Source organism: Haliaeetus leucocephalus, unplaced genomic scaffold (assembly GCF_000737465.1).
Source record: "Haliaeetus leucocephalus isolate CR32 unplaced genomic scaffold, Haliaeetus_leucocephalus-4.0 Scaffold506, whole genome shotgun sequence".
NCBI lineage: Eukaryota > Metazoa > Chordata > Aves > Accipitriformes > Accipitridae > Haliaeetus > Haliaeetus leucocephalus.
In genome coordinates, this window is record NW_010972942.1 from 7,894,208 (window position 1) to 7,966,296 (window position 72,089).

General features: G+C 40.5%; 1 protein-coding gene across 1 annotated transcript; it reads left to right on the top strand.

Annotated features, from left to right (window-relative positions):
• Positions 1-26,438: 26,438 nt before the first annotated feature.
• Positions 26,439-58,812, top strand: CPA6 (carboxypeptidase A6). The gene is made up of 9 exons (XM_010575900.1): positions 26,439-26,563; positions 30,084-30,198; positions 31,150-31,251; positions 32,097-32,201; positions 46,492-46,602; positions 46,851-46,941; positions 51,612-51,814; positions 56,939-57,023; positions 58,625-58,812. The coding sequence occupies exons 1-9, from the start codon at positions 26,484-26,486 to the stop codon at positions 58,810-58,812; spliced, it is 1,080 nt and encodes a 359-aa protein (XP_010574202.1). The 5' UTR covers positions 26,439-26,483.
• Positions 58,813-72,089: the final 13,277 nt, after the last annotated feature.

Genomic DNA, 72,089 nt, shown 5'->3' on the forward strand with positions numbered 1-72,089 from the left:
AGAAGCAGCTGCAGGCACATCATGAGCAGAGCTCTCTTGGGTCACCTTTCATTTTCTGGGGAGCCTGGCCAGGAAGCCCCTCTGCTCTAATTCTTCCCTGCCACTTGCTGTACATTATTTATCAGTTTTGTTTGGGGTTTTTTTAAGCTTTGACTTTTGACACTGAAAAACAAAACAGGCTGGATCCAGCCAAATGAACGATAAAATGTATGACAGCCCATCTTAACAAGTAATTGGCCAGCACAAACGTCAATCCTGCTCATCGCAACGTTGCATGGGTAGTCTAACCCTGAGAAACTTTGTGCCAGGTTGGAACCTAAATTTATGGCTATAAAAATGCATGAGAAGGATAAAATGTAGTATCCTGATGGGCTAGACAAATGCAAAGGCGTTGGGAGTCTTGCACAGCCTTTATGAAGGGAGACCCATGTCCAGCAAAGTGAGTCTGGTTGGCTTCCACACCCTAAATACAGCTGACCTCAGGCTTCCGTGGGTGCATCTGAATGGCCCTTACTGATACTTAAAACCACTTTACTTTTAAAACAAAAAAAACAACAAAAAAACCACTTTCCCCCTTCCCTAAAAAAATAACCAAGCAAAATCCTGTCTGTTCAAAATGGAGATTATCAAAGCAAAGGCACTTTTACATGGCTATTGTGCTGATTTTCACAGCCTATAAAATAAGTAATGAAGAAGATATTTATGAAGATCACATTAAACACACTTTTTGGCTCTTTTTTTTTTTAATCCACTGATATATACAAATACCTCCTAATGTTCAGGTCCTGCAAGCAATTAGGTTTACTACTAATTTTACTGATGTGTAAGGAGACATGTATATTTACACGCAGGTCCTAGATTTGGTTCCATTGAAGTATCAACATATATTTTCTGTCTTTATTCTTATCTATCTTATTTATGCTTTCAACAAAATATTGATAGAAGTGCTGCAAGCAGTCATCTGAATAGCTGCTGGCCTGTGAGCAGTAAGTATGGCAGGGAGGACGCACACACCCAGTCTGGCAGCACTGGCTCTCCAGAGTGGCCGGTTCCTCTGTTTGGGCAGATTATCATGTAACTCCTATGGTATGAGAAACAAATGGGATAAAGTATAAAAGGATGTAAACCCCATATTTCCAAACAAAAAGGCTCAGACAATAAGTTACAGAGCCTGAAACTAGCTTAAATGGACGTATAAGCAAAAAGACTGTATGCATCCATAAAGTTGTGTGGAGCAGCTGGATAAGTTTTCTTGTTTGTATGCTAAAAATGTCCCACCATGGAAGGTTTCTAAACCTTGTCTATAAATTCATCACCATGGAGAAGTGGTCCTCAAGAGAGGACGTGCTGTGAGTCATGAGGTTGCTCTTTGAACTACATCTAGTTCCAAAATGTTGTTTTGAACTCTCACATTAAAAAAAATCTGATCTTTATCTGAAAATTATAAAAATGTGAACATTAAAAATCTGTTATAGTTAGTAAAATAACACTTCATACTGCAGGCACATGCATACTTAATTTGCCTTCACAGGTGATTGGACTGATTTCAGTAAGGAACGATGGTTCAGTAAATACACTGCAATTTGAAGTACGTGGTGCAGAACTGGAGCTGCACTTTTCAGTGTATAATTCTTTAAAGCTCTAGATTTCTGTGACACGGCTGATTAGAAACCAAAGATTTTTCATGAAAATTACTTCTCTTTCCTCTTGCCCCACACGTTTGGTTTCCATGTTCACTGAAAATGTAATTAAACATTTTTATTTTCATATTTATTTCAAAATATATTTTTGAAAGTTGATTTAAAGAAAACCCATTACGTAATTAAACATCCAAAAATGCTTCCAAATTTTTCAAAACATTTTATTGCACAAAACCTGAGAATGCTAAATGACAAGTGCATTTGGTGGGATTTCTGTATATTGGTTCCCCAGTGATGTGTGTTGCTTCCAGTGCCCGCACAGACTCCCATCGGCAACGTGCACCTTGCATCCTTTTGCAGGGAAATGATGGATGAACACAGTGCAGTGCGGTCACCCGGGATTCAGCTCAAAGCTGAGATACATCCACATTGTGCATTAAACTGGGAAATACTCCCAGGTATAGCTGTAGCTTTTGCAGGCATCTCGACTTACTGCTAGGTTTCTTTCATTGGTCTCTTTATTCAAGGCAGTTGGTAGAGAGCAAAAATGACACTATGTACCAGGGATCGCGGAGACCAACTGTCTAGCATTTTTAATTCAAAAACTCTATCTTACATCTCTGCTTTATATATTTTTAATCTGCTCCTTTCCTGCAGTATTGTTTTCAGCTGATGGGAAGATATTCTGCTGTACAGACTGTTCGAAGACAAATTTGCAAATAACCATTTCACCTCGGTTTAGGTGTGCAAGGAGTCCCCTTGCTGAGGGACTCTTCTCATCCCCGTTGTCAGAGACACTCCACCTGGGCACGAAATATTGCCATCCCAGGTCAACATCATTGCCTTGTTCATGTCCCTGTGGGGAAGATAAGAGGGTTCCCTGTGAGCCTCTCAGTTGTCTGCTGTTGTAGGATTTAGCAGTTAACATCATGCATGATTGTTCCCGGGCTTAGCGCTTGCAGATTTACAATTTCTTCTTCAAAATAGCATACTAAGTTAATGAACAGTTCAGCGCCCAGTTCTCTATTACCCTTATATGAAACACAGGAATAAGTGTTTATCCTGTCATTAAAAAAAAAAAAGCCTACTGCAGTAACACCAGCAAAAAGAGAAGTAGACCTGGGATTTCCCGTACTACACTCAGTAAATTTGGTGTATTCCCCAGCTTTGAAATCTATGGATCCTGTCCTCCTGCAAAACTGTGGAGAGGCATGTCCTGTTTGTCCTTTATTTGTATGGTGACACTAAAGGCTTCCTTTCCATGAATTAAAATACAAAATCAGTCTGTGGAAGCAAACTATGTAATAAGTCATGACAGAATAGTTTGGGGAAACTTAACATGCTACAGACATCTCAATGCAACAGTATTTCACGCCATAACATTTTTTTTACTCCATAAATATTTTCATCTTTCTTGCTGTAACTTGCATAAATGAATAAATACATCGAAAACATTAATGATAAGTCCTAAATTAAAACTAAGCTCACCATCTTGACATTTACTTTTTAAAATATGTATGAGACAATTCCTCTGATCTCTTTTTTATACACTTGCGAACTCATACACTTAACAGTTATTTGTGTTTCTGTGCCAAGTACAGTAATAAGTACAGACTTCTTCCTGCTCACCCTGAAAGCCTTTATACATTCATGAGAGCTTGAGGATCAAGGTCTTAAATTGAGCTCAAGAGATTGCCTATCAGGAATAACCAAATACTTCCAGACTTTGTCCCATTCAGCAGCAGGAATTGCTTCATGCTTTTATCCCTCGTTCTCTATGCCTTGAATTATAATTTCCCACAAAAATACAGAGTTTTTCTTCATCTCCAATTTATTTTCTCAAGTTATTTATTCAAGGAAGGTTCTGGACATATATTAGAAAAACTCGATGCACTTAGTGACTGAATTAAAAGAACTAGGATGAAATTCAGTAGTTCAAATTTAAAGATCATACATACAGGAATTTCTCCTGTAACTGCAAATCCTTGGGTTGTATCAAGGAGAAAAAAAAATAGCAATGTAGTATTCACGCAGAGGTTGACTGTGAACTCCAGTGTGTTAGGACCATAAAATTGAGTTTGTAGGAGTGGAGACTTTCCAAAGGAGCAACAAAGTTTACACAGCACTTTTGGTCCATGTTCAAAAGCAGAAAACCAGGAACAGGTACAGAGAAGAGCTACAAGGGTATCTGATGACGTGGTCTCCAGATATCCCATCAACCAAACTTATTCTGTTACTCAATGAAATTAATTCTCCAAAGATGGGAATCATTTTGGATTGAATTCATTACAAACAATGAGAGGAGCAGAGTACTAGAAGAAACCTGCTGGTCAGAAGATCTTCCTCTTTGCTGTTAAAGGAAACTGCATAATAAATTTGGAAAGTTTTTAGGGGCCTCCCATAGAGATTCTGTTTAAATTATATAAAAAGAAAGAAAAATACAAGTTTAAGTGAAGAGCATGACTCATGAAAATAAAAGTAACGATTCCTTCCTTACTGTTTTTCAAAGACTGACATATTGTCTGGTCCTTGAAAAAAGTCGTCAAGGTAGATAAGTTACATACCCCACATTCAGTGGTTGTCACACAGTTGGAAAAGTGCAGGTACTGAAAGGTTCCCTTCTTCAGTTGTGGCAGGTCAAGTAAAACCATAGCTCATAAAAAGTGAAGTCCACATAGTTTGTCTTCTGTAAATTAAGGATTTTCTATGAGCTTCAAAAATTCTAAAGGAAGGTTTTAGACCTTACATTTGTGTGTGGTAAGCTATTTATTAGTATCAGAAAAAAGATTTATTTTACTTCTGGGTATATGAGAATTTTAATATAAACACTTTTTAAAACAGTATATGGTAAATCAATTTTATCATTTTTTTTCATGGTGAAAAATCGGAGTTTAGTATGCAGTGGTGACAACTTGGGCAATTTTATTAGAAAACCACCAGTCTTTAAAGTTTTCTTTAAAGACTGTGGAAGACTGCTTTCACTGAAAATGTAGTACTTCTTATTTTCCAGGTTTGTAGCTTGCCTGAACAACCGAAAATGGTGGTTATGTCCTGGGTTCAGCTGGGATAGAGTTAATTGTCTTCCTAGTAGCTGGTATGGTGCTATGCTTTGAGTTCAGTATGAGAAGAATGTTGATAATGCTCAAGTTTTCAGTTGTTGCTAAGTAATGTTTAGACTAAGTCAAGGATTTTTCAGCTTCTCATGCCCAGACAGCGAGAAAGCTGGAGGGGCACAAGAAGTTGGCACAGGACACAGCCAGGGCTGCTGACCCAAACTGGCCAACGGTGTATTCCATACCATGGGACGTCCCATCTAGTTTAGGAACTGGGAAGTGGGGGGGCAGGGAATCGCCGCTCGGGGACTGGCTGGGTGTCGGTCGGTGGGTGGTGAGCAATTGCCCTGCGCATCATTTGTACATTCCAATCCTTTTATTACTACTGTTGTCATTTTATTAGTGTTATCATTATCATTATTAGTTTCTTCTTTTCTGTTCTATTAAACCGTTCTTATCTCAACCCACGAGTTTTACTTCTTTTCCCAATTTTCTCCCCCATCCCACTGGATGGGGGGGGAGTGAGTGAGCAGCTGCGTGGTGCTTAGTTGCTGGCTGGGGTTAAACCACGGCAGGTTATTTCCAACCTTTGAGCATATTCCACAATTTCATAGCTGTCTCGAAAGTGAGAGAGCATGGACATCTCTTGTTTGGACTCTGCTGTTCTTTATCAGTTCATTGTCTGTGGAAAACCATAAAAGGAAAGTAGTACAGCATCTACTAATTTTTCACTGAACCTTGAAAAGTAAGGATCCTCTGCACACCCTCTTTGCATACAAACAAGACTTCGGCAAATTATCTGTGTTATCAGGAGACTTATACATGGAAAAAGCTCAAGATGTGGAAAATACTACATGATTTGAAAAAAAGCTTTTATGGGATATTGAAAAAAGTATTTGAAAAAGGATGCAAAGGAGTAGCACCAAATAATAAAGCATCAATATTAAATTTTTTAAAAAACATAAATTGTAGCTTAACATTGTTTACCTTGTTTGTTCAAATTAGCCTTTGATTTTTTCAGTCTCAAACAGATATACTAGAAAAGCCAAAGCCATGTCCACATGATGTGATGGTACTTTCACTTTAATAAAAGCAAAGTAGTCAAGGAATAGTGAGGTTTCAAGTTCTGAGAAGGGTGACCAAGCAGAAATGCTGATTTTTATTTCTCCACCATGAGTGAATCACAAGCATTTACTGTCTTTCTGAGGCATTATCAGACCTGCTGGGCAACTGATGCCTTTGTCCAGTTTCATGCAGTACAGTCTTTGATAACTCTAGGGGGAAGTATAACCATTAGAACAAATAAAGTGCTCTTCTGCCTCTTCTCTGTGTGTGTGTGTGTGTGTGTGTGTGTGTGTCTGTGTGTGTGTCTGTAATAGAAAACAGGGCTTGAAGAAGCCTGGTCCATTTCCCAGCATTGTACATGTCTGAGTGTATCTGCTTCTCTCTGTTAAGATCAAAGGCAAGCAAAGGAAACCGAGAGCCGCATGGCAAGTCAGACCTATGGACCATGGGAGTTTTGATATCTTTCTAGGCTTAGAGATGATCTCTTACAGTGCTTGTGACACCATTGAAGTCTGTCAGGTAATGCACAATGTTTCATGACTTGAAAAGAGTTGTAGAATTTTGTTCTTCAGCTTCTGTAAAATGTGTATTTACTGCTTTCCATCTGTGGTCCCTGCATTGCTCCCATTACTGTAGCCATCTGGAAGCTTAAAAGTCATGAATTTATTTATTTTCTCAGTACCCCCACAAGTTTAAAAGATGCTATCATCCCCATTTATAGGGGTGGGGAGCTGAGCCATGTTTACACTGTCAGCTAAGCATAGCTCTAACCCTAAGCTTGTCCATCATGCTTTACAGGCAAGTGTGTACTCAGCTCCCAAGTCAGGCTGAGTGGCCACCCTTTTGCAAATACCTGTGCTTCAAGCCAACCCACCAGGACAGAGCCCAGACTCTTGCTGGGGCCAATGGAATGGATGGGGCAGAGGGACCAAACAAACTGGTCCACTCGGAAGTATCTCTAACCAAATACGGAGTGCGTGGTTTTTACAACTGAATGACATCCAGCAATGTGGATATAAAGCATGTGGAGCTCAGTATAAGAAACCTTCTGCCAAGCCTGCACTTAAGCTCACTTGTAGATGACCTGTGATGGTTTGCTCAAGGTCTTAAAGGAAGTTGGAGTGCAAGAAGTCTAATGTAGACCTCTAATGCTGAACCATTTGCCCCTTCGGCCTTCTGATACCTAAATTCTGTAACAACGCTCTTTCAGACTTGGTGTTCTTTCTTTGATTTCACTGAGGACAAGAGCAAATCTGCTGTGCAGAGTCCCGAGATACTTAATTTGGAAGTAGTTGCTGCAGTTATCTGAAAACATATGTGGGGCTTAGAATGAACAATTTTGAAGTTCAGAAAAGCATATGAGTTTCTGTGTGGACTTTTAGCATGGAGGAGGGCTGGGGCTGCAGGCACACGCAGGCTGTGGACTAGACCGTGGCCTGAGGTTAAGCTGACTGTTCAGGACGTGGACAAACTATGGGACGTGAGATGAGAAATTGCTGGATATGACAATGTGGGAAGCTGACAAAAATTTCAGATAGCACTGTGAAGGACAGCTGGATCTTGCAGGAGGTAAAGGAGGAGTTATGTGAGAAGTGGTTGAATTTCACAGGTAATTGAAGGGGAATACTAGGGACATTTTGCAGGCAACAATACCTAGGTAACCCTATCAGTAATACCATATGAGGCTGAGATTGCCCAGAAAGACCAAATTTGGGTACAGATGTAGCAAAGCTGGGACCAATTGGGAAAAAGTAATTAGGGCTGAGTTGTTTATTTGAGAGGAGATGGACAGAGAAAGCAAGGTACAAGCATAGTGAAAGGGAGGGTCAAGAACGGGAAAAGGGATAAAAATATATGCAACTGATGTAATCAGGTCTGTCCAGGGCCACTGGCTGGGCAGCCCTGTGCTTGATTGCCACAACCTGATCAGGACAGTAAACCAAGCTTGTCCAACATGCCTCTGCAGCCAAGATGAAGAGGGACTATGAGGGGAAGCTCTCCTGTTTGGGCAGGGGAGCACCCAGATGGACAGAGAAGCATCCTGGTACTGTCAGGCCCATGCCAGGCCTGACAGCATCACCATCTACTCATCAGTTCCTTACAAAGCACAGAGCAACTCACTGGAGAAATATATGAGCTGTGGGAATAAAGAAGCAGATGGGGTTATAGCAGAAACTCCTTTAGTAATCTCTGTTACTGGAATGGTGATGGCCCTCTCTTTAAAAGTAGCTGTGCTTGATATAACATGTCATTGGAAGGATTACATCCAAGCTAAACAACCATCAGCTGTTTCATGCAAACATGTTATTATAATACGTTTCTTAGGAAGTTAATTCAAATTAGTATAATGCTGTTTCATTTAAGCAGACTACTGCAGCCTCCCCCTTGGGTCAAAATGGGCACCTCCCAAGTTTTTGCATACCTTAATGCTGCACAGTTAGCACTATATCTCCTTGTCGTCTACTTTCTTACTTTGTTAGTTTCTCTTAAGTGTGTATTTGTCTTGTTACTTCTTATTTTCTGCCCTGAGTAACTACTTTCTTTCTGTTATATTTGCATACAACTAGATGACACTTGGTGAAGCAAGATGCTATCCATTACCATACACGCACTTTTTTTTTCTGAGACAGAGACATGCACTGAAGCAACTGGTTCCCACTTCCTGTGTTTGAGGTAGACAGCTGTATATGAAGCGTTCACAAGTCATTGGAGGCCAGCTTTGCCTGGAAAAGCATTGTTCCTTAGTTGAAATGAAAACTGGAATTTCTGCAGTCATTCACTTTTCCAGACCATCTGTCTCTGGAATGAAGCTGTTTAAAGGAAGAGTACTAGTAATACAACATTGGTTTAGTCCCTAAAGTTTCCTGCTTGGGTAAAGTAGGAAACACTTTTTGCACCGGAGAAACATATATGAAACTCGGATATCACATGCCTGGGAATTAGCGGGCAACTTGCATATAAATTCAGTTTTCAGAGAAGCCATCTGTGCTATACTGATAAACATCACGCAATAACCTATTTTGCTTCCCCAGCATTTCTGTCTACTTTACCCAAACAAATCTTTAGATTAGCTACCTCTTCCTTATACCAGGAGCAACATCAGTTTTTCTGCCTTAAAGGCAGAAAATATATATAATGCTACCTAGAAAATGCAGATGGTGCTCTCATCTGTTTGGATCAGCATCTGCTATAATAGAGAAAACTGTAAAGAAGGGCTCAGGAAGTTTTGTACAGTTCCCTTTCCAGATGTCCCCATGAGGTCTCAGGAAGGAGCCCAACCTTATTTAAGTAACTGTTTTTTGTAACAGTATTGAGTCCGCAGTTGAAGCTCTTCATCCCACTAATGAAGAGAGATAAAAAAATTAACGTTTGAATATTTTTTAGCATTTTGACTAGCAGAGGAGTTTAGCAGAGAAAAGGGAATGAAGCGATTGAACTTTCATCACAAATGATACTTGATGGCATATTGGGAGTTGATGAGAGGCTTTCATGCTGTACCTTTTTTCAGATGTGCCTTTCAGTGTGTAACTAGTTCCCAAGCCTTAATGAACCACTTAAACGCAACAGCTATGGCAGCTTGTTCTCAAGAACTATAATCCCTCCTCTACCATTAGGAATGGATGCTTGTAAGTGGGGATTTATTTTCTTTACAATTTTTTCTATAGGTATTTGATTTATAACGTATCATTCCTCAAACTGTGTTTAAAATACTTGTAAAGCCTTTGTAAACATACTTTTATTGAATTCCATGGGAGAGGAGAGCGAGCTGATTAAGGTTCACATCAGTCAGGAAAATAAAACAATAAGAAGGATTTTCCTGAAGGAAACGAGGAATTTACATAAATGCAGTTCATGCCATGGGACTTCAGCAGGAAAGTTTCATGAGAGAGAACTACTAATTCCATCAGTAAAGAAGTTGTATATGTGCTGCAGAATGGTTTCATTGAATCCATCTGGTCTGTTCATAGATGAGTAAAACTATGAAGTAAATGGAAAATAGTAAATGAAAAGAGCCAAAGAAATAAACCAATAGGTTCTAGTCCCCACTGGCAGCAGGCAATATCACCCTTCACAGGCCCATGTAGCATATTCTGTGTTTCAAAAGCAGCTGTGTCATTTTTCATGCTGTTATTGAAAGTATAAGGGGTAATGAAGGGAAAAAAAATGTCATTGCATGTCAGTGCTAGCCAACAGCTGGTCACCCATTTTGCTCAGACACAAGGCTGTCCCTGGGGACACCAGCAGTCTGGCTTCTACTCTTTGCTCACCACTCTCATCTGGTCAGTTCATTTTATAAAGCTTGTGTATTGCTCTTTGCAAAGGCTTTCAACTGTGTTTACACAAAATTCAAATGATCTCACTAAGTCCTGGCTTTAAATTCCATTAGCCTAGTTGCTAGGGGTAAATAGAAAGTTTGTCCTGGTGGATGTAAAGTTCTATATTAATTTCTACAAAATACATCCCATCTTGCTGTTTGTTTAGACATTTAAAAAAATAGACCTTAAAAAAAGTTTAGAGATGCTATGGTTAGAAAAACGGCCTTGTCTGCATAAATCAGCAGAGTGCTGACAATGTCTGCAGGCAACACAGCTTTCTCTAGATGTGTACATGATCACTTGCTGCTTTCTCCTCAACAGCTAGACACAAGGGATGGCAGAGGACCTCACCAGGGGGTCGTTCTGAGTGTTTGGGCTACAGCTGCCATTTATCAGCCACATTAGTCCATGATCTGATAGGTTTTGTTGTTGGCTCTTAAATACTGGGTGGGCTGTTGGAGTTCTACCCTAAATTCAGTGGGAACTGTGCAGTGTTTAAGGTAATTGATTTCTTTAGTATGAAATGTAACTAGGAAAGCTGTAAAGCTAAAAAAATAACCTTAGGACTATGTTCTTTGACTGGCAGATATCAGGAGTAAAGCTGGATTTGGTATCTGTGCTTTTCTGAAGAACACATGATTATCCACTGGCTAGCTGCCTACAGAAGTGGGTGTCAGCAAACAGTTCTCAGGAATTCAGTGTATTCCTGCATCTTGCATGCACAAAAAATGAAACTGCCTTGTCATAATGGCTTAACTGTCTTTTCATAAAATACTAACAGTACCAGGTATGCTAAACTGCTTGTTATGAGCTCTCTAGCAGCAGACCCAGCCACAGCTTGAGGCATTTCTCAACAATGTGTCAAGTGATCAATCTGTCACAGCACCAGGATTTTCCTCTTTAAGGCAGGTCTTTCGTCACATTGGAAATGACAGAGTTACTGAGCTAATCCAAGACAGTTTAGAGTGATGTGTATTAATTCAAGACCGTACCTAAGTGATAACCATTCCTTCGAAATTCCATTACAGCTGCGTAACACATGCCTAGCTACTTATTTCATTAAAATCTGGGTTTTATATGTCAGTTGTCCCAATCCTTCCAGAAATGTCAACGAATCTTTATTAGTTACTTCACCTTCACATGTCCTGGGTAACCATAGCTTCTTTTTACTCATTTCCTCTTAACAGCAATTTACTACTCTGAAAGAAATGAGTAATGGGAAAGAATATTACTGTTGTATGTATGATAAATTAAAAGCATCTATTTTCCTTGAAAAGATGCAGCAGTTGTAGTACTCTAAGAGGCTTATTCCTTTCTGTGTACATTCCTATACAGGAGGTTAAACTTGGCTTGGAAGCATAGTCATTTCCCCTAAAATTTTAGAGCTGCCAAATTATAACAAGAATGCTTTCAAGAATCTTCCTTCTTAGGCATAGACCATTTGTGAAGTAAGGTCAACAGCATCCAAGCAGAATGGACTGAGGTCCACATCTCTGGGTACATCAGTGTTATTGCAGCCATAATCTGGAGTCTAACTGGACCCATGAAGCTGTTGGAAGACTTGGGAGTTTTAAGGCTAGAGACCTGTCTACAGGGAAAGCTCAGCAGGAGTGAGAACCAAAACTGAAGAGCTCATACAGAAAGAAGGATCAGAGGCTAACCAAGGGGAGCAGATGTTGACTGGAGAGAAAAGACTAAAGAAGAATGAGGGAAGGGAAAATGACTGCCAGAAAGAGGTGGAGTCAGCCATTTCAAAATTCAGTATTTATTAGTAGTACTGAACCCAATGACCAGTGCATTCTTCTGAACCACATACTGACAGTATTTAATGCTTACCTATATATGCGTTAAGGATTCTTACAACAAAGGTGAGTCCTACCAGAGCTGTAGCTGCCGTACACCAAAGGCAAGACCTGGTGCCTGCTTGCTGAGAACAGCAGCAGCTTGGGAGTCTTCCTAAAAAAGTGGGGCCAGCAAATGCACACTCACCAGTGTTGCTTCTAGTTGGCCAAATATCTTCTGAGCAGACTCGGAAGCTTCAGGAAAGTAGGAGAGTTCACAATATATTTAAGGGACAAACTTCTCTCAATGTCAAGGGAAATGTACTGCATAACATTCCCACATAATGAGGAAATGGAAGGTAAAGAAATTTTTTAAAAGGGGGTTCTGCCTAGTGGATGGAATTGTAGAAATAAAGATATGCATGACCTCCAAGGTGTCTTGGAAGAGCAAAAGTACTGATTATCAACAGTACAAATTCAAAAACTCAAAATGTAGGAAAATTCTGGAATTAGCATTGGCCATGCAATTTTATTTCAGCCCTCTTCTGTATGGATTATGATGATGATGTCTTAGTTACATGATAGGCCCCTATGTTTTCTACAGTCGCCAGCCTCTCATAGTTCATGACATGGATGCTGGTCATTGAATGGACAGCTATTCAGTTTCTTTTTGCCTGTTTGCAAAGTTATGTTTACTGAGATCTGCTAAAGAAAGTGCATAAAACGAGCTGCTATTATTTAGAAGCTTTTGACCATGTATGAACAGCTATTTACTTCACAAAATTTGTACAAGCTTTAAAGGATAAAGCAAAAGGCATGCCCCTGATATGAAGGTCACCTCTCTTCTAAAGTGAAGTCCCCTCTTTAACGCATGAGAACATTGGACTCTTCAAAGCTTCAAAGCCCATTAAATGTTTAAACATAAAAAAGCAATGTATTTTACCTAATTTTGTCTTCATAAACAGATTATTTGTTTTGGCAAAAAAAATAAATTGTTTTGATCTGAGGCAGATACTCAGTATGGAAGATGTCAGCCTGAATGGCTTAAATTAGAAAGAATGAACAAAAGCATTTCCATGGAAATGGAGGGTCAAGCTGACACCATAATCTGTAAAGAGCAAATCATTTCTATGGAAGTCCATAATCCAGGGAGCAAGTGTAGAAGCAGAGCTCCAGTTCATCTGACAATTTGCAGATGCTGAAAAAGAGCACAAGTATGGTAGCTATCTGAACCTATTTACTGTTGAATTGCATTGCTGCAAAGACCCTTAAAGTGTCAATTCAATGTTCTGTTATTGGCAGTGATAAAGTGATACGAGTTGTTCCTGAGAGCGAGAGGGAAACGCAGATCCTGAGGGCTGCATTTAACAGGCTTAAGGTGAGTTTGATTTTCATCTTCTTTTTCTGATCTTTGTTGAAGACTGTAGTGGGTTAACTGGCATGCCTTTCACTTGGCACTTTACTTCAAGGTATTTTATACTCTGGAAAGCAGCCTTTGCCCATTAAATTCCTGATTTCCCAATAAAATAGCATAGGAATTAGATTCATCATGCCTGACAATTGTAACAAGAAACATTTACTGCCTTAAAATAATATAGGTGCCATGCTTGCAAATTTGCTTTTTTTGCTCTTCCACTTCTTGCTAGCATACATAGTTGCATGCTTCATTATCTGGCTGATGGTTTTATTTAAAACACTGAGTTAATTCAAGATGTGAACACACACAGGAATAGGAAAAAGTAAGTGGCTTCAGTTTGAGAATTGCTCTGGCAGAATAATTTTGTAAGGCAGTTGAGAGAGTGTCTACAAGACTCACTAGCAAGCCAAAAACTTTCTTCCCTGGCCTTTTTCTGCAGATATAAATGAAAAGCAGTGGTGTCACTGTAGAAGTGCAGCACAAGAGCACTCTACAGCGTGCTGCTTTGCCGGCACACGTAATGAAGGCACAGGCAGTCTTTCCACAGCAGTGTGGCCCATTATCTCAGGGGAGGATGGGGAGTACCTCTAAGCCAGGTCTCTGGCCCCTGTGACAGCATCGAAAGGACTGCACCATGCACATGTGCTGCCCTCAGGCACTGGGGGAGGGACAAGCCTCATATTGTCTCCAAAACACAGCCTAACTAGAGCAGAACCAGGGAAGCAAGAACATGATTGCTGTAGAGTTTGTTCCAGGAGTTGAACACGAGTCCCAGGCTCTGCGTCTTCCCCTGTGTTAGCTCATACTCTGCTTGAGCCTGGTGGGCAACAGTTGACTTCTCCCTGTACCTATGAAGGCAAAGAAGTTTGATGGGCAGCCTTACAGGCAGTATGGGCACAAGCTAAAGTCATTTGCCACAGCAAACTCAAGCCTTCGCTTGTGTCTGGCTGAAAAAGCTGCATGGGCATAGACAAAGGAACACGTTGATAACTTTGGCAGTCCTGTGACATACAGTTTTGGGTCACAGCAGAACACCAGTGGTACCAAAGTGATGGGAGCATGGGCAAAACCTCTGGGATGCTCACTGCCTTCAACTGCAGCAAACTATTAGGCAGTCTGCGATGTATCTCTGTCTCCATTGTCGAAACCTCATGTAAATGATTGTGTTCTCACTGAGGCAAAGAATGAAGGTACATGTAATTTTCTAGTCCATAGTTAACATCTGGGATACAAGTAAATCAAATCTCAGTCTGCATACCAAATCAAACAAAATTAAGATCTTAGAAGAGTTCTTGCACCCTCCTGAGAAGCATTCCATCTTTCAGTTACGATGAAGCTTTCTTGCTACTGTTTTTTAAGGAAGTGGACAGAGCTACCTTAGGTACCTCAGCCCAGGAGAAGGCTTACTGCTGCGAATGGTCCAGCAGTCAAGACATTGATGCCTTACTAGCTTTAAGTAGGAAGGCTGAGGCTGTCTTCATTACCTCTGTGTTTCTTAACGATATGTTCAGTTAGTTCCCCACTCAAGATGCTGTCTTGTCTAAATCCCATTCTCAAGACATCCAACCTGCGCACACGTTGCATGAGGAATTCCGATGTTCAGCAGAGGCAGTGTCGCAATGCTATGTATTATACAGTGTAGCAATGCTGTACAATACTTTGTACTGTAATGCCCAACTCTCCTAAAGACTATTGTCTTTATTTGTTTCTGCAGTGCTTACTAAGGAGCTGACCCTTAAATGTGAATGTTACTGTAATACCCCAAAAAGGATAATTGTTTTACTCCCAATTAGGAAAAAAAAGCTAACCATAAACCCAAGAAATACATGTGGAAGCTGGTTTTTGCATTAATTTCTTCCCCCTGGATGCTGGGACATAAAGAGGGAGCACATGTGTTTTTTCCTTTCTCCTCATGTTGCAAACCCTGCAAAGCAAACGGGTTACTCACCTTCCTGCAACTGTTTCTCATTACAGAGCTCCCTTAGGCTCCCAGAAAGAGATTCCTTCACCCAACGCCATCAAAGCGGGAGCAGTAGAAACCTGAATAAATAATTGCATGCTATAACTCTGAGAGCAGGATAATAAAAGTTTGGCAAACTGCATCGGAATCTGACTAGTTAATTAGAAAGTGATTGATTCTGATGAGGTAGTAAGCTGAGGAGGTTGAAGGGAAGACTGAAAAAAGAGAGAGAGTTTTGACACCCATTTTCATGAAAACAGGCTGGGTTTCACTGCATTTCAGGTCTTACAGCCCTTCCATCTGCAGCTGCTTCACTGCCCATCTACATTGGGTCAGACAGAGACACCCGGGGGGCTAACAAGTAATGGATATGTTTAACATTTACTTATCATTATCTTTTAAAAAAAAAAAAAATCTCAAGTTACTCACTTATGAAGGGGTGGATCAACAATGACACTTCTTAGAAGTGCCAGGTACTCACGATACCAGCAAAAGTCAGTAGTGGCTGCAAGACATCAACTCCTCTGAAGAACCATGTATTTAGAGTTGTGCAATTTTTTAAGTCTCCATGTCAGTCTCCCCTGCTCTTCCCCCATGCCCAGACTTCCAGAGTTGGAAACTTAACCGACAGTGGACTGACTTACATTCAATTTTTTAAACATGAGTCTTCAAGCACAATGCTGATGATGTGCTCAGGAGAAAATAGAAGACAGTGCAACAAAAAAAACCCCAGTAGTGCAAAATAAGCCACAAACAAAGCCCAGATACAGTCCTGTTGCTGTCTTAACACAGTATGCCTGAGAAACAACAGAGATATGAATGGAGGGTCAACAGATATACACAAATTACTATAATTACAAGTGCTGCACTTTGGATTTTTAGAGTCACAAAACCAGAATTGGTTGAAGACACATCTCCTTCAAATCCATTTTGGTTTGAGCAGTAAATTAATACCAACCTGTCATATTACTCACATGTTCTGTTCCTCAAGGGAAAAATAAAGCTGGAACCAAGATCCTTTCACAACACAACAGTTTTGTACTTAAATAACCATCAAATAGCATCAATTTCACTTTTTTTTTCAGAGAAAGTATTTCGGGATTAACTGCAAGTAGTTGGTCTATTGAAGAATGCTAATGTTTTATTTAAAGCCATTTGAAGACTTCAACCTGAGTTATGATACGGCCTGATATTATTCTCCACCAGTGTCAGTATTAGAAGAACAAGAAAAGCCAGTGAAAATAAAAGTTACATCACTTTCATTCTCGAAGTGAGAAGGATACCTGCACTTGGGTTTAGATTCAGACACGTTTCTCTACCCTGGCAAGTTGGTCTATTAGAGAGGAGGTATATTTCAAAGGTACCAAAAGTTATGCTCTCTAGTGATATCCGGATTAGTCCCCATTAGTCAACCCAAAGAAATACAGAAATTGCAGTGCAAAAGTTAAGTTTGGGGAGCCCAGTTTGCCCCCAGTGTGATCCATGCACAACTTAAATGTTTTGAATAAATTGCCAGGACAGGGCAAACGCAGAGTAGATTCTGCACAAACGGATCGTTTTCTTCTTGCAGGATTTCCTTGCATACAACAGACCATCTATGCTGGCAAGGGAAAGAGAAAACAATCCCTTCTGTCCCAGGCTCCCTCCTCACTGTATCTGGTGGAGGGAGCTTTAGGATAGACTCACGGTGTGCTGCGTTTATTCCAGCCATTTCCTTCTGCCTTTAAAATCTACATTTGTAAGGCGGAGTCACTTAGCCTTTGCCTCTGGCCTGTCTTTCATAATCCAAAGAATTAAAAGGAAAACTCATTTCTCAAATGAGTATATCCTTCTGAAGGGCTTTATCACAAAGAAGGCTGAGAAAATTGGCATGATGGTACAATACAAAGCAGTGTATTTTGGTGTTAGGCAGAGAATAGAGTAAATGCAAAGATACCCCTTCTTATTGCCCACTGATTTGGACAAAGGGAAAACAATCAGGAAGAAAATAAAGGGGCACTGGAAAGAGTGGCAATGTTTCACACATTTTGTTTTGTCTGCCTGTTTCTTAATGACTGTCCTTACCACTGATATTTCCTGAGTAGATTTTGTCATTTACAGTCTGCTTTAGCTGCTTTCTTTCAGAAAGAAACACCAGGGCAGTGGGAAGTGGGGAGAGCTTTGCCTTCTGCCACACTGAAGCCAGTGCTATAGAAGTCAGCAGGTTGCAAGGGCCATCCCTTTAAAGGATGAAACATTTACAGAAACCTACACTGGGACATCCTTGAAGGATCATCCTGGAACTGGCTGTGTCTTGATGTATTTGAAGTATCTTAGAATATGCCCCCAGTAATTAACTTGGGCAGCAGCAGCAGCCTAGCCACAGCATAAGCAACAAAACTCGCAGAAGAAGTTGGATGACTACTCAGGGGCCTAGTCCACATGGAAACCTTCTGATCTCGGGACTGCTCTTCTACCAATACCTGAGCTGTAAGGTTAACTCATACACTTTTAGAGAAGGTGTAGTCCCTTTAGACTTTTTAAACTTGGCATCTGGAGCTCCTTAGGAGGGACATTTGCCCCTTGTTTTTTTAAGAAGAAAAGAAGTCCATATAATGCTTTGTGTAATAAACCCTTGAAACCTGCCTGAAGTGTATAGGCTGTGCTACAGTACAAATGCCGTTGCCTACACTGAGTGAATAATGGATAATGAATGTTTCATTCCCACATTTAACTTCTGGTTCATGAATTGCCCAAAGGCAAATCACATTAGTCATAATCACTTGCTGAGTAATTTCTACAAATTAGTTTTGGTCTGTAGCTCCATTGCCCACAGTGCTTTGTTATTAATCATTATTATAAATTGATTCCTTCATTGGCTGGTTCTATTAACTTGCAGGTGACAAAATATTGCTTTTTGCCCTGATGGGGTGAACATAGCGTGTAGACCTGCACTGCCAGTAAAAATAGCCACCCCTGCAGATTAAAATTTGTCTGCTGTGAGTTCTGTGAAGTTGTTTAAACTTGTTACTCAACCAATAAACTCATCCACAGTAACAAAGCAAAAATAAAGCCTAAATGTACTGAGTCCAGTCAGCCACCATCCCAGCCTGCAAAGCAGCAGGAGGTGGCTCTGACCCCAACCGCTCTTGCCCCAGCCAGGCAGAGCAGGGTCCCCTGCACTCCCCCTGCCAGCCCCCCCACTCTAGGACCACGGTACCACCATCTCTCCAGAGCAAGTTCTCAGAAAGCTCTTACACATTGTGCACTGCCATGTATGCAACTGTTTCTTAGGGCAGTATGTGTCTGAGGTCATAAGAAATGAGGCAGGTGGGGAACAGAGAGTCGTGCTCTTTTTCAAAGCAGGAGATGCCAGTTTCTGGTTTTCACTAAGTGACAAAGGTAGTAGCAGCTGGGAGATGCCATCTGAATGTATACAGCAGGATGTATCTCTTGTCTCCAGCATGTTCCTACATCAAGTTTCTTTCAGTTCTGTGGCAAAACAAATAAGAACCTGGTAACTGCTTCCCACCAGCAGCACCACCCCACACCCTTGAACACCTTTTGAACAGTCCCTGTGCCAAAGACCACTGGAGCAGATACGACGGTGAGTATGACAGGGATAAATGATGGTGGAGATCCTTCTCTGACTTTCACATAAGATGACAAGTGTGTTGCATGGCAGTGTTGAGGAACATTTTCATATGGTTCTGATAGACTAAAATGCAGCAAATTCTTTAGCAATTCAAGTACAAATTCATGGAGTTATTTATTTTTCTAGCTATAGATCACTCTCACAGTCTTTAGATTGGCTGCTGCTCTAATGCAGTCACAGGCATCGATCTTAATTTTGAGATGTTCTGCTGCAGTCTTTGCTTTTATAAATACTATCTCTTTTTATAGGTATGGTACAAATCTTTCTTCCTGACCCAGTGTTTAAGACCAGAAATACCTTTTTGCAGATTCACTGTTCCACACTAATAATTTGCAAATTATTACAGTAATCAACAAATGAAAGAGAAATATTTAGGATGATAGTACCACAGTGACCCGAGTATTACAGAACTGCCCACTCTGTGTGCCCTAGGGCTCCTCTTGTCCATCTGTTGTCCCCCTGCCTCATATAACTCCCCAATGACTGGCTATTGTCTCCTGCTCTTTCTTGTTTAGGAGACAATTTGAGGAGCCTGTTGCTTATATATGAGCCCTTTCATGGTTTTAAGTCGGTTGGACCTGACTGACAGAAACAAATGTCACATTCCCAAGTGCTTTGCAAAGAAACCGGGATTTGCTCAGGTCCTCAGACCCAGCAGATTCTGTTTATCTGCTCTGGAATTTTCCTTTGTAAGCATTATTTTTGAAGCGCTACTTCATTGGAGCCTTGACTGATAACTTCTACTCCATCAGTGGTCTACAAGCACTTCTATTGCATACGCCTTACTGGGACCAGGGCTGTTTGTATAGGTAGCAAAGAAGCTACTGCTCTGTGAACATTCCTGGCTTAATAGAGTTAGACCACTCATTCTTCAGTAGCTTTTACAAAAGAAATTCCTGGGCACAGCCAGGCACTTCTTTAACATTGGGAGGAGCCAGCGTAGCAAGCCTTGAAGCCACAACTCCATTCCCTTTTGTTTGTTTTCTAGCCCCTACGCAGCTGCTTATCCATTGTAATCCCTGAATTGATCCTGTCATTGCAGTTCAGGGAATCAGAAAAATATCTCATAGGGGAAAAGGATCACTTGGCTATAAATCTGATAGTTTACAGCTCCCTGGGCAAATGCTGAAAAAAGCTTCAGAGAACAAAAGTCCGTCTGAAAATTCAGCAAGAAAGCCTGTCAGCCCAAATGGAGCTATTCCTACTTTGTGGAAGGAAAGAATTAGCTCAGTAGCCAGGGCTCTGTGCATTTTACTTTGCATGTACAGCAAATATATCTACATAGCCAGATGCTTTAGTCATCAGTCCAGATTTTACCATAACTCACAGTTAGGATTCCAGTCAGATATGCATACAATGTTTCAGGTACACAGGGAGCATCAAGTGACAACAGAGGTTATTCATCAATATATCAGAGTATGTGTCTGTAAACCACTTGCCAGGCCCAAAAGGAAAATGTTGTTCCAGGCAAACTTTAGTAGGAAGATGCAAGATAGAATGGGAGAGCCCAGGTAGTGAGTGTATTGTTCTCACAACATGCAGAAAGCCTGGACTTTCTGAGATGGGAGGAATCTGCTTCCTCTTTTACTGGTGAGGAAGCCTGAGCCTGAGCTCAACAAAGTCATCAGCACAGCCCCGGTGGGAGTAGGATCAGACTCAGGGGTTACTATTCTGATTCTTATGCAGTGCAGCAACAACTACAAAATGAAACAAGCCATAAATAGTTTAATAAGAAAGAAAATAGGGGTTTGGTTGGGGTTTTTTAACGAGTCTGTTAAAGACTGTTTCACGTCTTTCAAATATACTTAGTCCAGTGGCATCTGTACTTGTAAGAACGGATATTCAATTACCATATAATTGTGTATGAGTTTTTCCTCAGTGACTCTCTTGAGGAATAGCCTACGAGTTCTTTTCTGCACTGTAGAGCCCAGTGTAAAATTATACCAGTGTAACTAGAGTGGCAAGATCATTACTGTGTTATAGTTCCATAAAGATCTGCAAAACTCAAAACTTCAAGCTGTGCATTGTTCGCATTCTGTTCCTGCTAGTGTTATGGCTGCTGCAATCCCGTGAATCAATCCCAATTTATTGGCACAATTATTCTTACCAGCCTCACTGAAAAGCAAATAAATACTGAAAAGTTAGAGCCAATTAAATGTCTAGTGTGCTCAATCAGAAACTTAAATTACTTTGCACCAGCAACTAGGACTACCTCATAAGTCCTTCTAGAAAGCACAGGGAATCCCACACTTAATTGCCACTGGACCATTTTGCTACACATGAAGGGCAGCTGAAGGAGATCTGCAGTCAGGACTGTCAAATAAGTTCCTTAATTGGCAGGAGCAAGTGAGGATGAAATCAGTCCTGATCCTGAAAATACTTGCAAGGGTGAAGACATTAGAGAGCAGCAGTTCTACTCTCTCCAGGTGAACTACAGCACAGCTATAATTATCCACCAGTGTCAGAGTCAACAGGAGTCATTCTTCCTTCATTCTTTCTTTGCAAAGGTACCAACAGAAGCCTAAAATTCTGTTGCGCACTACATAGGTGTGTGCGAGAGGTGTTTGTGTACATACATACAGGTGTCTATGTTTCTTGTGTGTTACATGATGAAGCCTCTGATAGTCAGACCTCTGACAGCATCAGTGAGACTAGAGCAGTTTCTACTTCTATTCCCTACCTTCTGCTATCAGATTTCTAATTGGAAATATGAGTTTCAGGACTGGTTAGGGTGTTTATGTGTCTATACATGAGCACATGGATGTAAATGGAAAACCCATACATCCTGAGAGAGCCCACAATAGGCTGATAGAGCCCATGAGCAAAGGGCATCACTGCTTGCACTACTGACTGCACATTCCTTTATACAGGAGGCTCAGAAATGCCAAGCCATTTCAACTGATGGCATCATAACAATAATTATGTTCTGAACTATACAGTTGACAGCATTTCTCAAAGAAAGCTGTTGATGGTGATGTTAAGGACAAGGCCAGCTTTGGCACATGTATTGCTGTATACAACTCAGTAAGTATAAAAACTGGAATTTCTAGGTCATAAAGCATAACAAAATTACTGTCTTCATGGGGTGTAACACAGATAAATCATACAAACAATTTTGTCCAGATACTAAATGTAAATTATGGCAGATTTATTCTAGTTATTTTCAATGACAAGCATCAGTCATCTCTTGATCAATACACAATCGCAGACCTGATGAGAGCGCTAAGCATCTTCTTTTCAGGCTAAATGGAAGAAGAAATTAAACACTTGTTTACGAAAGGGTAGTGAGGAACAACTGGAGGCTACTGCCTGAGAAAATGACTTTAGTTACAAAGTATGAGCCAGACTAGGCCCTGTGGTCTAAAGAAGCTGGGGATTTCTTTCAGTGACTTGAATGAAAAAAAGGACTGTGGGATTTATGCAGCCATGAGTGTGTTCCTGGGGAAAAGCAAAGAGACTCCTTTCTTCTCGGGCTCCCTTTCCACAGGCACAGAATGAGCTGGAGGAAGACCTGGAACTAGTGAAGAAAAAAACTCCCTGCTCTGGTTTCTGTCTTGGCAGGGCAACAGAGCTGTATGTACACCATTTGTGATATGTAGGATTGTACCAATGAAATGTTTGTATTCTTGGAAAATTATCTGCATCTTTTTTAATTTTGGAAGAAATTCTGAATTCTCTTAGCTCAGCACCCAAATCTTTTAAAAATATTTGTCCCTTTTCCTTGTGCTGACTTTTCATCACCATACTGACCAGAAGCTAGAGACAAGACTAATGAGTTCAGGGTTGCTGTAGCTTGGAAGGTGTCCAGGTAAGAGCTGATACATTTATACTCTTGAGCTGTCTTTAACACCTCAATTTAAAGAGAAACTGCCTACAAGGAAACCCAAAGAGTGCTGGCTTTCCTAAGCACAAGTTGAATCCCAGGGACTTGCATGGGTGAGGTTGAAAAAAGAATGTGCAGTTAAAAAAGAATACTACTATGTAGTCACAATTAATAATCTCTTATACCTTCTTTGTTAGATAAAGCAATAATGTGTTTAAATCCTCTGGGAAAGGGAGCTGTCTGTATGCTTTTACATACCATTTCTTCTCATAGAAGGCAAGTCAGGATGCTTGTGCCTCCAGTGAGACTTTGGGAAAGAGCATTTGCTGGGCATCTGTGGAGCCACCTCTGTCCCTGAGAACAGGTACCCGGAGTCACACCTTGCAGCAGCAGGTGCCAAGTAATTAGTCTCCAGGTCCCAAGTCTGAGCCTTCGGAAAAATCCTGCCTGGGCTCTGCTTATTGTCCAGAGGCTTAAAACATCCCAAGATCCTCTAAAGGCAACCTGCTGCCTGAACAAATAGGAAAAGATGTGCAAAGGAGAGAGTTCTGCAAAGGAGATGAGAATGTTTAGGTTTGCAGACATACTCTAAAGCATCTCTCTTTTCCTCTAGCCTCAAGATACCAGGTGAATTTTGAGGTTCAAATATTTGGCTGTGTGTTCAGAGGGTTCTGTAGGATTTCTGCATCTGTTCGTTTTGTAGCTGGAGAATCTTCCCCCCCACCTAGCAAATGCCACCACCCACAAGTAAATGTCTTTTGGCACTGACTGGTACACCGTCCATAATACTATTTAATAGCTAATGTGTAATCTGTGGGGATAACAACACCCCATCGCAGATAGTAAAGAGGATAGGAGAAAATTAATATCACTACCACTTGCTAGCCAGCGGAGCCCAGCATGGAAATCCAAGGCATGCTTGCCAGAGGAATGATGCTGAAAGAAGAGTGATGGCTCCGATGGAGCACTCAGTATCCATGGGAGATGCAGTGATGAAGTCTCCTAAAGTTGACAGTGAGTAAGGGATAGTTGGACTTGTTCAGTCCAAACATGCCAGCTGTGAAATTCATCTTCTGTTTGTCAGCTTTCATGCGCTGTTTCCATGTCACGCCAAGGACAAGCTGAAAGTTGTAATATAAATAAGATGTCTGTTGGAGAAATGTGTTTCCTGTTACATGTTTTGTAAAGCAAATTCAAGTCAGCAGTTGAAGTGGTGCCCTGGACAGCACAGGTAACATCTCCCAGATGAGCACTGAATGCTTTGTTTACATTGCAAAGGATGAGAAGTGGGAGCCAAATGAAACCAAATTACCCAAATAGGGAATTGAGCTGAATTTGCATGCTAAAAATGGGATTTTTTTTGTCTCACTTCCAGGACAATGCCAGCAATGAAATACTGCATTTTTGCCAGAAGAGGATAGTGGTGTGCAATATACCGCTGGTTCCGTAGTTAAAAGAAGGTTGCTTCTGCTTTTGTCACTCCTTTGCAGCCAGTAATGCGAGGGACAATTAGAATACCTCAGAGATTAGAAAGCTCGGTGGTGTTGTAACCAATAGTGTGAAAATTGGTTGGTTTATCCCCTCCATGATGATGGAGAAATGCACCAAAATTAATCCTGAGTAACTATAAAGAACAGCAACAAGCTTCAGGTGTATCTCAATTTTATTTCTTTTTTTTCATTTTTGTAACTTCTCTTTCCAGTTTTGTGTGCTTAGATATTGCACTTGGCCAGGAGACATTTCACTTCAGTTGCTCTTAGCTTGTGTATAACAATTTGTTGTTATTTTTATAAAGATGGCTCAAGCTGAGCTGATGGGTACACTGTTACTCCAAGAGCAACAAATGTACCCTCTGTGACGTGTATTTTTAGGGATAAATCTTAAGTCAAATACACATTCCTAATTAACCATGTGTGAAATCAACCATGTTGAATTAGGGGGAAATTTCACTGGATGCCTATAATTAATCAAAATACAAAAGATAGATAAAGTAACAAACATAAGGTGTTAGCGCAGTGAGAGGATCTTTATTTATAAGCAGCATTTAGCACCATTTAATTCATGAGTTTGGTTTCTACTGACCATCTGTCATAGCTGCTGTCAGCTTCACAGGCCTTGTGAACTTTGCCAGTCCCGGTGTTAGACTTCAAAAGATGCTGTGCCCACTCACCACTATCACACAGATCCATAGACCATATTGTGGCAGCATGAAACAAAGAGTGGTTTTGGCAGGAATAGAAAAGGCTGCCCCTGTGTTTCAGTTTTTCTCCTTCCAAAGTAGCAGGCATTTAATTGGATTAACTGGACTGAAGTTGCTACTGCTTGAAGGAGTGGCATCAGGTTCAGCGTCAGATGCCTTCTTGGTAATCGGAATATTCTTATTTGGGGCCATTTGAGAAATGGTGGGAACTAAACCCCTGTTGTCTTCTCAAACAAGGTTCATGTCAAGGTGAAATGCATTAGATATTTCCAAAATTGCTTGTATGGCATAGAAGTCAGGAGCTTTTAAAATATAAATTATAAAAACCTTAGAAACCTGGAAAGCAAGTAAGGCAAGGGACACTCATGAGCTCTGTCCATGACTTTTATCAATGCAGCCTGGCACAGCTGATTGCAGTAGACTTCAAAAGATGTTTATCAAGTATTAATTCTTTTTAAATTCTCTTTAAGAAATGTGTGGACATGGTAGTCCCTATCAGTTCCCCTCTTTGTATTCAGCTCACAAACATAACATATTTTTAAGGCCTGTGGAACTTGACATGTATATTTGTCACATTGACACAGAGGCTGTTGTTGAAACTCCTTTCCATAGTCTCCTGTGACTACCCAGGAGCTCTGGGAAGAGGTTTGTTGACTTGTGTTCTCGCCACTGTCCTCACACTGGCAGAGGAGGAACTGTTCTCACCTCTGTTGGAGAGTATGTGCATCTGTTGTTGGTGCAGCTGAGTAGCACAAAACCATTTTGCTACCAGGTGCAGAACATTGAGTTTCAAATCCCTGTTGCTTTCTTGAAAATTCATGTTCTGGGCTAAAGTTCCAAGTGTATTTCAGATTTGGCAACAAAAGAAAGTAAAAATGGACAAGAAGCATCCCTTAGGTGTGCGCAGATATAGATATCACATTAATAATGTGGTATCATTTAGTAGCTATCGTTTTTTACAAGTTTGTAATCATTTTATTATCTTAATCCTGTTATTTTGGTGTCTCATGTAAAATCATTGGGTAGATCACAGCTTCCTTCATAGTATTGGTGACCTTCTGTTACTGACCTCTGATCTGCTTATTGTCAAGATAAAAACTTGGGTACACTTTGCAAACAACACTGGTATATGCTATGTTTTCTACCTCTCTTGAGCGTTCTTCTCTTTTGCTGCCTTAGTGAACATAGAAAATACCTTGTGAAATAAAAGACTCACGGATTCCGTAGGAGCTAATAAATAGGGAATGTATGGTAGTCTGATGAGGCGCTTGAAGTTGGAGGTAGCTTTTGTTTCGAGCTGTTTCAGGAGGCACATTCCTGAGACCCTTCTCTCTTCCCATTGGCAAATCTCCCATGAGAGTTGTGGTAAGCTGGATGCAATCATTCCTCAAAATCTTCTCCATTAGCATAGAGCTGGACCAGCCAATAGATTTTTATTGTCTATACCATGCCTAGAGTGCTTGCCTACATAGCTTCAAGCGTCCCGTCTCCTGGATTTCCCCACCTACACTGAATGCATATGAATTACAGGTTGGTTCCTGCACTACAGGTGGACCTGTGGCAGCCCAGCAGCCCCTTCCACATCGTTGAAGGTATGGTCACCGACGTGCGAGTACCCCAGAACACATCCCGAAGTCTGCTGCCCTACCTCCAGCAAGCAAACATCCAGTACACGTAAGCCTGTGCTTCACTTTTCTCTGCCTCGCTCCGGAGATCTGGCCTCTAAGGCAGGTCTGCATCTGCCACACCAAGTGCACTTGAAAAATACGTTCCACATCATAGCAATTAGACTGGCAGACAGCTAGACATTGCCAAGAAAACAACCATTTTAATGGGAGAACAGAAAATCTCCCACAGGCAGGCAGTTTTAATTAAATGTCCTCCTTTGGAGTCAAGCTGAAGTGTTTTCAATGTATATGAAATCATATCTGTTAAGGGAGGGATGGTAATTACTAATTCTACAGCCTGCTTTGCCTCTGTATTTAACAGGAGCTAGGTTTGTTTACAAGTGTGCTGCAAACACAGAGGCAAGCCTTCCTCATGAATTATAAAGGAATGTACTAGTTCTCTTTTATAACTTTCCATTCCTCGTGACCCGACGCAAGTCAAACAGAACAAATACAAGCTAAGGATCACATATCATTTATAGCGTTCCTTAAAAGCATTCAAGACAGAGTATACTTATCATTTCATATTTATCAATATGATATACTAGACAAGAATAATGTTGTTGTCGTTAAAGCCTTTTCAGTGAGATGCCTAAGTGTCTGAATAATCAACTAATGAGTTATTTGAATTCTGAAACTTTTGCTGAATAAAGCTCTATGTGAGGCTGTTTATACTTACTTCTCAGTCAGAAAAGGATGGCACAAATCAAACTGTGTATTATATGTACTCTTATCAAAATTCCATTCTTATTATAACAATGGTCTCTTATTAATTTTTCGTTCTAAAAATACAAAAACAAACATAAGGAAATTAATTACGCAGGCCCGGTGGCTGAAGTTCAGAGTGACTTTCATGTGGGTTCAACGCTGCTTCAGTTTTGTTTGTGTTTAAAAATGAGATTGGGATTTCTGTAATTGTTATCCTGTGCTTATACAAAAAATATCCCCTAATTACTGTGCCCCGGCAGTTGTATTCACGTCTGCTGCTGTTCCTGCTCACAGTAATCACCTTTAATGAAATGACAGAAGGCCATTTTATATGTGTTATAAACACTCCCTGTACTTGAAGACCTTTACTTACTTTGCAGAGCAGAGTGTGCAAGGGCAAGAACTGCAGGAGTGAAGGGTTTCTGCAGTCTACCTGAAACAACGTGTTACAAATACTAGGACAACATTACATTAATTTTCCACAGGGAAAATTTCCTCTTTGGCATTTGACGCACAAGTTGTGTGCACTTAGAAGGAAGCTGGGCAGCATTTTGTCAGCTCCAGACTGTTTCTTTGCTCTCGCTCTTCATCTCCTCACTGCCTGTTTTGGAATCCTTGTCCGCTGGGTCCCAGCCATCAGAAGCAAAACCCTGCAAAGCCTCAGACGAACATGCGCTTTGTCCTGACAAGCCTCCTGACATCTGTAACTCCACAAGAGCCAGCAGGACTCGCCACGAGAGCAGCAACAGCTATAGTCGGGAAGCGGCAGGAGCGGGGCGGCCAGGCACAGCCGTGCCCACGGCGCAGCTGGGCTGGGGACCACAGCCCTGAGCTGAAGCGCGGCTCCACAGCCCAGGGGCTGAGGTGCCAGGCAAGGTTTCATGCAGACCCTTTTCTCATGGCTGTTTTTCACAATATTTTTGTTTTATTTCATTTTTGAGGCACCATTTGCAACTATTGCTACATCCCTTTTGGAACTGGAAAATCTGAGGCAAACACCATGTAAAACTTCAGCCGGACAGAGTGATGCTTGCCTAAATTATGACAAATTTCGAAAGACAGGAAGCATTAAGCAGCCCTAATAATGAGCAAGGTGACCAGCCCTTGCCTATAAGACAGGCTTATCTGTCCCAGTGTTTGACTTTATGATGAGAAGACGGTCATGAAAACAAGCTAGGCATCAGATAAACTCTTACTGCACCAAATTGCCTCAGTTGTAAGTTCTCTGACAACCAAGCCACTTAGGTTGTATTCAGACCTCAGGGACTTAAGAGCCTTTGTGTTATAAGCACACAGAGTACACAGTCATTTAAGCGTAAAGAAAGATTATCAAATCTCATTTGGAGTAGAGACACATAAACAATCAGGAGTTGTGAAGTTAAATTTATTATTGTAAAAGTGAACAAAGAGAGCCTGATCCTGGAAGGTACTTACACTAATCAGAATTCAGCAAAGCAGGCAAGTATTTTTTTAACATATCAGATGTCCTAATGACTTGAATAAAACCACTGCTTTAATCTAACTACAGGCTTAAATGCTTTACAGTACTGGTCTTGGAGTGTACAGCAATTTGCAAGTCAAGACTATCAGCCCTTAGTTTGCTTAATGAAAGCTGCTGGTGTAGAACAATGTAATTCCTAATTATACAGTTACTTCACTAATACATTTGAAGATGAGGATAACCTTTACTTTGATATCATATGTAGATAGACCTATTATCTTTGAGGTATCTGCTGCACAGTTGAGTTAGGATCAGAGTGAATGCAGTTTCTTTCCATCTTTTTCCAATCATTTCAGCTAATGCAATGATTCAAAAGGTTGAATGTGACCATTGTTTTACAGGAATGATGAATTAGTGGTATGGTGATTACACATTGCCATGCTTTAGGAGAAGGTGGTATACAAGGATGACTCTCAGTTTTACAGTGACATTTTTACTGATGTCAGTGACAATATTCCCAGCTCCTGCCATGGTGTGATGGAAAGAGCATAGATGCTCCAACTTCTTCAATATAATTCTTTTTAGATGTTTTCTGTATTATATTTTTATATTCATATCATTATTTGGTTTTGCCATAAAACGGGAAACTTTTAAGCTTATACCACTGTTTCTGCATTTTGCTCTTACTGCAAAGAACCTCTCACTTTTTATGCAAGCATATTTAATTTTCACTTAGTATTGTTTCATGTTTGTCCTGAGTTATTTTAAAATAATTGGCAACAACTGTTGCAGAGTAGATGATGTAAACAACAAACCACACAAGATTTTTTGTTTGTTTGTTGTTTGTTGTGTTTCAGACAGAAAGATAATGCCACCAAGTTCTTCATTTTTTTGCTTTGCCTCTACAACTTGTAGGTATAAGTAAAGTTCCACGCTGGTACAATAACTCCCAAGAGAAAGTATGTGCATGTTTTTCTAAGCCTAAAAGGAGATTTTTTTTTTTTATGGTTTTGAAATCAGTTTTTGAAGATCCATGATCATGTAGTATAACGGGATTATAAAAGAAGACAGCAAATGCTACTCCATAAACAAGTGAAAGTGGCTTCTTCTTCACATTGGCTACCTTATTTACATCATTCTGTGTTATTCACTTAACAAGCTCATTGTGTTTTTTAAAGGCACTGTTACATTTCAAAGCAGCTGGAGTATTTATCTGGCAGCATATATTCAAATAAGCCTGAAGCACTCTATTGTCAAGAAATAACGTCGGGATGGTTTAACTCCTGCTGTACTACTTCTAAATGTGATGATTGTTGTTCTGCTTTAGCCTGTGTGTTCTATCAGTTTTTCAGCAATACCGCTGTCTTTTTTTACCTAGGATTCTCATATCAGACCTACAGAAAGCAATAGAAAACCAAACTGGGCTGAGGTCATATAGGAATCGAAGGTCCGTCTCTGGGTATAACTACGAAGTGTATCACTCCCTGGAAGAAGTACGTGAAAATTCATATTGTTCCTCTTATCCGCTACACTGTTGTTTTTAATAAGGCTAAGATTTCACTCTCTGTACAAGTTATGGTTACCTGTTCATCTTCAGCACTGTTCTGAATGTTTCTTCTTCAATAATAGGCACCTTCTTGAAAACACATATTTTTTAATATTTATATTCAAGGCTTATCTTTACATGTAACTATTTTTGACAGCTTCTGAGTTTTGTTTTTAAAGTAGGTCTTTTACTCTGATGGAATAAGAGATTTCAGTGAGTGATTAGTCTCACCGAGTCACTTAAGTAAGCAACGTGAGCAAATGCTTAAGTATTTGCACAAGAGGCCCAAAGACTTAAAAACACTTAGATACAAATTTATGTATAAGGGATACTATCCTGGATGATAATGGGGTAAATAATTTCTGCTGATTTCGGTGTGCTCACATACATGGTTTCAAACTGCACCAAAACAAAGTCACAAGGTTGAGCATGGAGGGTGCTGCACCTCAACAAGATCTGGTGCCTGTGAAAAAAATATTGCAGGTAGCATTCAATCCTGCAGGTCAATCTGTTCGCCATTCTGTATCCTGACAGGCAGACTGAGAGACCTTCTTTCTTCATTCCATTAATATTTAGTGGGAATGACAGATTAGCCCCATCCCCAGATTTTCGATGGACAGCTAATGCATTCCAGTAGTGGCCAACATTAAAATGGGAAAAAAAATCCCATGTGACTGAAGGCTGCATCCAGCCACTGGCAATAGAACTATGAGAGCCCAATGATGATTAAAGTGTGAAAACAAACCAACAAAAAAAAAAAAAAAAGGCATAAAAAGAAAAAACTACAGGAAAATCCAAAAACATAAAGAGGACTGAGAGCTGAGATTAATAAATGTGTTACAGTTGTTTCCCATGAAGTACAAAGATTGAAGCGACAATTTTATTTCTGTATTTGCAGATCCAGGCTTGGATGCATCATCTGAATAAAACTCATTCAGATCTTGTTCACATGTTCTCTGTTGGAACATCCTATGAAGGGAGACCACTGTTTGTACTCAAGGTAAAGATTAAATAGTCACTAATCAGACTAAAATCTGGAATTGGGGACAGACACTTTGTTACTTATGTTATAGCATGTACACTGGAGACGCAGGTTAACAGTGTTTCCTAAGGATGAGTTGCTAAGATCTAAGTATCTCTCTCAATGTCATCTTTAATGAAGAAAAAAAAAAAAAAGCTGGAAAACTAAAAGCCAAATCCTGTTTACTTGGATTGGATATGCATGAAGATAGATTACTGGACAAGTTCAATTAGCAGGATTTGGATTTAAGGGAATTGGAAAGTTTTGTGTTTACAGACAACTTGGAAAGCAGTTGTGCTGGAGAAGGGCCCCAGAGGACTCTGGAGTCCTTCTCAGCACGTGCCACATATGCTTCCTCCTTAGCTACTGACAAAATTCCAGGGCTGTGCACTCTCAACTCACATTATTAGGACCACAAATTAGAGGGTGTCGGCAAGATGCAAAAAAAATTTTACTTTTATTGTACTTTCTTTTCACCTGCTGTTGCAGAGTTCTGAAACTTTGATTCTGCATCAGGCTATTCATGTAGCATTGTTTTTCCTCACCCTGCTCCATGTGATATTTAAGGATATCATTCCTCATAAAAGAGAAATCGACAGATCTCACTTTTCCTGTAATTTTTTTCCCATAGGTCAGCTTCATTATTTTGGCATACCTGCGTATCATTATCTTGGCCGCACCTTTGAAAACAATAAATTCATGTTCCTTTATACGAGGAAATTCAAAATGGTTTAGTGTTTCTAACATTGTAGTATTTTCTCATTATTGTGTTTCACTAATGTCATGAGACCTATTGATATTTCTATGAATATTCACACTTCAAGTTAGGTAAAAGATCACGGCCCTACAAGAAAGCTGTCTGGATAGACTGTGGGATACATGCAAGAGAGTGGATTGGCCCTGCCTTTTGCCAGTGGTTTGTGAAAGAAGTAAGTGTTTAACTATTTACAGTCATGCAGTTCCTTCAGTTCAATAAACATTGAGTTTTTGCTATAACTGATCTAACATATTATTAATAAGAAAAATAACTAGCTATTATACCGCTTTTTTTATTTTTTGTTTGTAGAACACTTAAGTGCTTGATAAACGAAGCTGGTAGTGACAGCCAGACACAGCTAGGCACAGGACAAAAATATGTTGGCACATACTGGCAGAGATATGAAGTAGGATTTTATTCCAAGACCTAAAAATGTGAAGACTGTAGTTCTGGTAGCGGTCCAGGTAAATCAGTGCCAGTGTGTACTGCCTCACATCAGTTCAGCAATATCTTTGCTTTAAGGACTTAGATTAAGACATTTCTCTTGTGTGTAATTCCATAGGAATAGTAAGCCAATATCATGGAATCTTAGAATAGAATCATAGAATCATTCAGGTTGGAAAAGACCCTTAAGATCATCGAGTCCAACTGTTAACCTCACACTACCAAGTCCACCACTAAACCATGTCCCTAAGCACCACATCTACATGTCCTTTGAACACCTCCAGGGATGGTGACTCAACCAGTTCCCTGAGCAGCCTGTTCCAATGCTTGATAACCCTTTTGGTGAAGAAATGTTTCCTAATATCCAATCTAAACCTCCCCTGGTGCAACTTGAAGCCATTTCCTCTCGTCCTTTCACTTGTTACGTGGGAGAAGAGACCAACACCCACCTAGCTACAACCTTCTTTCAGGTAGTTGTAGAGAGTGATAAAGTCTCCCCTCAGCCTCCCTGTCATCACCATCATTAGACTCTAGATGATCAAAACACTCCCTAACATACAGCGCTACTCCCCTGCCTCTCCTTCCTTGCCTATCCCTTCGGAAGAGTTTATGGCCATCCATTGCAGCACTCCAGTTGTGCGAGTCATCCCACCATGTTTCCGTGATGGCAACCATATCATAGTTTTCCTGCTGCACAATGGCTTCCAGCTCCTCCCGTTTGTTGCCTATGCTGTGTGCACTGGTGTAGATGCACTTCAGTTGGGCTACTGATCCCACCACCTTTTTGTGGGGCAGAAGCCCTGATTCCTACATGACCATTCTCAGGCACTTCTGTGTTTTCTAACACATCAATAACCCTTGCGTCTTTGCTGCCGCATGGGCCTCCATCCCTTACCTCCACTGAGACAGCAGACCAAAGGACCTTGCTAGCACACCATCCCTCAAACACTGGCATGCTGCCCCCAGGCTTGTCTCTAGACAAGTGTGTTCACCCCAGGGCAAACTTGGTTTTATCCCTTCCCCCTTCAAATCTAGTTTAAAGCTCTTTCACTGAGCCCTGCTAACTCCTGTGCAAAGATCCTTTTCCCCCTTTGAGACAGGTGTACCCTGTCTGTTGCCAGCAGGCCTGGTGTCGTGTAAATTGACCCACGATCAAAAAAACCAAAATTCTGCTGGTGACACCAGGCTCAGAGCCAGGTATTGATCTGGTGGCTCTTCTTCATGGACAGATTTCACCCAAAATGATAGACTTCATATTCTCTGAATATCAAGTTGTTCCTCCAATGTTTCTCTGATCCTATCTTAGTGGATTTATACTCCCTTTATCTTTGATATGTAGGGTTTAGCCTTCATATCCATCCATTTGCCACTTCTCCAGTACCTCTTTTTTTTTTTTTTTTTTTTATATCAGCATTTAATCTCTTCTACTTTGGGATTCATTTCAGATGCATGATGTGTTTGCAGGATTTTGACATTTCCCCTTGGCCAACAAACTTTTGTTCAAGTTGGGATATTACCTGCACAGTGGAGACTACTTTGCAATGCAATTTACAGAAGTCAAAGAAGGCTTAAAAAATCCAACGCATGTGCTTTGAGTATTTTGCATACCATTTTTTTCACAAAATAAGGGGTGCAACTTCTTTTTGCAAGGGTCTTCCTATAAACACACAATTTTCTCACTTCTCTTCCACCCCATCACTGTGGAATTCTACAATGTATTAATACCTTCTCTGATTTAAAGGATCTGCCTTTGATTTTCTGGGATCTCTCAACTCAGCAGAAAGATCCTGCCCCTATAAGTCCCTTCATGAGAGTAAACTTCTGCATCATCAACACCCTAATGCGTTAGCTGAGATGATCATATAAGCATGTGTCACCTTCCCTCAGAAGTCACAGCAGTATATAAGGCAAGTACAGAAATAATGGGGCCACTACAACTTGGGTGAGCCCATCAGCATGGCTGCAGATGCATGGATAGGCTAAACCAGATCCAGGAGCTGATCTCCAAAGTTCAGTGTGCAATGATGGTGTGTCTTCTTATTAGGACTTCCGTTACTGTAAAGATGAACAAACTTGCAACTATTTCTGAGCAGCTTTCCTACGCAGGAGAACACGCTACAGTAAGGAAGGAAGATGTTTGGGACAGACAGGCACTGGTGGGAAAGCCTATTTCTCAAGTACATCTTCCTTACCAAGGTTTTCCCGTAAAGCACTATACAATGTGGCAGCAAGGTAAAAATCACAAGGTTTCTCTGTAGCGCTTATGGCAGAATATAGGCTGTGTATGTGTATATAAAAACCTTCTAGTTGTTACCTGAGATCCTTGGAGAGTAGCTTGCTAGTAAGACTGTTTCGCTAACTATGTAAAAGCATTTTCCTAGATTAAAGAATGTTTCTGTGAAGTTCCTTGAGACTACAAAAATGTAGCACCTTTGTGTGGCCATCTCAGTCGTGCATTGCCTTTGTTCACAAATGACATATATTTTCTTCTTTCCTTAGAGCAGTATTTCAACCCAGCATTAAAGCAAAAAGCATCAGGATAAGAATACATTGTGCTCACAGTCTCCATCATTATATTAAAAATGACTGGGAGAGGAGGAGAGACAAGATGATTAGATTGTTTGGTTTAGGATATTGCTTTTCTCATTAAATGAATTAGACATTTTTAGCAAGAACTCTAGGAAAGCTGAAGGCCTCTCCATGCTTCAAACTCTGCAATTCTCTTTTGCTAGCAAACTCCTCCCTTAAGCACCTCTGCAGCCCAGCAGCCCACTTTCCATCCTCCCTGGCGCTTACAGGCAGTTCTGAGAAAGGGCAGTCAGCTTGGAAACAGATTTTTCCTGGCATGTTTGTTGACTCTAAGGAATAGCACCACAAGCCCATTGATTTAAGGCAAGCAAAAAGAAATGTTGGATTTATGTGATGTTAGCTTCTTTTCTAGCAGGAACAGCATACGCGCATCCCTTTACTGTGCAGGCAGCCTGAAATATTTTATCGAGCTTTCACTTCACCCTGTGATCTCTGTCACTTGTTTTTATTGAGGTATCCATACTCCTGTGTACAACTAGGCTTTTCAAGTCATTTAGCTTAGAAAGCAACCTCTCTGTGTGAATGTCACTTAACATTCAGGCTCAAGACCGGGTGCTGCAAACTTCACCAGATACTCCCATCCAGCTTGGGAACACTCAGTATCTTGCTTGTGCCTCTGGAAGCAGCAGCTCCTGAGTGCCACTGAATTTGCTGCAAGCAACAGGAGACACCATCTCCCATAGGGTATGGTCAGTGGCTCCCCGCTTTCTACAGAGCATCTGGAGTTGTTCACCTGAGCAGGACCCAACTCCCGTCTATCTAGAAATGCAAAGCAGACTCAGGCAGATCAGACTTGGGAAGTGAGGGTGTGAGGCTAGACCGTGGGAAGGCAAGAGGCTGCCTGCTATGCAGGCTTGTTCTGTATTTGGGCAAATACAATAGTTAGAGAAAAAGAACATATGAACTAGAGAAAAAGGGAGAAAGATATAGAAGTTAAAGATTAAAAACAGAAAGAGAACGCACAGGAAAGGATTTTGCATTATGGGATAATATAATTGAAAGTACAAAACCAGCCTACTCACATTTTGAAACAAACAAAAGGAGAGCAAAGACTATTGTTTGGTTGGGGGGGTTGGGGTTTTTGTTTGGGTTTTTGTCTGGTTTTTTTATTATAATCTACTCCAGCATGAGCTTTAGCCTTGGCTCTGTATTCCATAGGTCTGGTGTTAATAACGTCAGTGTTTGTTTCTGCAGAAGGCATCCCTGAATGCCTGCAGTCTCTCAGCTAAAGATAATCAGATGTTCTACCAGATGTAGCAATACTGATGGCCTCTGACAAACCCTACCTCATGGTCATTGAATTTCAAGTCAAGAAATGGGACACCGTGCGCACACAGGATCAGAGCTTTAGGTACCAGCTAATGAGCCACAGAGAAGCATCTGCGCCGGTATTGTAGTAGAATACCAGTTAGGTTACAGTGGAGTTCCACCCAACTTCAAGCCTTACTCAGCTGGAAAGAGGTGGAAAAAGGCCCTGAGAGTGGACATATTAAGAGACCTGTGGTGGAGCAGGGAAGCAAGAGGAACTGTACAAGGAAACAGAACTGATTACATGTGGACTACTTTGAAGGCAACCTGCAAAGATAAGTTAATTTAATGTAACCCAGAATTTGTGTCCACAGCAAAAGATTGGGGGGGGGGGAGGTTTATTAGCCTAGATTTTTAAAAAGACCACACGGGATCTAATCATACATTAAAATGTGTTGGTAAATATTACAAGCTGAAAAAAAAGGGACTCTGTTATGTGTTATTACTTTGTAGAAAGCAGTAGGCTTTAGAAACAAAATTTGTTTATCAGACATAATATGTCTTTATCCAAAATTAAATAGCCCTCATAGAAACAAAGAAGCAAAACCTATAGAGTTATTGCAAAAGTACAATTACATATGTATATGTGTTAAATAAGAACATTTAACTCTTCTTCATTGGGTGTGCAATTGTGAGAGGAGAAGCAGAATTCAGATATCAAATTATCCAGACCTCAAATTTAGCATTTTGCCATTGTTTTAAAAATCTGAAATTTGGTTCACAGGCTGCTATTCAAATTAACATCAAAACTAGATTCTGTTTCAGTTTTAGTGGAAGCAGATGAGGATTCCCATTACATCTGGTTTGACTTTCTTCCCTCTAGTAAATGCTGCCATTTGATCCATGTCAATGGTGTATAACCTTGAAATGTCATTCACACAACATTTTCAGAAAACAACACACAAGAGATGTGACTTTAAGATGCACAATTCTTTGTTTCTGATGCAGGAATTTGTATTTCTAGATTAGAAACTACAAGAAATGTAACTAAAAACCTTCAAGAAGGAAGCACTGATTGTACTTCTTGACAAAATGTTCTAACAATCTAATGGCAACTGTAAAGGGAACATCCATTAAGATCAAGTGCATCCCGCTAAGGGATCGGCCTCAATGGGGCCTCGAATGAAGGTGCAAATAGCCTCACACTTTGGAAACAAAGTAAATTACACCATTACCCTCTTCTCCCATCCTCAAAAGTGGGCCTTTTTAGGAAAAAAGGAAAATTAACATGTGTTGACAGGTTTCAGTATATCTGCATCTCAAATGTGAACTGTAGCATGCTCTTCCATAGACTCCCTAGGCTCTTCTATTTTTCAAATGTTTAAATCTTGAGGACTTTCCTCCAAATAGTATTATTATTCTTTGAATGTGTGTCAGCTTACATTGCATTGTGCATAGCCACTTTTCTTTAATGTGAGACTGTTGTGGGTATTTTTCCTGGCTGAGCAGTGCTACCGTCTGCTTCTTCTGGGACAGAACCTAGCCAATATCTAAAGTCTTTGCTGAAAAAATGTTCAGAATTACTTCTGAGCTTTCTGGATTTGATCAAGGTGACTTGATAAGTTTAGTTTGGGCACTGACCTTGCTAGACTATCCATGAATGTTCCCTCGCCCCTATCCACAGGCCCACTGGAAAGGAGCTGTATAGTAGAGGAATCCAAATCTGCACCTCTGAAGCCCTGCTCATTCTGCAGCACTATATCATCCTTTAAAGATGGGCCATAATAGCTGTCTCATCTCAGAAGAATCCCAAATCTGAAAAGAATATCAGTATGCTCTGTATACTTTAATTTGTGAGATGTGTGGCTGAAAGTCCAAATTCTGAAATGTGGGTGTTCTATGATCCCAATTATATGAGTTCCCAAATTATTCAAGATGATGTGTTTGTGCTTCATCGTGCACCCAGGGAGCAGAGAGGTGACCCTAGGAAAAGAAGTTAGAGGCTGTGGGCCTTTTTTCAAATGCTGACTTTGGTACTGATTGCTGCCAAAACCAGGCCTGAATCCTGTCTTTTCACTCCATAATAATGAGCTAAGAGAGACACACAGACTGTCCAAGATGCAAAATGGCAACACCTGCCCCCACTATTCTAAGCTTGAGACTGATTTATGAGTCACCTTGTGGATGCATATGGGATGCATACTGCCAATTAGCCAGCTATTAGGCTTGTGGACCTGGCCCCAGAGATCAGTCTTTACCAGGAATTTTGCAGGGTTTAGGACCTCAGATTCTTCCTCAGGAATGTTTATGAAGTGCTTGACTGTAAAGACAGGATACCTAAAATAATACCACATACACATATATAGAACTGAATAAGGACAACAGTGCAATCAGACACAGGTCCAAGCAGGAGACCCAGACAGTGTCGGTGTTAAAAAGGGTTGGCTCTTCTTCTGCACCATGCAGGCTATGTGGTCAGAAGGCCATAAAGCTGTAAGTATTCCTACTTTAAGATCTGCTGAAAGCCAGTGTAGCACTTATACTCATTCTGCAAAATTCCATAGTCTGTGTCCTGATGGACAAAACATCTGCAATATGCTGCATCAACAGTCAGAGCAGCGTTCAGTCATTCATTCCAGTGCTGAAGTCTACACTGTCAGGAAAACAGCTTCTCATTATGGATGATATCTGGGTCTTGCTGAACTCCATCAAAACTGGTAATCCTTTAGGAGTCAGAAAATTTATTTCCCCTTGCTATCCATAACTACCAGAGCCTCAAAATACTGGCTGATTATGAAATTCAGATACCAGTTTTTCACCCACTTCAGAAATAGTCTAATCTTGGGAGTCTGTAAGATAGTTATGTGAAGCAACACACTTATGTTTGTTAAAGATTATACGCTTGACCTAACACTTGTCAACAGACTTAAGTCTTTTGAACAGGTACAGCTGAAATGCCATGTTCCCACAATGCAGGATTTCAGACTAATATTAATTTAAAGGATGCTCCTTACACCTGTATTTAGTTATTCTTTGAGACAACGTAGTTAGTTCACTCCCTATGATAGGCTTTCCAGCTCCATTTTTTGGAGTTCTCCAAGCAGAAGTTTTGAACCATAGAGGAAAGAAAGCAAGGACCTGATTGCCTCTCCTTATATTTATGCCACATTTATGCCACTCCTGTTCCTGGGGACAGATACACAACTGTTCTTAACATATCTTTGACTGCTGGCTCAGAGAAACCTGAAGAGCTTTTGAAATCATTTGAAATATTCCAAAGTGAATCAGAAGCATGCAAGGCCAAAACAAATGCTGTACCTGTAGCTTTTTCCTTTCACCTTTTAGCTGGATACATTTCTTCTTTCCAAGGTCTGTTCCCTTCAGCTAAAGCTCTTCAGCTGATGTTAGTTTGACTTGACATTTTTTGTTACTCTTTAAACCATCGCATCTTCTTGCTCTGTGAAATCTTCCTATCTGTTTTTTCCTCCTGTTCATCAATTTTTAGTACACCCTTGTTTTAGGAAGGCCAGAAGTTTCTAAGGGCTGTACCTTGGCCCCCTGCAGCCCCCTTCACAGCTGCCAGTGATGATGCCACTGTGAAGACTGGGCTTTTTTCACCTTGAAGGACCAGTCACCTGGTGACAGATCTCTCCACAAATGCTCTGCAGCAGTTTCATTAAATGCAATGCAATCATTGGAGGTTAATTTTTATTGTTTGCCAGACTCTAGTCTCCCCAGCTGTCTTTTTAGCTGCCTAACCTCAGAAAAAAATTGACTTCTCCGAGTGCTCCCTATATATCCATTATCTGGAGGAAAAATCCATCTGTTTTATCCTGCAGCATCTATATTTGAAACACTCAGCCTTACTTATCTTTAGCTAACTCATTCTTCTCTGTCAGAGCTTCTGCCTGAAGCACTATTTGTTTTCCCTCCATCAGAGAGATCACCTCATCCAGCCTCTTCACTCCGTACTTCATTCATCAGCCTTTCAACAGCAAGAAGTGCTGGTACAAATGCAGAATCTGTTTTATCTTCATGATTTTTTTCATTCTCCAAATGCTGTTCCGGCCATTTGAAGTTTCTGTGCAGTAATCACACCTGTGTGTGTGTAGTTTCTGCTTCTACTCAACATCCCACTCCACAGCTGGTTCAGTTCTGAATGAGTTCAGTTATTTTGGCAGCCATCTTATATCCCACTTCACTCTGAGGATCTGCACCTCTCCAACACGTCCTTGCTACTGAAAACAGAGATTACTAATGTGCACCACTTCTAAGGGAAAGGAAAATAAAGTAGCAGTGAACACTACCAACAAGAGTTTCCCAGACAGGGCCCTCAGTTGTGACGCTTTTTCTTTTAATGGATAAAAGCTAAGCCAATGCCAAAAACATGGAGTGCAGTACCATGGAATCACCACAACGAGGCATGTGATGCATTGCTTTAAAAACAGCTGTGGCAAACCATTTTTAAACTGTGCCGTATTTCTTTCTCTTTTGGTCCATGGTGGATTTTCCCAGGTTCTATTCAACAGTAAGACAGTTAGAGAAGGTGCTTTCCTTTGCTGTGACATCTTCATGATGGCAAAAGAACAGTTAAAATGGTTTCCAGTTTTCCAAATGGAAGTACTGCATTATTTCTCTTGTGCACTTTCAGCTACCCAGCTGCATCCTTCTGCCTACCCATGATCTTATGAAGGTAAAAATTACTTTCATTTTGCTTGCAGCTATTCATTTTTCACAATGTGCATACATCTTGATAAAATGAAGGTAACCCTGCAGCTGTGTTGTGCCTGTAGTAGGAATTCTTCAATGCCACTTGCTAGTGCAAACTCCTATGTAAGTATTAATCACTAGGACATTCAAATTCTACCCTGTGAAGGCTTTTAAGCTGTTGGGTATGTTCTTCTTTAAGGCATGAAGAGAATTCACATTGTTCTTCCAACATATTACTTGCCCTAGAGAAAAATATCTTCTTTATATTTTAGCGGTCCACTCCTGTATGATGATGCTGAGTAATTAGGGCCTCAGTGAAACTACTGATATGCAGAAACACTACTGAGCATGAGAAAGGACTGTGAAAAAATTGTGTTTTGGACAATGTAGTTGTTTCAGAAATGGACTTACAAGCAATAGTTTGCATCTTAATTATCTAACTGTGTCTCAACAATGTAATTAAACAGTGTATTCAAGTGAGTTCTGTTGGGTTGCCCTCAATATGTACTACCCTGGACCAACATAACTAGGTCGTAAAAGTCAAGAACTACATTTTTCTGTGGTAGACATCTTGGGGGGGGGGGTCTCCACCAACTTGGTGGGCCTTAATTTCATACAATTACTAGTAGAGACATTTGTGTTGCCCCTTTCAGAGTATTCACAGTGCTTTAGAATAACTCAGGGCTTTCCTTTCTCTGCTGGACAGTCCTTGACTTATTTGGGACCTATGAGGTGTTTTTATGTAGTACCTCTCAGAATGGAACCAAGAAATTGTGTCTCCGATTTCCACTAAAAGAACTGTGTAACTATGCAGCTTCTTCCCCACAAGATCCTGCAATTGCTTGGGTGGTCCCAGCCTTGCACAAGCTTCTTGGAACTGCTGTTTGTTTCTCTAACATGTCAATCATGCCATCATCCCTCTGCCTCTTTTCTGCTTCAGCGACTTCTCTGCATCCTTAAGTAGCAGCATAAGCAAGGCTTTGGGATCCTGCAGGTCCTTCATTTCACACTCTTTTTAAGGGCTCTCTTCTGAGTGTTGCAGAGTAGTTACAGCACACTCATCTTTTTCAGTTGCTGTTGCTGGGTTCCTACTGTGGGAAATGCTCCCAAAGAGGAAGGAAGATCTTGCTTGGTGTTAAAAAAAAATAAATCAGACACAGCTCAAGCTTCAGCCTTGAAAATTTGACCCTTTTTGGTTTTAGATACTCGGTTGTATCTTAGCCTTAATAACAGGCTTACCACTCTGCTTGTGATTTGAGTGCCAAAGCAGGACAGTAGCAGTAAAAGGGAAAATGGAGATAAAAAGATGTACTGCTTCCAAGTACAGAGACAGAGCTAACTACTAACTTGCCAAACTGATAAAGCGGCAATGAAGGCCTGAATGGCAGATAGTGTCACCCTGCTAAAGTGTAAGAAGTACAGACAATAGTAAAACATTGTATGTTACTGTCAGAAAGGATGTTTTAACTGATATCTTAATAATGGCATGGAAGAGTTAATCCTGTTTGTTGGAAGCATTTTTGTGCAATTTCTGGTAGAACAGCAAAGGAGTCAATTCCCTATGCTAAAATAGTAACTGTTTAATTCAGTGTGACTGTTTAATTCAAAACCAGAAACAGCAAAAGCTGATTGTTACCTTAAATTTAATAATAATTAATTGTGGGACAGCAAATTGTTATTAAGCTCAACTGCAATTTCAGAGTTTCTCTCAACCCTGTCTCCTTGCTTTGTCCTTCTCAGTCAATCCCTTTACTTTATAAAAAGCCCAACTGCATCCTAAATCCATTTTAAACTCTTGCCTTTTATTGCCTTGGCAGTTTACGATATAGCTCTTTTGTTCACTTCATCCCCCAAATTAAATTTCCTATGGACCAGATCCTCAGCCAGTCTAAGCTGGCATAGCTCTATCAACAACCACCACCCTGCTGATCCAGATGATCGAGCCCCCTCCTATTAATCATTGGTCCTTTCCCCTATCCCCCAGGCAGATTGCTTGCATGGTGTTGGCAGGGTTCCTGTATCATCTGTTCATTCACTAATGAACACTATTCAGCATTTATTGGGCCAGTCTGGCTCTCTGTGCATTCAGCAGCAAAGCTGCTATTGATTGCATGATGGGGAAGCAGAATCAAGCCATGTAAAGTCACGTTACTTTGTATTCTGAGCGCTCTGTGCAAACTACAATGCAGTTAATTCACTAATGGTTTATATTCATCTTGCTTGTGTCATAGTGAAGAGAAAATATTTCTACACTGTCGGGGGGCAGGGGGGGAGTGGTTCGCATGGTTGTTTTTCAGGGGATTTGAGTCACGTCACAAAAGGCAAATTTTGGGCTTTGCTCCAGCAAGGACACACCTTAGTAACCATGAGGCACATTGCCAAAGACCTCCCTGTTAAGGGAGGTAAGATTATACAGCCTGTGTTGCCTGATTACTTGTATCAAATAAAATTGCCAGATAAGAATAGTATGAAGGACAAAATATTTTCAGGAGAAAGAGTGAATATCATCTCACTTACACCAGGTTACACCATCTACACTCTTACTTGCCATGAAGAAGAAAGCTGCACCAGGTCCATTACATTTGTAACGAAATGCTACTCTAAAAGGGTAACCAAAGTGTTAAGATAAACCATATATGCTTTAAAGAACAGAATTGAATGATTGACATAATTGGATCTAAATCAACTTTAAGACTTAAAATTTTGAAGAGTATTACGGTGGACTATAATGCTTTCTAAAGTCTCTCCTAGTATTTTGTCACTGACAGCAGGCATTAAAATAACACGGAGAAGCTTTAAAAAAATGTAAGGGTGCTCGGCATTTTGAAGTTTATGTTTTGGTTCAGTTTTTAATTGGTGTTGCTTTTACCTAGCAAGAAAAATGTATTCTTCACAGGATTTAAAACATATTGAACGTTAAAAAGTCTTTATTAAAATATTTTCATTATGTCACTATTTGCAAATTTGGAAAGGTTCTGAAAAATTTGCAAAGCTCATCCATGCAATTTTTAAGGAGTGTATTACCTTAAATTAATTCATTATCTGTAGTTATTTTAAGGAGATGATTTTAAAAGTGGTTTAAAGAGTTTATTCTTAAGTATTGCAGTTTAAAAGACAGTAGTTACACTACAGTGTAACAAAATGCATAATTACAGATGAAACTGACAGCAAAAGAATGGCATACATAAATACAGATACAAGCAAATATGCCAATCTCATTATTACTGATATGTAAATACCCACCATGGAAACACAACCTGAGCTTTATTTGTTATTATTGTCTAAAAAGAGAAAAGCATTAAAAAGTCAAGGAAGTGGTGTGTGGTGCCTTATTTCCTCCCCAGCCAAATTACTTCTCCCTGAAATATGCATGATAAAAATGTTCATTTTCCTTGACTCACATTTTGGAGCACAACTTGGTTCTGTTTCCACTGTAAGAACAGTCTTACAGATTTAACATCCATACTTGCCATATAGGCTTTTAATCCTGTGAAGATTTAAGTTCAAGGCTAGCTTAATGCACAGAGTAGCCCTAGTTACTTCAGTATGTGTTTTCTGCATGTGGAACATCAATGAAACAGAGCCCTTGTTTTCACAGTCATTATTTTTGAGTAACCATTGCTTTCTGTTTTGACAAAACTACTTTTTACTATAGCTGCAGTTCCCTGAATACCAATATTTTTATCCAAATGTATTTGTAGCCTTGATGTGGCTTCTTAATACAAGTAAATTGAATTTAAATACAATACCATTCCAGCTAAGAATCTTTGGGGAATTTCTGGCACATGGGCCAGGGGACCTGTGACCTCTGCATAGGCCAGGGACTTTTTCCCAGGCAGCCCACGACTCCACCAAGCTTCCCCTCAAAAGCCCACTGTCATCCTCTTCTCCCCTGTGATAACTTTACATTCTTTCAGCATCTCATCCCACCCTGCAGTGCTCCACACCATGCTGTCCCATCTGCTGCCTAAGTTTCATGTCATTCTGTGCTGTAGCCCCTTTGCCCTCTATTGCTCACCTTCCCCTTCTCTTGCCTGGCTGAAACAGAAGAGGAGCTCGGTGTGGAGCAGCACTGGGTGACTTGGTGGCTTTGCACAGGGATGACACGCTGCTTTGGATCTGCAAGTGAGGCTGAAGGACCTGCACGTGCAGAGCACTGCTGAGGCTAGGTGAGGAGAAAGCACTGCATGACAGAGAGGTAGTTAATGAACAGCTTAGAAAAAGTATTTAGAATTCTCACTAGACCCTCAGTAAAGACAAAAATATTCAGACTCCTCCATGAGTAAATTTCAGCCCCAGACATGTCTAACTGTATGGGTATTTCTTACAGATGTTCCACAAAAAGCATCTGTCAGCTCCTGTGGCAGCTTCAATAATCCAAAGGGCTGCACAGTTAGGATCCCAGCAGTATTGAATTCTTTTACTTCACACTGTTCCCTGGCATTTGTCAATTGAAAAGCTTTTAGCTTAGTTTATTTCAGAGCAAACATTTCCCTTTGTCCCCCCAAACATGTTACTTCTTGGATCTGAAGGGCCAGAGATACTGCAGAGCAGAAGGCTGTAATCACAGCACCAGGAGGCGAGGAGCCAGCCTCAGGCATCCCTCTGCACCCACTGTTAGTGTGATATGCTTTCTGCCTGCCAGGTGAAGCACTTGATTCCTCACCTTACAGAATCAAGACTTAAACTTTGAAGGATGAAAGTTTGATGCCCTGCTATGACAAGGACAGTTTTTGCTACAGCATGTGGAGCCCAAGCATCCTGAAACCGATAAAGGAGCATCTCTGGTACTAGCAAACAGAACTGCTGAGGAGCCTCTGGTTTGCTGTGTTTTTCTAAGATGTAGAATGGAAAAAAAATACTTTCCCCACTTAGACTTCCTCTACTAACCTTTATACTTGAGGTTCTCCAGAAGTAGTGGGTTTTCTAAATTACAAAGGAATAAGCTGCCTGTATTGATGATTGTGCATATAGTAAGTTACTTTGAATACAACAAAAGCTTATGTAATGTGAGCCTTAAATGCTTTAAGACATACTCTGACCCCATCAAATAATGGGGCATGATTCCACCAGGTGGTGGAAACAACAGCAATCCATTGTCTTACAGGAGCTAAACTCGTTTCCTCAACTAAGAATCTATTCCACTGACCTTCAGCTCTTACATCACAAAACACTTCGTATGCATTCGCTTCTCTGTAATATGAGTTGTATTTTCTTGGCTTTTGAAAGTAACAAAGAAGCAGAGAGAATAGGGTCTTTTGAACACCTTTTTCACATGTTCACATGCTGCCTTTAATCACATTTGCAGGAAGATGTCAGCCTTTCAAGTACAGTTCTAAGGATGTCAGTGGTGCCGTGAGATCAGGTCTCTGTCCTGCCAAAGGCCAAGTGACTGTCTTAGCCTGTCACAATACTTAATCAGGAAATTATTTTTATTATGGAAACTACTTTCTTTGGCTTTTCTGCTTTAGGCTCTTCAGACATACCAGACTGATCCTGCCATGAGAAAGATGCTAACTCAGCTGTATTTCTATATCATGCCTGTATTTAATGTGGATGGATATCATTTTAGCTGGACAAATGTAAGTAGTATCAGTAATATTACTCAAAAAATTGTTCAGACAGGAAAGATCAAATGGTTGTTACATCATTCAAACATGAATTTCTGTATAATCTGGTCCATCACTTTGTGGCATGCAAAACGGAAGTAAATTACTGCAGTTAAAATATAATACTGAATATGTTTACCAGGGTTGGTTTGTTATGTGTACAAATAGATTTTTGCCAAAATGTAGTAATACTGCTATTTCTATTTTATAACTTATGTTAGGATCGATTTTGGAGAAAAACAAGATCAAAGAACACAAGGTTTCCCTGTCATGGTGTTGATGCTAATCGCAACTGGAAAGTGAAATGGTGCGGTAAGTCTGGAGGTGCTTTGGTCCACCAGTTCAGATTACCCTGTATTTAATTATCCAACAGACTAAGTAGGTTAGGTCACATCCATTGTGAAGTGTTCTCTTTTCCATGGTTAAAGTTGAAGCTACTTTCCCATAAAGCCACAAGCCAAGGCTCAAATCTTTCTTATAGCTTCTAAAAAAACAGAAGTCCTGAACTTTGGAAAAACACATCTCATCGCAAGTAAAAAGTCATGGTGAGTGTGGCAAAAGTAAAAAACACGTATACAGCTATTCTGTATTTGTGCAATCATGTAAATAATTTGAAGCACAGCATTGAGCCTGGCCCATCACATTTCATAATTTACCTGACTACAGCTTTAGGAAATATTTCAAACTTCATTTTATTTAATTCATCAATTCTCTGAAATGGCTTTAGCTTAGGAAATGTCAGACTTGCTTTACTGGCCTCACAGAGAATGTCTGAGAATATTTTAAGGCCATTATTATTAGTGATTTAATAAAGAAAGAAGGTGCTTCTAAATGCATGGAGATCCAGTTTAAAACTCCCAGCACTTCTGTAAATACTTCCATAAAAATTTACCTCAGTTTTGCATAGAGAATGCAGCAGTAATGAAATACTAGCAGAAAATTTGGAATGGGTCCACTGAAGGAGAAATGGTATTATATTAAATCTTACAGCAAGTCATACAGGAGTAAGCATCTGTACAAGTTCTGGTGCAGCAGAAAATAATAGCACTCTGTTGTGAAATACAGCAATATATAACTGGTTCTTCTGCTGGCCTGCCTTTCCATCTTGAGCAACTTCCTTCACCTCTGTGTACAGCTGTTTTCTCCTCCAGCATTCCTTATTTACATTATAAACTTGTAAAGACAGAAACTGTGTTTGCATAGTGCTAGTGCAACAGCCCTCCCTTCAGCCTGTCCCTCTTCCACTGGAACTCTCTAGGTGTTTCAAGCACTGTACAGTCTGTCTTGCAGCGACTGGATTCTTTAAGTAGATTTTTGAGAACTGTGAGGATAAAAGTGAGTGCAAATAATCTGCCTGGGGAGATTACAAATGAGGTGAGAGTGAACAGAAGCATGCATTCAATACAGTATGGACCTGTGAAATATGCTTCCAATTTTTTTTGACTCTACTTGCAGTAAGAAGGGAGCTGAAACAGAGGCAGTTACAGAAAGCCTGTGTTAGCTGAGAATCCCTCCACTACAGAAGACAGTCCCATGGCTGCTATCACGATCTTTAAGGCAAAAATAATGTAGAAATGAACCAAAAAGTCCTGCATCACAGTTACCATCTTTTACTTAAGTACCTAAGTCACAACTGCAGGTATTTGGGGGACATACATTTACTGTTCAGAAGATAGACAGCCACTGGCATAGTTAGAATGAACGGTCTTCAGAGCCATATTATAGGTACCTATCAGTGCAACGTTAATACTCACACAGTGCATTTTCTTTCTGTGCCTAATTCATCTTTCTTGGGTTCAAATCACTTTGCCTCTCCCTCTTCCTGCTCCCTAGCCACTGTGTTAAAGCATACTTTTTACTCACTCCTGAAAATATTTGCTTAGTTTTCAGTAAAAAACATTTTTTCTAGGCTGAGTGAAACTATAACATGACACACACGCATTGCATGTTGTAGTCCACTACTTGTTGCATTTCTGCCCTCCACTGAACATGAAAGACAGATCCTCACCCCGAGTTTAAAAAATAAAAATTCCTTCAAAGTTGCTCATCATCCCACCAAGCACATGCTCTGCTTCCCTCACAGGACCCCAAACTCTGTCTGATTCTCTATTTTGCCAGAGAATAAAGAGCTCTTTCATGAACTGGGCTGACTGGTGCTCAGAAGATCCTCACCCAGCACCCTATGTTCTCATTAATCTGACACTAAATGAGGCAGAGAAGAATCTGGATCATATCACACTTTGAGGCTTGATAATCTTGGGGTGTTTAACATTTAATACTGCATATGCTTTTAAAAACCTTTTAATTCAGTTGTGTTGCACTTGCAGTTTGCAGACAGGCTTGAACTTCACTGTGGGGCTTCCAGGCAGGTGAGTTGTGGCAGAATCCAGCCCCAGCAGAGCCACTGAATGCTAGCTGCAGTGAGCTCTTTGGTAAAGATAACACAGCATCTCTTCTGCTTTCCTCTTCCCTTCTGGTGTAGGACTTTGATGTAAGCTTTATGATGTTGCTTCTGTATTCTCTAGGGACCAAGAAAAGGGCCATATCACTGGTTGTGGTAGATTTTACTCTGCAGCACCCTGTACCCAAAATAGTGCACAGAAATTGCACACAGACCCAGGTGAATACTGACAGCAAGATCTCTGAGTAGAAATGCTCCTTGCAGTATATACGTATGTGCAATAACTAGCACAATGGTTTAATGTTCATGAAATAAACAGCAATTTTAAAGCCAATAATGAGGTACTTACTTAGAACTAAATCATGTCATAGGGCAAATCCAGTTAAAGCGGTTGCATCCAAAGCCCCCAAGAGAGCAGCAGTGGGAGTTAAAATTTCCAGTGCATCCCATTTTCCAGTGCACCCCATTGCTCACTGAGGACAGTACCCCACACTGGCAGAAGAAGTGGCTGCAAGGAATTTTGAGAACCATGCTCCAGCTCATCCATCCTCCCAGTCTTTCTTCCATACCAAAGCATTGGTTTTATCAGTCTCTGCACACGTTTCCTTTGTACATTTGATCTCATGGTAGATGTTGGAGGATATTTGTCCTCCCCTGGTATGCTATCAGGTACAAAAATAAGGCAGCATGGTAACATTTTATGCAATTGCATTTTCTTCTCATGACTGTAACTCAGAAATTTCACAGGAGTTGATACGTACTGTATCATTTTTTTCTTTCTTGTGTTACTTCAAAAGAACTTCCAGTAGGAAAATTGAGGCTATCCTTACGTTATCCAAGGCCACCAAACCCTCTCTTTTTACTACCAGCCAGCTTCAGTTAAGGAAAGGCATTAACTACAGCTGGGATTGCAAATGGCTCACGATAGAAGGCTGGACAGTTTAGAGAGTTTTTTTCTTCACTGAAAGTCACTAAACTGAGTCATATTTTACCATTGAGTTATGTTACCATTCATTAGCTTGTAGGATTCTGCCATTCATTAACTGTGATGTCTGTTTTCATGATTCAGTATACTACACTGCTACAGGAGATGAAGTATCCATAAAAAAAAGCAAAGGTGCCGGAGGCTCTGTTAAATAGCTCTCCTTTAGCTATATTATCTGACAAGACATCGAGGCAGAGTGCTCTTGGGATTTGGATGACTTGGTGGCCATCTGTTCTGCAGGGAGGAGACCATCTGCCCTCTATGTAACCTTTCCATATCCACTGCAATCTAAGCACTAATACCTTTTGAAATCCCCACCTGTGGCCATTGAATGGTAGCCTCAATTTTCATATTACAAATGAAGCTGCAGCATGAAATTCTTCCACTTTTTGATTGCATAACCCTGTTTTAGTTCATAATATTATGCCTTCTCACACACTGCTCTTTTCTTATTATTTGAAGATGGCAGTACTTACTATACAAAGGAAAGCTAATGAAACACTGTTTCTGTAAGTCCCTGATGACACCAGGGAATGTCACAACAAAACTATTATTATTCTGTGGGTCAGTGTAAAACATGTGGCATTTTGAAATCCCAGTGGATAAAAGAGCAGAGTGGATTTGCATAAATATTGTTCTTTTAGGCTCAGGCCTTAAGCTGTAAATGAGATGGTGGCTTGATGAGATCCAGAATTGCTAGATGATAAAGGAGCCACTGCCACGTCTCCTTTTCTGAGTTTCATCTTTCAGTACCTCATGGGATGTTACAAGCAGGCTACACTTCTGCAGCTTACTGCCACCTCAGCAGGTTGACATGATGAAAGATATCCTCGCAACTGAACCCCTGCCCCAAACTTGAAGGAAAATTAAGCCCTGTGCAAACTGAGATGAATTGTATTTTAGTTAATTGAGCAATCATCCCATGTGGCTTCTCATTTTTTTCCTGGAAGGTTTGCAAGAGTAAAAATAGGCAGTAGTCAGGAACTATTCCCATGTTTTAAGCCAGACTCTTAAGATAATCATAGAATTGTTTAGGTTGGAAAAGACCTTTAAGATCATCGAGTCCAATTGTAACCCAACACCACCATGCCCACTAAACCAATAATGCCTGTTGAGGTTATCTACCTACCATTGTAACCACCTCTGTAGTAGCAAGTATGTTAAACTGCTCTTAAAGGCTAGATTTGTCTTGGCAGTGGCGAGTGAAAGAGGTATAGCTCTCTGATTTCAAATTGACCAGTTGAGACCCTTCAATAGTTTTAATACTGGAATGCTATCATAAAATGTGCAACTCGTATGGAAAGCCAGGGAAGAAAATACAATAAAGTCAGGCTCTTCTTTTTCTGTTGCGTTAAAAATATGTCCTCTGGGGAGAACTGCATGTAGTTGGCCAATTGGCAGTTTGGTGTGTCTACTAGATGAACAAGCAGATTGCTGTACTGAGGTCCCACTGGCTTATGCCCATCAGTCACAAGAAAGCAATTTGTTTATTGCTTTTCACACTTTTGCACACAGACCCACACAGGCTGAGCCAGAAGTTGACCCTTGGAAATTCTCTGTGCTCGTTCACCATCAACTTTCTCTTTCAATCCCTAGATGAAGGTGCTTCATTTCACCCCTGCGATGACACCTACTGTGGTCCCTTTCCTGAGTCTGAGCCTGAAGTAAAGGCAGTTGCTCATTTTCTCCGCAAACATCGGAAACAAATAAAAGCCTATTTGTCCTTCCATGCATATGCGCAGATGCTGCTGTACCCTTATTCTTACAAATATGCAACTATTCCAAACTTCAGCTGCGTGGTAAGTACATTAAAACTTGGGAAAACTTCTTCCCTACGTAATATTTTTTGGTACATTTTGTTTTGAGAGGAGACTTGTTTCTTCAGTACTTTGCACATATTTAATATTGAGTGGTATTTATTCTGGATCTGCTTGGAATTGCATTTCTGGTTATATAACCTTCACTCAAAGTGAGTCAGTGGCAGTTTGATTAAAATGGTATAGTGCCTTCCATCCATCAGTCCCTTTAAATTACTTTATAGGATAAATCCCTGGGTTCTAATTATAGTTATTATCATTTTCTTGAATTAACTGTAATGGGAATTACGTAGTTAAGTCCTTGGGCATCTAGCTGAAATTCTGTCCCTTCATGCTCAGAACTTAAACACTAGGAGCACAAAGAAGATCATCCTCAATGTTGTGAACAAAATAAAATTGAAATGGTTTATCTTTATCAATTAGAGGAGAAATCTCATAGATTTCACCAAAAGTAAAGCTTCGATAGCTTTATGTATCATCCTGCTCAGACATAGTGTTCTTAATACTTTAAGACAAGCAGTTAATTAACATCAGTGGCTTTTGTCTATTAGAAGAATACATTAATAAGACGACTTTTTTTTATGCAAGCCTATCAATTTACAGATATGTACATTTCACATATTCCATGCTCATCCAAATGCAGAAGAACTACCCCCTCTGCTCACAGTCTGAGGTCTGTTTTTAGCCAGTCTCCTGTACATAAAACCCTCCCTATGGCTTATTCTCTTAGGGAAACGTGGCTAAGCTTTACTTTGCTCCTGCTCACAGACACACATTATACCAACCAGTTGCAAGCCTGTTTCTTTTGCCCTTAGTCCCCAGTAAACTTTACATTGTCCATATATCTCCCATTTTGGCCTTGAAATTTGCAGTGACTTTTAACTTACCAGTTTAAGCTAGTTCACTTCAAAGGAGCTTCACTGCACCTTAGATTTATGCTGTGCAGAATAAATGATGTTGTCAGTCCCTGGAGCTTTGCTGAAGTTTCACTAAGCTGCCCTCCCAGGAGGCTGAGCAGCCAGCACTCCACAAACTAAACTCTTTGTGGGTTTATTTCTGTTAAGACACTTAATTCAGCAGCTACTAAAAATTCTCCTGTCTGATGTCATTCCTGGGAAACAGAGCAAATTAGAAGCTAACTAAGCAGCCAGAGGAGCTGAAAACATGAGACTTGTGGGGACTGACCACCCAGCCCTGCACTGACTGTGAATAAATCCATGAATCTTCTTTTTATTCTACCTTCTCCACCCTCTTTTGGGAAGTGGCAAAGAGAAAGAAGCTCCCCAAGTGAATTGGTGGCTATTACTTACCAAAAAATATAGACTGGGAATTTAAAACCACAGTATCTCATTCCTTTGAAGGCCAGCAGGTGCAAGAATATTTTCTGAAGAACAGACAACACAGCAGAAGGTAAAGACGTGGTGTTAGGAAGAATCAGCATCTCCTCTGCAAGTAGATGATTACTGGGTATCTGATGAAAATATCCGGAGTAACGTAAGGCAATAGCAGACGCTGTGTCAGGAAATTCATTGTAAGGAAAAGGAGTCTCTAACTGAGAGTTTTCACACATACCAGTGAATCTTCAGTACATGTTGTTCTTGCTGCTCAAGGGCGATTTCTGTTCTGAGACGGGGAGTAACTGCCCCTGAGCACACACACTCTGTCTTTCCATCCACAGCTTTTAGACCAAAGGAACCCAGTTTTTGATGTGTAGTAGGTGTTTCCCAGGTTTGTGAGACCTTGCATCAGGCTTTTCATCAGAGGGAGTAGAGCACAGTCCTAAAGGCACAAAGAAAGACACTGTTTTAGACAACAGCCCTGGACAAATGGAAGCCAAATGCCAGTTCTAAATATTTTGCTAGTATTTGGACTCTATACTTCTTTTTATTGCAGTGAGTCAAAAAGAACAGGGAGGTTAGCATAAGAAACTGAAGTAATTTCCTGTTATTTAGAAAACTCGTTATGGGGATCACAGAGAAAATGAATGGAATACTGTTGCTTATTTATTTGTGTGTTTTAATATTTGCCTACAGCCAAAGGCTCCATCACCTGGTGCCTCCTAAATGAATAGTCTTTAATATTTGAAGTGTCGAAAATGGTGACTGAGGCTGAGGTTTCAGATTCTGCAGTTCTTTCAGAAATTACAGTGAGCTGGAAGGTGGCAGATCTCTGCTTCCTGCTGCTGATGGAACAAGCTTTGTTGGTCTCCATGAACTGTGTACAGTGGACAACTGTAGGACTCCACGCACCTAGTAGATAAATAACATTTGGTGCTAACAGGGGTCCACAATTAATCCTGAGCAGAAGAAAGGATGTTTCTGTCTGGGTCGTATCATTCTAGTGAGCTGTCAGTTACCACTTTGATTAGTGTTCAATTATTCAGAGTTGCTTTGAAACTGGAGAGCTGTGTACTGATCACAACATGCATATTCTGTTCTAATTTAGGCACAACTCTCTTATTAACAGTCTCCTGAAATCTGTTCTTTTAAGATACTTAAAACGAAAGTGCGCTTTTAGATTGAAAAAAAAACCAGCAGAAACATTCATCCATCTCCAGAGTTTAAATTCCACCTACTTTTCATCCCCTTTCTTCCTATACAGTCATTTGCCTTAGCGTTTGTAGTGAATTTATATGGCATGACTAAGTTTGTGTATGTCTTTATAAAAATCTGGTAATTTTATGTGAAGCTTTCTCCTTGAGGGTGTTCAAAGGCTGGTTGCCTGGATTTATTCAGGATCCAACCTGTGCAGTATGATGCGGTTGAGAACTGTCCCCTTCTTTGAGCACATAACTCCAACAGTGAAAGCAAGCAGCACCCCTCAAGGCTAAGAGCATCACGTTCACAGTGCCCAGGAATGCCTGCCTACATGGTGGACATGGACTTGGGTCACTCCCGCTCTGGCCTCCAAAAGGTTGCTGCCTCTGCACAGAACCCAGTACTGTTGTGCTGGTTTTACATGGGCATTGCCAAACTATTTCTTCAGAAGAATTTCAACAGGGCTTGCTTCTGTTATCTCATTGCTGTACAATGCGTAAGTCATGCACAGGGAGTCTTCTCCTTTGTGGCTGTTCTCCTTTCCATCACGCGTTTACCAGGACATTGCTCTCCACCCATCTCAGCTCCCTCGGCTGAGCCCTGCCTCTCACTCCCTTGGCGTCAGGCCTGTTGTCAGGCCGTCCCAGCTCCGCACCACAGCCCTGCGACGGTAGGCACAGCTGCTTGCCAAATTTCTGTTGAGCAACTGAGCCTGGTACTTGGGGCTTCAGTGCAGGCACCGGACAACAGCCCCAGGCTGCAGCTGGAGCTTCCCACTCCCCGGAGCCCTGCAAGGCCCCACTGCCACCGCCGTGGCCTTGCATTGCCACCCCGCCGCCCTCACGGCGTCCAACACCTCTGACCCCATCATGGGTCTTGTGTGTCGTGACTCACAGAAGTTGAGGCATCTGTAAGAGGAGGAAGAGTCCCAAGTGACAGCCCTTCCCCCTTCCTCGGACCTCCTCCCACCTCCTCATCTTTGGTGTTAGGGTGAGTCAGAGGTTACCCCTCACACCGGCTGGCGACCACGTCCCAAGCCGGCAGAAGTTCCCGGCAGCATTGACCTCAGCAGTCCCTGGCTCCACGCACTCTCTCGTGGAGGTGGCAAGAGGAAGAGAAGGGGCAAGCTGAAAATGTCAGTCTCCAGCACTGTCATCCCTGTGCTGAGAAACAAACAGACAAAAAATCTAGTTCTGCCTAATACCTTTTAATAATGGCATAAAAAAGTGCTCTTTCATTTGCTAGGAGCAGTTCTCAGCATAAAATAAACTCTCCAAAGCCCTACCTGCTGGCCACTAAGTGAAAATAAACTTTTTTTTTTTTTTCTGGAATGACGTTTTAAAACGATTTTCTCTGGCTTATCTACTCGGGCGGACAAAGACCCTCAGCAGGAATGCCTGCACAGGTCAGACCAAGGATTAAGCCAGAATCCCAATTCCTGACAATGGCAAAAAAGTAGAAGGTTAGGGAAAATGTATGAACGGAAAGGCAAGTATAGAGTAATCCCTCCCCAGTGCATTCATCTAGTGCCTCATGAATAACAAGGTATGGACCAAGTTCATGAAGACTTGCATAAACTGAAACCTACATCTCTTCAGTTCATAGAAATAAAACAACCATAGCAGCTTTACCCAGTGGTTCACAGTCCAGCAATTTCTAGCTCCAAAGATGTTCATTTCCTGCTCTCTACAGGGAGATGGCTCTCTGTTTTCCTAGATGTTCCCGGCCTTCACTGTACATTCTCCAGGATCCTTTTCTGTGGGATTATAATATTCCTTTTTCTTTTGAATATGTGCATCCTGTCTCTGTGTTCAGATGCACTATCCACGTGTGACCCTCAGAACTTGCCATGGGCCAGGCCTTCTGCACCCAGTTTCACAGGATGCCATGAACCTCCTAAACAGACTGCATCCATATTGGTGTTGAAATGTAGGTGCTGATTTTCCCCATACAGTACTGAAATCACATTTCTGCAATAGTGGAAAGAGTTCTCCAAGCCTAACTGGAGAAAGTTAGACCAGCAGTGAACATTCACCTGTCTGTCAGAGATTCAGGAGTGAAATTTGCCTCCTTCCTTCTTCCCACTCTGCTCACTGAACCACTATGGAGTGCCACCAAGAGATCATTTCTCCTTCACAAGCCCAGCAGAGATGAGGTTTAGTGGGCTGGGAAATGCATCCACAGGTACTGGCAGAAAATGCATGCATGGCTTTTAAACTGCATAAAAAAGAGATTATCTCATCTCATGGTCTCACATGTTGCCTAAATTTGTTGTGTCACTAAATTGGTATATATACCTATAATTACAAATACTTAATGGCTGATCGCAGTGCAGTGAGCTTCTTTATGCCATGAAAATACCAAACCAAGTTTTTCAGGGAATTAGGGAATTGCTGTCAATAAAAATAAATAATGCATTTATCCTTTAAAATAAATTTAAATTAGCTGCCATGGACTCATGGAACACAGCATTACGCTGGAAGTTAATGATCCATAGCTCAGGTTCCAATCATATTACAGTATTTAATTCAAAGTCTAATTTATATATTTGTTTTTCTTCCCCGCACAGGAATCAGCAGCCTATAATGCTGTTAACGCTCTTCAGTCAGCCTATGGTATAAGATACAGATACGGTCCTGCATCTAGCACTTTGTGTAAGTTTTCCTCTGGCACAGGTTTGTGACTTTGACCTACCTATAGTGAGGAGATTACCCTTATTATAACAAAGAAAGCAAACAGTGTTTAAAGTGAACTTTGTTCCAGGTGTGGATGGTGAGGAAGGCGGAAGATAAAGTTTTGTGACTGATTCAGTTAGTTGATTGCAGTAAGATTAACTCGATGCAATAAAAGAGATTAAAATGCAATGCATTTGAGAGGCGAAAGCCAGCAAATAACATGTTCAGAACATATAAAAACAGATTTAAAAAAAAAAAAAGAAAGATAAAACAAGATCTTAAAAAGCATATCTTTATCAGGCACTTTAAATGCACTAGTAAGTTATAAAATATTTGGGAGGAAATAATTCAAACTATGTTTCGTTTTTCACCATTACTTCGCCTCTCCTTCTTTGCAATTGTGGTCATCACCTAAAATTTAGGGTGATGTCTTTAAAAACTAGGTTTCAAATGTCTCTGTGTCTAGATGATGATAAATGATAGCAACAGTATCTTTATTTGGACATCTTCCATTTTTCAGAGGGAAATTTCAAATGCATTTTTCCCTATAACAAAATATCTTTAAAATACGCCTTTTAAATAGGGAACAACATTTGTCAGGCAAGCTCTCCATGTAGACAGGTAAGAGAAAAAGAAGTTCAATAGTTTTCAATGAGACACTTTTTTTTTACTGAAACTATGAGGCCTGAATGCTCTTGGTAATGATAACAGGCATTGAAAAAGTGAGAGGCTTAAGTAAATAGTAAGATTTTTCACAAGAAACCTCCTGCATCTCCTCTGCTGTTGCTGTGTTTTGGCTAGAGCTCCACTTTATTGTGGGCCTCCATCTCACAGCACAGTCGTCATCTTGTGCTCATTACAGTGCAGTCACTCACTATGTCAAAGGAAGAGCAGTGTAAGTTAATGCCAGAATTGCACAGAAGACAGCAGGCCACATGAGAGATGGATCTTTATATAAATATAAGTGTCTTGGGTAATCAACATATGGAGATAACGAAAGCATAAGAAGCACACTTCCTCGGGAAGGTTTGTTAATATTAGACACCACCTATGCAAATGCTCTTATGCTCTAAGGAAATGGTGAGAAAACAAGACAGAAATGAAGAGAAAAGAATTTTAAAAGCACTTTGAAAAGGAGAATGTAGATTACTTTATCAATTTTCTCCCTTCTCCCTGCAAAGGAATTGCCTAAAAAACCCAAGTTAAACCCAGGAGCGTGCAGAGCCCCAGTCCAGCTGAGCGATCTTTGTGGAAGCAAAGCTTTAGACTGCACTCACCTGGGGACAAGAACAGTTTGAAGTTTTATTCTAAATGTTCTCTTTTATTAAAGTTTTGCTTTACACAAAAAAGTCAGTTATTGATTTTTTTCCTGTGAAACTCAAGGGTCTAATTTATATTGTGCTGAGCACCTTTCACCATGCCCTTCTCTGAAGGGTGTTCAGGATCAGGGCAAGCAACAGCTGGAGTTGCAAGTATATTCATTGAGGCCTGGAGACAAAATGCCACAAGAACCCTCTGGTGCTTTCAACGTGACCTGCATTTAACATTTTTTAAAATTTTCTCTGAATTCCCTCTCTCAGATGTGAGTTCTGGTAGCTCTATGGACTGGGCCTACAAAAATGGTATCCCCTACGCATTTGCGTTTGAGCTGCGTGACACCGGCCATTTTGGATTTTTACTTCCCGAGACGCTGATCAAACCAACCTGCACAGAGACCATGCTTGCAGTTAAAAATATAACTCTTCATCTGCTGAAGAAATGTCATTGAGAGCTATTTCTAGGAGCTGGAAGTGAGCGCTTTACTCCCAGTGCTGATGCCTTTCAGTGTATTCAGTTGCCATTCTAAGCTTGGCCACTTCAAAATTATAGAAGCTAATGGGAAATATGGTATTGTTTCTGCCAGACTTACATGGTGGGAAATGGAAAACATAATTTAATATCTGCTCTACAGAAGTCCATAAAGTTGATATACTGACTTAGTTACCAGTTTGGTGTAAAATAGTCTGTTCTTTTTGCAATAAAGCTTTGATACTACAACTTCAGTGGGGCAGGTCCAGGTCCACATACAGGTGCCTGAAATAAAACTCAACTTCCAGACAGTCCCTGGCCTTACTCCTTTCCCTAACAGTAAGACTTCCCTCAGTGGGGTCTCTCGAACCAAGGGATAAAGTTTACATTCATGTATATGTACTCTGTGATCCAACCCAGGTCCATGTCTATAGCACTAAATGGCATACAGTTGCAGCTGGCCATGCTGCAAGCGGCCATGTGGCTTCTTTCTGCACATATACATACTCATGTATATGCATTTTTGTGATTTTTTTTTTCATGTAATGCAATAATTTGACCCAAGGTTTCCTTTAACTGTTCGGAGAAACCTATTTTCAAATATATAAATTGGGGTGGACTCAAAATCAACATATTGCCTTTGAAAATGTAACTTAACTAGAGGTGTGTAAGAATTATAATGAAATATTATTGAGATATACAATACTCTGCTTTATGGAGAGACAAAGCAACTTGCCATGGTTTGGAACTTGGAAGCCGGCAGTTAGCTGGTGCATCTGGGTTCTGCTGCAGTCAGTGTCTGCCCATTGCCACCAGCCAAGGATCTAGCCTTAAACTGTAACTTACTGATGTTAACTGATGTTTTATTTATTGGTATTCTTGCAGTGAATTCTGTAGCTCTATGGCTATGTGGCTGTTCTTCTTGGAAGTTGTACTATTTGCATGTTTTAAAGGAATTAATAATAGATTCTTAAATGAGCCGGATGTGAAAGCAGAAGCTTTGCGGCTGAAATACAGTGAATAAGCACCATGTTTGAAAGAATAATAATGAAAGCACAGAGAATATAACAACTTGTTGAGGGTTTTTTTTACTTTTAAAATACTATTTTTTGATCTTATAATATCTGCAAAAGCATATATTTTACTTTATTAATTTTTACTTTAATCTTATGCCATAACATGTTAAATAAAACATATTTGTTAATAAAATCATCAAAGGCTTTTGAAGTATTCTTCATATTTCATTTAAGTATTAAAGCTTTAGTTCAAGGATGTGACAGTTTTACCTATCTGTAAAACATTACTGACACCAAGGATGCCATATTTTAAAAACCCTACATCCTCTCTAAGAAAGTACTTGAACTTAGCAAATGGACAACCTTTATGAGACTAGGGAGCACTGTATTTAATTAAGAATATCCTTGTCTTCAGAACTGCAAAAGGCAATCAGTGAGCAAAGATGACAGAACTGCATTCTATTTGTTTAACATTTTGTTAATAAAAAGTATTTATTTTAAATAAGGTTTCTGAAAGCTTGTTCAGATTTGATTAGTTCAGACTTGTTTGAGTAATGCAAGTTTCTATTCTGGTTTAGTAAAAATCTAGGGGACAGCAGCTCTCATCCACTAGTCATTTCCAATTGCTTGTGACGATAATCATTAAATATTTTGAAGACAGCAATAACTGTCTTTTGCTATGCACAGATTCTTGACCAACAGTCTCAATAGTGGTGTAAATATTAGCACCAATTGTTGTGAGTTATTCTCAATTTAGGTGACAAGATTGAACTTCTGCAAGGACATTAAGAGACTGAAGTGAAGGACAGAAGGCATGAGAGATGCCTACCAGCATGAGGCAAATTTACCTCTGGATTGCTACAGTACAAACTTTTTCAAGTATGCGCCTGGAGAAACCAGATTCAGATGTGACGGTTTGATTCCTGCTCGTAGTCCAACAGTTTGTCACATGAAACATTTCAGCTTTATCTTCATACCATCACATCTCCACTGGTTCTGGAAAGTAATTGAACTCTTGGAGCAAGAAAGGGGAAAAAAAAACCAAACAAACCCTCTTTTAGTTACCAAAAGGACCTAACATTGTAGATCTAGTTGACCTTCTCAGACGGGAATAATTGCAAGTATTCTTACATGTATCTAAGAAGCTTTGAGATTTAAAAGTACTTGATATCAAAACCAGTCCATGCATAAAGCTACATCCTGGTATCTGGATGGACTCAGCTTGAATACTATGTATTATGTGCAACTGAAAACTCTGAGCTGAGTTTTGAAGACCCGTGCAGGGTAATTTAGTGCCCCATAGCTGAATACAAGTGTAAATAGTCTCTGAGCCCTTTAATTTCAGGGTCACTAAAGCTTATCAGAAAGACAGTCACTAGAAAAGAACAAACCCTATTTCCTGAATTAAGAATTTGTAAGACAATTTATCAGCAAGAGTGATTCTAAATAGAGTAGTTTACCCTAAGGAAAGAACTACTGGAAATCAGCTATTTGGATATGGAACAACAGCTGTTGTGACTTACAAATGTTACTTCTCTGAACAGCTCTTTTTTATCTCCATAATTGCTTAATTCTCATCCCTTTGTACTTCTCTTCAGAAGTCTATTCCCTACAGGACAACAGAATTGATAACTGGTTTTGAGAAAAGTTAATTTATTTTATGATTGTAGGTATAGTTTATCATTCAACATAATAAAAATTATGTGAACAGCAAAACACTGGTTATTAACCCAGCAGTCAAAATCACGTATATAATGATTACATAAAATCCAGGAGTTACACTTCCATTTGTTATTGATAGAATAATTATAACCACTTCTGTAACTTGGAAAAAGGGCTGTTCTTTTTTTTAATAACTTTTATTATTTATAAACAAAATCCTGAGATTAATTAACGTGAAGGAAACAGGCCTATGCCTCTTCAAGTCACCCTTCCCAACAACAAAACAATTATCCCAAATTGCCTTGAATCATCATTCATAAATTGATAAAAAATCAGCCTTTAGAGGTCAAAAAAGATACTGAGTTTGGTTGCAAACCTTGTAGAAAGAGCACAGCTGATGGGTGAAGCTCCCTGTGTGTTTTTCAGAAGTTGCTTCAAAAAGGCCAATGTATTTTGTTACTCAGGTAACAAGCCTATGGAAAAATGCAATTCTTTTCTTAAATTTATGAAATTTGAATAGAAAGAGTCCAAATGACCTTGAATGCCAACATACATTTACTTCGAAACATGCAGCGCCAGTCCTCTTGTCTATAACAAACTGCAGCGTGCAGATTGTGCTGCCTAGTTGAGGACTGCGCAAAATAACTGTTTATTGAAAAGACTGCATCTAATTCTTAAGGTTGGGAAGAAAGCATTATATTTCCTACCAAAAATAAGTTACTATTCAACTATTCTAGTTTATTCCTGTTAAACAGTATCTTCCCTTTTTATGTTTACATTCAATTTAATGGTACCACTCAAAGAAGAAGATACTCGGTAGCATGGGTAGAGTAATAAGTATTTCTGTAAGCCCTTTGACATTTCCTTTGCCTCTGCAAAACTACTATATCATTTCCATAGTTCACTGTTATATAGCAGTCACATTCATTGTTAAGAAATGCTAGTCTCACACATAACGACTTCATGTTTTTGACTTCTCTGCCTAAAAGCCAGATGTTAACCATTTTCATGCAGTTCTTAAGTGATGGTAAAACACCAGAATAGTATCTCAGACGTGTAGAAATACAACTACCCCTTTGCTGTAGAAAACAGGACAAGAGAACAGAAATTCAAATAAATTACAGAGAGACTTTTTAAATATAAACCCCGTGACATTAGCTATACTTCTTTAAAAACATTTTAAAATGCTCACCGCACAAAATACCTTTTCTGAGTTGTAAATTTAAAAGTCTTCTGTCCACAGAAAGCATAGGCCATTTGGCATGCTTAATGTACACCTGATTCTCACACTCATTCAGGATAAAAAATTAAGGTCGAAACAGCTGGAATTACTTCCTCCTTCACTGTGTAGGAGGAAACCTGGGTGTGGAGAGAGCTGCCTTCTGGCTGACTGCATCGATAGGCTTTCAAGCCCTATCAGCTTTACGAAGTCAGTAGTGATGCTGTTGGTGGGTCTGTCTTGGAGGAAGGTGAACAACTCCAGAGTGGTTTTCACAGTCCTCGGCTGAACGTGCTTGTCACCCTAAGCGTGATGCACTGGTTGAGCAGTTTGTCGGAAATTCACAGCCTTAGGCTGCACGTGGTGTCAAAAGGGCCTGCCTTAACAACAAGGTCTTCTGTTAATACCTGCAAATTTGGAATAACTAGAGTCACTCCAGAGCAGTGAGCTAACACATGTTTCTCCTTAGCAAATGATGTTTGGGGCATGGACATTTAGAACAGACAAATCTTTAGCCCCTGAATGCTTGTCCTTGCCTGACAGGCAGGAGCGGTCAACCAGAAAATCTTGGCTCTCTCCGCTTGCAGATCTGTTCGAGCCCTCTCCTGAGAGACCGAGTCAAGCACAGCAGGGCTTGCCCTTGGATTTAGACATCAGGGAATACACTCATAAATAATAGATTCAAATGTTAATTAAAAAAATCTGCCACTGTCCCCAGCCATGCAGAAAGTGCACTTTGCCTGCGACAAAGAAAATCCATCCATTGCCATAAAGACATGGGATAATGTATTTCATCCGTCCTGCCTGCTCTTAGAGTCCAGCCACCTTAGCACTGCTCGGTGTTATTGAAGAAGACATGCGGCAGAATAGCCATAACAATAAAGTATTTTAATCTACCCTCAGGTCTGTAGGAGGACACACTTTATCTCAAGTAATAGATAACTGCTTCTGAAATAAATATTGTGGTATGACTGCGAGCAGGTGTTTCAGTCTTCTGTGCTGACTACTATGTGCCAGGCTATTCCTCTGCATACCAGGATGGCTCGATGCTGGGAGGGCTGTCTCTTTTTTAACCAAATAATGAATTCTTTTTTTTTTACGAAGTCTGAGCAGAATATCAAGTTAGGTCTGAAGATACATACACACCAAAAAGTATGAGAAAGTTTCATTTTATAACAGAATTTTCAATTTCTTGAAAATAATGCATCTGTAAAATCACAGCCAGAGTTTTCAGGTGGCTTATTTTTTTCAGCATGCCATAACTGAAAAAAACAGTATAGCAGCCTGAAAAGCTGAGCAGAAATGACTGATCTACTTACTGTTTCATTTCCCTTGTTTCATTTGACTTTGTTTCTAGATTGATAAAATCTGGGTTGATTGATTGGGCTGAATTGAAGGAGTGCAGTCAAAAAGCTGAGTGTAGAGGGTTCCTCTGTGCTTAATGAGCTAGAAATAGTTACTTTTAAAAAAAAGCAACTTGGTATATTTTAAGTTCCTTATACAGACTAATTGCTTTACTCTGAATTAAATTATCACAGTCACAGAGCTTAGTATGGTTTGGCAAGATGTATTGTTATTTTCCTGTGAGCCAGCCAGTTTTCTAAGGGTTAAATGAGTGAAACACTTGCTAGTGTGGTAGGAGAACCAGAGCTGCTCTTTGGCCTTGTTAGCACAGAATCTGTCAAAAAGACAAAACGCACTTGAGCCTTCTCTAACAGGATAAATTTGCTGTATCATGCTGCATGTGTCTCCATTCCTCTTCCTCCATTTCAAAAAAGAAGTGGATACTGTCTGTCGGTGATGACTTCAGGCTATAAGAGCGCCTAACTTTTGGTACTAAATTTAAATCATGAACCTGTTAAAATGTGTGAACTTCCCCACATACCTACGCAGATCCATTCACACACAAACAAGATGTCTGTCTGCACAATGTGTACTGTGTGATGGTTTACGTAATGGTGTAGCTGCAATTCTTGGCAACCACAGGGCTGCTGATAGCAGGCAGCATGTGTTCGGCATCTCTCCTCTGCCTGCTGTAAGCACACGCAAGTTCAGCTCATTTGGCCAGTTCCCTAAAAGCCCCCAACACTATTTTCACTGGTGCAACACAAGAAGTCCTCCTCCTGCGGTTCCTGCAGCGTATTTTTGTGGGTTTTCTGCTACTACCGTTAACACACCACCTACAAGATCAGATCATGGGCCAAGCCCTTTGTGTGTTGCACCATAAAGAGCTAAGAGGCTGGGTTGTGCTATTGCGAATGCTTAGGCTGGAAGATTGTGTTAACTCCCTCAACTCCCAATGCGGACTGCATCCCAGAAAGCCGTCATTACCTCATGGGTTATGAAGAAGGCCCTATACCATTGCCCATAGTGATCAAAGGTGTGTCTAAGGCTGTTCCTGTAATGTCTGGAAGCACTAAGGAGAGCGCTGGAGAGCCCATACCAGCTGCCACCAGGATTGGACTGCTTCAGCCCATGAACAATTCTTCCATATACGAGCCACTTGAAGGAATACATTTCTTATGAATTTTAGAGATTTTCTATTAAAGCTATTGTGGTTATTTTAATGAGGTTTCTCTTCTGAGAAATGAGGTCTCTTTTCTGAGACGCTGAGGTAGAAATAATCTGAAGTTGCTGTCATGCTGAAGGCTGTTTAGGGAGTCAGTGGATGCAGTCCACTACCTGTCAAACACACACCTACCAACATTGCGGATAATAAGTGCAACCTTCAGGAGATGTCTCAGCAGACACCTCGCAGCAAACATTTCTGAAGAGCGGGCTACTCTTCAGAGAGCAGTTTTGATGCAGACTGGCTAATGAATGTTGGGAAGCTCATCTACAACTCTCTCCTCTTGAGCGGAGAGTAGGAACATCACATTTCCGCAGCTGTCAGGACTGCACTTTTCAAAAAAACATTAAAAGTCTGTATCAGAGTTTTAACAGAGAAAGGAAGGTCCCTGCTCATTTCACACTCCTCTGCACAGCACCAGAGGAAGGGCTCCTTCGCTCGTGTGCCTGGCTGCAGATCTGCTGGCACACAGCCCATCAGAAACAGCACTATTTAAAATTGCTGGAATCACCATCCTGGTTTTTGCTTCTGTCTCTTTGACAATCTTAAACAATCCATCATCAGCGTGAATATATGCAATAACTCTCCCCCATTTAGGTGTCTATTGAAGGAAACACAAAAAGCTGATTTCTTAAAAATTCCTTTTTATATTCAGTGTTTTCCATTCTGCTGAAAACTAACAGTTTGTATGTACAGGGGAAAAAAATAATCCCGGAAGACAATTTATGAAAAGTTTTATCCAAAACCATATGAAATACAGTATGTATCATCTTCATACTCTAATTCTGAATGCACAGACCAAAGGTGGAACATTTGGAACACGTTTTCAGTTTTCACTCGGTATCAGGATGTCGTGGTTTACCCCCAGCCAGCAACTCAACACCACGCAGCCGCTCACTCACTGCCCTCCCACCCAGTGGGATGGGGGCGAGAATCAGAAGGAAAAAGGTAAAACTCATGGGTTGAGATAAAGAGAGTTTAATAGGACAGAAAGAATAAAATAACAATGGTAATAATAACAATAATAAAATGACAATAATAATAGTAAAAGAATTGGATTATACAAAACAAAGGATGCACAATGCAATTGCTCACCACTCGCCAAGTGATGCCCAGTTAGTTCCTGAGCAGTGATCCACCCCACCCCCCCAGCCAACTCCCCCCAGTTTACATACTGGACATGATGTCACATGGTATGGAATACCCTTTTGGCCAGTTTGGGTCAGCTGTCCTGGCTGTGTCCCCTCCCAACTTCTTGTGCCCCTCCAGCCTTCCTGCTGGGTGGGCATCAGAAGCTGAAAAAATCCTTGACTCAGTCTAAACACTGCTTAGCAACAACTGAAAACATCAGTGTGTTATCAACATTCTTCCAATACCTAACCCAAAACATAGCACTATACCAGCTATGGTGAAGACAATTAACTCTATCCCAGCCAGAACGAGGCTCACACACATTAATCACAAATCTCTCTGTGCTTTGCCTTAGGTGTTCCCTGACAATTCTATATACCTCTGTGATAAAGATTCAAATCTTTAACAGCCCATTCACTATTATTCAGCATATTGATGACAACTGGCAATAATCCTACAGCCAAAAGTGTACTTGAGGTTTCTGAGATATCCCAGTAAATCCTCTCATTCTTTCATGGCTGGAAAAAACAGGCAGCCCTTTTACCTCCTCCTGGGGGATAGTAATGCAGGGTACTGAGGAAGAAGGAGGTGTTAGAGTTACAGGCTTACTGATGCTGCCATTCACCTTCTGATTTTTCTGTATTCATCCTCTGGAGTGGCAGGCCTCAACTTTCACCTGTCTGGGAGGAGAATTTCACAGTCCTCCAGCTCCAAAGGTGGGATTTAATTCATTTGACTTCAACTATATGAAAGCTATTCATCTAAACTAAACTGACTTCATTTCCTCTGTAGTTGGTAGAGGAAAATGAAGGATGTAGAGGATGACAGGTCACATCTATCTTAGACTTGGTACCATCAGTACTGCATGAGTTACTCATTAGATGTTAGTCTTTTTGCATAGCAAGAGCCCAGATGACAGCTTAGACTAGGTGCCTGTGATGGGTTGACCCTGGCTGGATGCCAGGTGCCCACCAAAGCTGTTCTATCACTCCCCCATCCTCAGCTGGACAGGGGAGAGAAAAATATCACAAAAAGCTTGCGGGTCGAGATAAGGACAGGAGAGATCATTCACTAATTACCGTCACGGGCAAAACAGACTCAATTTGGGAAAATTAACTCAATTTATTACAAATCAACCAGAGTAAGGTAATGAGAAATAAAACGAAATCTCAGAACACCTTCCCTCCACCCCTCCCTTCTTCCCAGGCACAACTTCACTCCCGGATTTCTCCACCAAGCCCCCCCAGTGGCACAAGGGGGATAGGGATGGGGTTTACGGTCATCACACGTTATTTTCTGCCGCTTCACCTCCTCAGGGTGAGGGCTCATCACACTCTTCCCCTGCTCCAGCGTGGGGTCCCACCCACGGGAGACAGTCCTCCACAAACTTCTCCAACGTGGGCCATTCCCACGGGCTGCAGCTCTTCACGAACTGCTCCAGCATGGGTCCTTTCCACAGTGTGCAGTCCTTCAGGAGCACACTGCTCCAGCGTGGGTCCCCCACGGGGTCACAAGTCCTGCCAGAAAACCTGCTCCGTGGGCTCCTCTCTCCACAGATCCGCAGGTCCTGCCAGGAGCCTGCTGCAGCGCGGGGTTCCCACGGGGTCACAGCCTCCTTTGGGCACCCACCTGCTCCGGTGTGGGGTCCTCCCTGGGCTGCAGGTGGATATCTGCTCCACCATGGAGCTCCCTAGACTGCAGGGGGACAGCCTGCCTCACCATGGTCTTCACCACCGGCTGCAGGGGAATCTTCGCTCCGGCGCCTGGAGCATCTCCTCCCCCTCCTTCTGCACTGACCTTGGTGTCCGCAGGCTTGTTTCTCTTACATGTTCTCACTCCTCTCTCTGGGGCTGTTTTCTCCCTGTCCCAACTTTTTTTCCTTCTTAAAAATGTTATCACAGAGGCGTTACCACTATCACTGATTGGCTCGGCCTTGGCCAGCGGCGGGTCCGTCTTAGAGCCGGCTGGTATGGGCTCGCTCGCTCTCGAACACAGGGGAAGCTTCCAGCAGCTTCTTACAGAAGCCACCCCTGTAACACACCCCCCCCCCCGCTACCAAGACCTTGCCACACAAAACCAATACAGTGCCTAGCTTTTATAACTGTTAAAATTAATTAAGATAAATTCCACCCTAGCATGAGACGTGTCCTTTAATTTCCAGTAGATCAACCATGCTTACATACCAGTTCTGGCTGAATTCAGGTGCCTGAAGTTCTTTCTCTCAGGGTTGCCCATGGCACATGGGACACTCAGGGAACAAACGGCCTTTTTAAAAATATATGTTATTTATTTTTGCTGTAAATATTTGTCTTATAGAAAATAATGTACACATAATCATTAAACTGTCTACATATATTTCTGCCATGCAACTTCAACTATAATTCAGGCAGACCTAATTTCTTCAGCCACCACAAGTGAAGCCTGGCCTCTTTCAGGTGCTGTGGACCATGAACGCTTCTCCCTTTCTGTCCCTCTCTCTCATGTATCTATTAATCCTGCCAGTTATTTTTATTACTCCAAATTCACATTTCATTTCTTGTCCTTGTAGTTTGCTGGAGAGAGAGCCAAAGATGTAAGAGTCCCCATTAATAACAATTAGCTCTCTAACTTGGAGTTAGGTGCTTGATGCTTTTTTTTTTTCTTCTTTTCTCCTGGACAGATTTTTTACAAGTTAAACAAGTGATACCGTAAAGTATACAGAAGATACCAAAGACACACAACATACCAGCAATGTAGAGTATTTGAAATCTATCATAGGGCAGTTCCAAATCTGTCACCAAAAATAGCAAATTCCAGGGTTGGTGAGACCCTGTGGATTTCCCTCCAGCAGCTGACTGGCTGCCAGCTGCCTGCTGAATCCATAGGAGATGCCCCTCTAAGCAGTCAGTCTCCTCTGTTAATAATCTCTTTTTCCTGCTTCTAGCAGGCATTATATGATATTTAAAGGCTACTGAGTTTAAAGTGCTCCCTGAATTTAAAGTGAAAATGTTATCTTATTTTTATAAGAATGTATAAGGACTTCATGTTTGATGCAAATGATCAGTAATTGAGACTAGTAAACAAATATTCAAAGTAAGCTATAGCCTCTTCAGCCTCCCATTGCAGAAACCAATCTTGTTCTTATAAAAGCCAATACCTTTCTTAGAAAGAAAATACGCTCTGAGCTTTTTATGAGCAAGAATAACAAAATGCAGTCATAGTTTCATGGTAAAACATTCATTAGAATTGTATGAGTGAACAAAATGCTTTCTAGTAAATGACATAGTAAAAACAACTTCAGAATTTATGCATAGAAATAGTGACTACAGATTTCTGTATTCTGCAATTTTTTTAAATAAATGAATGTTTGCAATTATTGCAACAACATTTAGGTTTGCAAATACACCAGAATGTTTTAATATATTTTACACGGTGACCACATTTACCAAATGTGCACAAATACACAAAGCCTGCTTATAAGACATTGCTGTTATCTCTTGGATTTTTAAAACAGAGCACAGTCAGCTTCCACAGAGAGCTCACACGTATTTCGAAGGACACAACCTCATTTTTATATGGTACACTGTGAATTTAAAGTCCATTTGGATTTTAATCTTCTACCTTTGATCCATCACTACAATGAAAAGAAGTGAAACCATGAATTTAAACAGCCACAAACTTGGGGTCTCACATTTTGTGACATGAATGCCTCAAATAATTACTATTTTTAAATGATGCACAATTGTCTACCCTCCTTTACGTATTTCTCCATGGACTATTATGCCTTAAGATTAAGGAGGCTATCTTGCAGGTGCCATACATACTGCTGCACCAAAAAAGGCAGAAAATTCCAGTTGCCCAGGCTGAGTATTCTGGTTTCTAAGTATCCAGATTTGGGTTGACCTCATCCATGTGACAGAGCTTACTGCCAGCACATTTTGTTTTAAAAACTGTACCATATTGTTTCCTTCTTACATCTGTGTTGATGCCATTTGCATGCAATAATATCCCACGTATTATTTCTGTTCTAAAATGGTGAGCAAAGGAAAAGCAATGTGCTGACAAGTTTAACCCAAGAAAAGTTAAGGAAGAGCAAACTAATGAACAGAAGTGGTTTGTCAAGTGAGCATTTTAAGGATGACACCTGTGGCTATCCAGAGGTGTGACCTCCAACCCATGCATACACAAGACCAATTCAAGCTCCACTGCCATAACCTGCTATTAAGCAAGCTTTTATTGCAAAATGTATCTAGTCACAGTACTACCCAAGGAAGCAAGTTTGGTCCAAACACTACAAAAACACCATAAAAATTACCATTATTGTTGACTTGTATCATTATGTATCTATTATAAGGGCCCTGCATAAAGCCTCCTCTTCACAGAACCTGTGTTTAAGCAAGGGTTGCAGTACTGGTAAGCACAACTTACCTCAAATCACATTTGTCAGGAACTGAGAATACAAGCAGTCACAAACATCAGCAATGGCTCTATGGATTCGGAGGAACTTGGCCGTGTAGAATTATCTGCTGCATGTCTCACAACCTATGATAAATGAGATTTTTACCAGCCCAACAACATTTGTTTGTTTGGCCTTCTCAGCTACAAATAATTGTAAATTGCACCTCGATAGTCCCACCAGTGGCACAGCAACATTTTCTGATAGCCACCGTCCCTACTCCTGTATGAGGAGATCTAAAATTAGAAAGCTTTTATCAAGAAGCAGCGCACAGTACACACTTTCAGATATCAAAACTAAACACTCCAGGTCTGCCTGGATCTGAACCTAGACAGCAGCAGCTTTGAATGTCATGAGAAACCATCTATTGTACATTCTGTGAACCAGTTAGTCCCGTTTTTAATGATCCAGATTGCACATTAGCTCTGACACTTGACTTGAACTAGAAAACATCTTGGAAGTCTAATCAAAACTGTCACAGGTGTTTCAAAATGTCTTGTAAAAATATCTGAGTGAATACACATCTAGTAAATACTTAGTTAATTGGGATACTAGAATGAATCACTACAGCACTTCTTTAATGTCTTTCTTCTAGGCAAGAATATCCATAACTCCCATTCAATTTTATCTTTCTAGTTATTCACATTCAAAATCTTTCATTCATGCCACGAAGCCCACAGTTTATAATGTATATGTTGAAATATCAGTTATTGCATTTTTGACAGGAAATAACCCGCTGCAGTTGCTGGAGGAAACAATCAGGCAGATTCAAAGATCACTTCATGGCAGTTAGAAGTGGTTATTGCTCCAGTCTCATTGCTTCTCACCTTAATTCACATGACTTTTATGACCTCTCTGTCTAAGCTTTTCAGCACAGATATTAAAATACTTGAAAACCATCCTTGTTATTCATTTGACTTACCCTACCCAGAGATTAAAGGGCTATTTTTCTCCAGCTGAATTCCATTCAACTTTTCTCAGTTCCTTTTCATTTTCAACCCTTCTTTTGTTATTATCAGCTTATTGAAAGAGATCTGCATAAACCTTTGAAAATGCACAAGTTCGAAAGTGATATGCTGAATTCACCTCAGATCAAGGGTAAGAGAGTCATTCAGCATGTAAAAATTAGGTTAAAACTAATGCTTCATGGTCCCAATATCTAGGCTATTTAATGCCTAATCTGTAAGACAACTCAGCATGCATTATGCTGGTCATGTTACATCAG

What these genes read in the sequence shown, in the direction of transcription:
- CPA6 (XM_010575900.1), top strand. Translation starts at nt 26,484, where the DNA reads ATGGTCACCGACGTGCGAGTACCCCAGAACACATCCCGAAGTCTGCTG. An exon ending in ATCATTTTAGCTGGACAAAT is followed by an intron (nt 46,603 to 46,850) that starts GTAAGTAGTATC and finishes AACTTATGTTAG; the next exon opens with GATCGATTTTGGAGAAAAAC. An exon ending in CTGGAAAGTGAAATGGTGCG is followed by an intron (nt 46,942 to 51,611) that starts GTAAGTCTGGAG and finishes TTCAATCCCTAG; the next exon opens with ATGAAGGTGCTTCATTTCAC.